General features: G+C 37.1%; 7 protein-coding genes and 1 pseudogene across 7 annotated transcripts in view; 5 read left to right on the top strand and 3 right to left on the bottom strand.

Annotated features, from left to right (window-relative positions):
- Positions 1–1266, top strand: part of LOC145782229 (ribitol-5-phosphate xylosyltransferase 1-like) — a 7460-nt gene extending 6194 nt beyond the window's left edge. Inside the window, exon 5 of the mRNA XM_082594005.1 lies at positions 1–1266. This exon is cut by the window's left edge and continues 332 nt beyond it. Within this exon, the coding sequence (XP_082450131.1) occupies positions 1–95 (95 nt within the window). The 3' untranslated portion in view covers positions 96–1266.
- Positions 1267–8536: 7270 nt separating this feature from the next.
- Positions 8537–11253, bottom strand: LOC145782271 (guanosine-3',5'-bis(diphosphate) 3'-pyrophosphohydrolase MESH1-like). The gene is made up of 4 exons (XM_082594060.1): positions 11131–11253; positions 10388–10523; positions 9755–9915; positions 8537–9089 (listed from the first exon to the last, which is right to left on the bottom strand). The coding sequence occupies exons 1-4, from the start codon at positions 11237–11239 to the stop codon at positions 8962–8964; spliced, it is 534 nt and encodes a 177-aa protein (XP_082450186.1). The 5' UTR covers positions 11240–11253; the 3' UTR covers positions 8537–8961.
- An 8499-nt stretch (positions 11254–19752) lies between these two features.
- On the top strand, positions 19753–40516 carry LOC145782122 (F-box and leucine-rich repeat protein 13-like). The gene is made up of 16 exons (XM_082593874.1): positions 19753–19894; positions 20354–20457; positions 20953–21046; positions 21643–21785; positions 22912–22991; positions 23311–23491; positions 23752–23913; positions 24510–24672; positions 24931–25088; positions 25192–25363; positions 27705–27892; positions 28757–28972; positions 38494–38620; positions 38839–39057; positions 39206–39369; positions 40239–40516. Exons 1-16 carry the CDS (start codon positions 19820–19822, stop codon positions 40384–40386), a joined length of 2394 nt encoding a protein of 797 aa, XP_082450000.1. The 5' UTR covers positions 19753–19819; the 3' UTR covers positions 40387–40516.
- LOC145782125 (uncharacterized) lies at positions 30403–32721 on the top strand. The gene is made up of 2 exons (XM_082593877.1): positions 30403–31199; positions 32023–32721. The coding sequence occupies exons 1-2, from the start codon at positions 30437–30439 to the stop codon at positions 32070–32072; spliced, it is 813 nt and encodes a 270-aa protein (XP_082450003.1). The 5' UTR covers positions 30403–30436; the 3' UTR covers positions 32073–32721.
- Positions 40479–44923, bottom strand: LOC145782123 (tyrosine--tRNA ligase, mitochondrial-like). The gene is made up of 7 exons (XM_082593875.1): positions 44532–44923; positions 43605–43898; positions 43210–43390; positions 42562–42729; positions 41829–41984; positions 41376–41526; positions 40479–40856 (listed from the first exon to the last, which is right to left on the bottom strand). Exons 1-7 carry the CDS (start codon positions 44875–44877, stop codon positions 40635–40637), a joined length of 1518 nt encoding a protein of 505 aa, XP_082450001.1. The 5' UTR covers positions 44878–44923; the 3' UTR covers positions 40479–40634.
- On the bottom strand, positions 44923–47791 carry LOC145782124 (tRNA (guanine(27)-N(2))-dimethyltransferase-like; annotated as a pseudogene).
- Positions 47792–57400: 9609 nt separating this feature from the next.
- LOC145782575 (dol-P-Glc:Glc(2)Man(9)GlcNAc(2)-PP-Dol alpha-1,2-glucosyltransferase A-like) lies at positions 57401–60095 on the top strand. Its single transcript, XM_082594387.1, has 4 exons — positions 57401–57541; positions 58026–58241; positions 58472–58776; positions 59351–60095. The coding sequence occupies exons 1-4, from the start codon at positions 57401–57403 to the stop codon at positions 60093–60095; spliced, it is 1407 nt and encodes a 468-aa protein (XP_082450513.1).
- A 6739-nt stretch (positions 60096–66834) lies between these two features.
- The window catches only part of LOC145781694 (uncharacterized), an 8711-nt gene continuing 3991 nt past the window's right edge, over positions 66835–71554 (top strand). Inside the window, exon 1 of the mRNA XM_082593366.1 lies at positions 66835–66976. Coding sequence (XP_082449492.1) covers positions 66835–66976 — 142 coding nt within the window. The remainder of the gene's footprint in view (positions 66977–71554) is intronic.

The raw sequence follows: 71554 nt of genomic DNA on the forward strand, positions 1-71554 counted from the left end.
ACTTAATCAGGTGGTACAGCAACTTTAAGAAACTCATGAAAGTGAAGTTTCTGTCGCGTATAACCGATTTATTTCAATGGAGTATCAAACGTTGAACATATGCTTACATTGGTTTCAAAGATTTCTTCTACCTAGGTGATTAACAAGAGTGTGGCACAGTTGCGTAATTTCAAGCGAAGACATGTGATGGGTTGCTTAAGCAGTTTTCATTGTTTTGATACATACAGTTGGTGGTCAATGGCAATGTGTTGCTGTGAAGGTTAACCTTCTGGTTTGGTTCTTTGAGGTTGAGGGTTGTGGTCAGCCGAATTTCTATATATCACTGTCTGGCTGTAAGCTTGAACAACCGGTCGTTCCATGCATCGACCCTTGTGGTACACTTAAATAGTCACAACGTCCACCCCGCTACTCCAACAGAGTACACACTCATTAATCTCCCAATGCGATATGCTTCAACGAAAGGAAGTGCAATCTTTGTTAGCAGTTTGATAAGCATTGGTTCGAAAAATTTTGAAATAAGGGTCACTTTCGATGAACTTTCGTCACAACAATGGCCTCTCTGGCCACACATTTAATGCAAATTCTATGTTTTTTACCAAAAAAGTGTGAGCCTAATGGGTTGATATTTGTGTTAAGCTGTTTGGAGGGGAAGCAACTGCCAATTGGTTCCCCTCCAGAGTGTTTCCACAGTTGTCTATCATGTGAGCGTTTACACTGAAATACAAATTGAATTATATTTTTCTCCTGACATTGGCTTTTGGCACTATCTAGTTTTTTTTAATCCCGTACCGCTATACCGCGTGCTATTATGGTCTTACATTTATTTCAATTAACTGTTAGGCTGCAATCAACTCCTAAACATGATTGGTTGTGAGAATCATAATCTTCAATCTTATGCCCTTGAAGTGCGTTGCCCGTTAATGTTATCATACAGTTGAAAATTGATTGTCGTTTTTCTTTTCGGTTAAGGTGGACAATGGAGATACAATATATTTATCACTGCTTAGTACTTAGGACATATTGTTTTATTGTACTTATGAAACCAACTGTCATTACTTGTGACGTTTTTGAAAGGATAGCCACTGTGGGTGCAAAGTGTATTGTGAAATAAAGTTTTTTTGATTTTTTTCACGCCTTCTATTTGACGTTTGTTATCAATGTATAGAACGCAATATGACAGTTGCGACTGATTCTCTTTCTCAAATGTTTCGCATATGCATATTCAACACTTTGTCAAATGTTAAAAATAAATGCAAACTCGCACTGCTTTTATTATTTTAATTTCCGACCACTGAAATGAAGACAATTACAATAACTTCGCAAAACGAAAGTGCAAATACGTGAACTTTGATGCGTAGCCCCAGACAGCGAAATCCTTCATTTTTACAACGTCTGCACACGTTGAAATAATGTAAAAATGAGGAATTTTGTTATCCGAGGCCTTCACCATTGCATCCTATTGGCAATAGAGTGTTGCATTCCGACATGACCAATAGCCATTTCTAGATGGGAAATCATGTCAAATCACCCAAAAAAAATTTTGAGAGAAAAATATAAACGTTTAGAGTTCCCCCGCTCCCCCAAAGCTTTTAAAAGCTCCATTTCTTAACTCATAAACCACATGGAGTAAAAAGTTGGTTGTTAGCTCAAAATACTCAGAATTGCCATATTTCTATCTGCTCTAAGAGGAATGTTTTTCTCAAATCACGTTACACGCAAAAAACTTTCACAAAAAAACTTTTTTTGTTAAAGTTTTTTGTTTTTGTTAAAAAAATTTTTTTAGAAAAAAGTTACACGCAAAAAATTGATCTTTAGGTTAGTTCGGTTATGCGAACTCCTACTTACGCCATCTTACGGCACTAAAGCAGTAACATATTCAGAAAATTACTCTGAGTAGTTGTACCAGAAAACATCTGCACTGTGGGCTTGGGCATTCTGCATCCGCTGTTGTCTATTTACAAAATATGATTTAATAATCTATGACTTAAAAATAATATGCAATATGCTCTTGCATTAAATGTACAAAAAGCAACAAGATGTAACGAACGAAAAAAGACCATAATGAAATAACGAAACACTTTGACGCAAATACGACCGCACAGTACTGCTGCATGAAAATTCGAATTAAAGTAACACATCAATGAAGTATACTGATTCGAGATATCAGTGGTCATAGTTATGACAAATCCCTAATGGAGTTATCAATTTATTTTAGTTTATTGTCAGGCATGGCATCATCGCTGTCCTTAACTTTCCCATTTTGCAGGTAATTGGATAAATTGCCAATTAAGCATTCCTTAAATATTTCTTGTGATTTTTTATTTAACTTTGGTGTTGATTTCTAAAGGTTTTCTTCTTTCAATCTCTCTGTTTTAATGGCTGCTATGAAATTAAAAACAGAATCTTTTTGTACTTTGTCTTGAGCTTTTGTATTTCTATAGAGTTGATTGCAGTGATATAAACACTCTCAGGGTTAGCATATCATCTCCATACTCTTCTTTTATAAAGTTAACTAGCCGTTTACAAATCCCTCTTGCTGATGCAGTATTGAGTGCCGTTATATTAGTCATAATGTTAAGAACATTTTTTTAGCATTTCCAGCTGTATCAGATTTTTCAGAGCATTAAAACAATTTTCTGCAGTAACGGATTCGTCTTTCCTAAATGTTTTTAGAGCAGTAAAAAAACTTTTCTCAAAGAAATGGGAGAGTACTGCAATCTTTCTCAGTAGAATATTTTTTGCGCCAAAACACAATTGATGAAATACTTCATTGCGCAATGCTACTTCTCCTTTTTCCAAGTTTTAAATTTCTATAAAATGTAGCGTAGAGCTTTTTAGCCTCTGGCTCATTGAGTTTCTCCTCTGCACAGTTTATATGACTTTTTTTTTTAATTCAGCATACCGGTAAACGCTTTGTCTGGTATAACATCGTTTCTAGGTATTCTGCTCTCTGCTAGGAATCTGCCGGCTAATGTCACATTTACAGCTCATCTTTCCATTTTTAACTGGACCATTTTTGGCTAAATCACACTTACCTGTGGAAACATTAAACAATTTTGACAAACATGACATGAACACTTTGAACAACTTCAATTTCTTCTGTTAAAGAGCTTTTTATCAACGCCTTGAGCAACTTTAGTCTAAAAGTAGTCTGGTTTTTATCTGGCCAGCTCACATATCCGAAAAATGTGGCACTGGCATAAGAAGCTTTTTTCCACAAACCAAAACACTTTCGGAATGAGTTCAGCTAATGTTTCATTATTAGATAGAACTGCACTGCTGTTACACTTCACTATTAGCATTTGCCTGTAGTGGTAAAGTGCTTTAACCTCGACTCCATTAGTGGGAAGTTGGTTAGGAGATCTGACGGGTATCCAACAGCATTATGAATTAAAGTTTTACTTCTAACCAACGATTTTGACAATAACATCATTAAACTAGTATTCAAACATGAAACAAATTATTAACCTGCTAAAACAAAAACTATATGTAAGATAGATAGAAATATCTAGCTATTCTGGAGTAGGTGTTGACTTAATTTTGTTTTAACTGTGAATCATTTTCAATTGTAAAATTTTTGGCTCTTGTAGTAGCATGGGAGAACTAGTTGTTTCCCCATTTTTTGGTATTTGCATCAGAGAATGAAAACTTTAACTATTGAATGATATGCTGGTCAACTAGTTGTGCAATATTATCCCCAAGACAAAATAGAAGCTGCAAAAGAACTGCTTTTCACTCATTTCACTGACAATGTTGGGCCAAAACACTTGAGGAAAAAAGTGAGAAAGGGTCAGGATAGTGCTGACAACACTGTAAAAGACATTGTGGAAGTACACATGAAATGGCAGTTGCGAAAGAAGACTGCAGCCTATTGCCCCGACCATTGTGACTGTAAGTAACCAATTTTTCTTCTCTGGATATTTGCAATGTAGGTGCTGCATCAATGAGCAATGATATTGCTTCACTGAAGCATGATGTTGCCTTACTCAAAAAGGACAATACCTCATTGAAGGAGATAAAAACTCTTAAAAAATAACAGTGCTGTTTGTGGTAAACCAGCTTTTCCTAGCTTACAGCCAAGTGCTACAAGTACAGTAGACTCACCTAGTTCTGAAAATACTCAAAGTACTGCAGAAGTTCAATCTTTTGCTTCTAGTTGCTACAAAGAATACAAAATCAATTTTAACAAAATCTCAGGCTTTGAAACTTTCATCCACCTCAACAAAGCAAAATGTTGTTGCTGAAAACAAGTGGAAAAAAATCAAAAAACAGAGGCCTAAAGTAGGTAAGCTGGAAACATGCTCCATCAAAACAGTTACCAATTATAATAAACCGGCAGAACTATTCATCTCTCGACTTCATCCTGACACTTTGTCAGAGAAAATTGAGTCATTTGTGAAATGCCAATTTCCAAAAGCAAGCAAAATTATCTGTGTCAAACTTGCAACTAAATCCCCAAGCTATGCCTCTTGCAAAGTTTCCTTGAGTGGCATTGCTTTTAAGGATTCATTGAACTTACACAATTGGCCAAAAAATGCCTTGGTGAAAAGATTTGTTTCAAACCCTATTGAAGCTGGAACAAGTGGCTCTAAGCAGGTTACAGAAAAAAGTTCAATTTGAATGATTTAAAAGTAGTGTCTTATAATTGTAAGGATTTATCTTCGTCCCTGCATGATGTTAAAATGTTATGCAAAGATTATCACATCATATTTCTACAGGAAACCTGGCCTGCAAAGCAAAATCTTATGTCTTAATCCACTAGCAGTAATTCCCACAATGGCTGTATCTCTAACATTGACTATGAGTCCGGTATTCTAGTTGGAAGACCACATGGTGGTACTGCTATCTTGTGGGATAAATCCTTGCAGGCCTCTGTCATCAAAAAATGAAAATGCCACTATTATTGGTCTAGAACTCTAGATCAGTATATTATTGGCGACGGTGATGGGAGGTGGGACAATGATTCAGTACTTAAGTCAGCTGGATACGAGCGATGGCTCTCAAAACCGCTGACCGTCTTTTTGATTATGGCTTATGAGGGAATTTTTAATAAGACTGATGCTTTGTTCAGAGTGCTTCAAAACAAAATAATGGACATTTCTTTTTGTTGTGAGCAAATACGCGACACAGTTGGCTATGTGGAACGACAGAGACAAGAGTTTGAAATTTTTATGAACGGTTTGAGCAGAATTGCACAACACTTGAGCTGAGGTTTGCCGACATTGATATTGGAAACTGCGCGTCGATTAAAAATAAACGAAAACAAATGTTTTACAATGTTTTGAACAATATCATTGTTCAACTGAAGTCGAGGTTTGACAATTTTAGTGAGCTTGCCTTCCTGGGTTTCGTAGATTGTTCTAAATTTTCCGAAATGGCTCTAACGTTTGATGACAGTAAATTGCATAGCCTGTCAAAAAGTTATGCAAAATTCTTCGACTTTGTAAAACTGAAAGCTGATCTTGTGGGACTATACAGCTCACAAACAGTCAGAAAAAATTGTAAAACTCCTGCACAGCTTCTCAGTTTTTTTGTACCAGAACGATCTAATTCAGACAGTTCCTGAGGCGACAAAGTTGCTACAGTTAGTGCTCACTATACCTGCTACAACAGCGTCGGTGGAAAGATCATTTTCTGGGTTGAAAAGGATCAAAACATACAACAGAAATCAAACTGAACAAGAGCGTCTTTCATCACTAGCAATAATTTCCATTGAGATGAAGAGGCTTCAGAAATTGCGGCAAAATAAAGACGATTTCTACAAAAAAGTCACAAATGTTTTTGTCCAAAAGGATAGGCGCATGGATTTTATTTTTAAATAAATGTGAAATTAATAAATTATGCTGCTAATTATTATTTTTTTGATTGGTATGATATCGTTTTTGCTGTTGTTTAAGAAAAATTATTGTAAACGTGACTTGAAAAAATTAGTGCCTCACCATCTAGGAACCTCACCGCACGTCACTGATTATATATATGGCCGGTCACAAGTGTAGGCTACTCATTTATGTTTCTTTTACATCTGTAGGCTAGTCTTAGGTTGCTAAATTGTGTCCCATAAAGTGTTTATTTCTTATGCTCTTTTGTTCGAAATAGGTTTTCAACAATACAAGTTGCATGCAAATGTGCTTCTTGGGAAACTGCTTTCATTTAAAATGCATAATAATAGTTAAAACACCAGCAGTTAGACAGAAAAACGCTGCATTACTGAAGGTGTCCTATAGGACACCATGGTAATTCTAGGGTGTAAAAAATCCCGGTAATTCTAGTGTTAAGCAGTTGAAACAGCGACTCCCAACAAATTTGAAAATTTTGAGAAAGATATCTCTCTTCTAGCTGTCAGCTGTATGCTGCAGCCAATTAAGGATGTCTCTGCCACTTGTGAGATTATGACATTTTAGGTGCATCTGAAAATTCTTTTCTCAAGCAGAATACCAACTAAGCAACATTAATTTAGTTAACTGGACCAACAAGAAGACACTGAAGCATTTTGGAGTGAAGTTGGTGATTACAAAGATGCTTCGGGCAGTAATCCATTTGCAGAAATATTTCAGTGTGCAGTTTCTGCCCTAATACTTCCTCATTTAAATGCTAATGTTGAACGATTATTCAGTGCAATGAACTACTGTATGTTAAATCGAAGACACAAAACAAAATGAAGCTGAAGCTTTTAAATACAATTTTAACAGTGAAACTTGACTTTGTTAACATTTCCACCCCATTGCAGCCACCGTATGCAACCATTGGATGTAGGATTGTGTGTGTATATGGACCTTTTAAGCGCTTTTTAATGCTTTCAGCGATTCACTCATGACCTCAAATGGTGGTAGCGAGATAACAATATATAAAATTGCTGAGCTAGCAGGGTTGGCCTATTCAAAATCTTTCACTATCCCAAATATTATTTCGTCATTTCAAGCCACAGGAATTTTCCCTTTTAATCCAGACATTTTCCCTGAAGACATGAATTTGCCAGCTTCCGTTACAGACAAGCCATCAGTCGATGCCATGGATGCTGTGCCACCATCAATCAGTGGCATTGTGGATGTGCTTGCGCCACCATCAGTCGACATCATAGAGGATGCCGATGCATCTGGCCCATCGTCAGTCAATGCCATAGAGGATGCACCTGGGCCATCATTAGTCAATGCCATAGTTGGTGCAGGGCAAGCGTCACGCCAACATAGCTAACCAACTTCATCATCGTCTGATAAAAATCTTCTGCAGGTCATCATGCCCTTTTCAATATCTAAGAGATTTTTACGATAAATGCTTATCGTATCTGGATCTTTATGATGATTCTTATAAAGATGTGTTTCCTCATCTTTGGATCGACCTAAACAAAGAAATATCCTGGGGGCGGGTGTGTGAGTCTGCGGAAAAGATCAACATGATGTTTGGGAAGCAGGTGATCAACAACGACTCTCTTTTTGACGAACAATTACTAGTGAAACGGCACATGTCCGAACGTTGTGTCGTTGTAACGAAGAGAGCTGGCAAAATGCGTCTTTGGAACAAAAGTGGGTCGAGATGTTCAAAGAATTTGAAAAAAATGCATACGCGTTTCAATCTTTCAAAAGCTAATAGAGTTCATACTGTATTTTGTTTACCCGGAACATCCGCACCCGTTGAAAGAATTTTTTCCATCATGAAGAGCATGTGGTCTGAGAGCAGAAGCAGGATGCTGGAGCAGAACGTGAAAGCCGTTATTACATGTAAAATCAATACTGATTGGTCCTGCTCTGACTTTTACGAGAATGTAAAATTGAACAATGTCTTTTTGAAGAAGGTGTTATTTACAGAAAAGTATGATTGGGCGAATAAGTAAATTCGCAAGTGCTTGTACGCAGTGTTGGGTAAATTCAGTGCAATTGGGAGTTAGCCTACTTATCGACTTGAAAACCGCAGGCTATTTTTTTCTTCCTTTTGCTTTACAGAAAAAATCTAAATTCGAATTATTTTGTATCGTTAACGTCAATTCCTTTCTATTTTTCGAACTGAATCCGATATTTAGACAGAGAATATGCGCATGAACTCTTGATGACAATACGGTCAATGAAGACAGCCGGGATGGCTTTAAATGTAGGCCTATGTAATAATATCGGAAAATGTAAAGTTAAAAAATCACAGCTAAGTGGTCTTGGTCTTTGGAGGCGTCCCGTTTTGAAGTCACAAAAATATGGTAAACCTACGATTGTAAAGAATTTGAATGGCGACATTCAAGATTCAGGTAACTATAGACCTATTGCTGTAGCCACAGTAATCTCTAAATTGTTTGAACGTTTTATTTTGAATCATCTATTGCCTTTTTTGAATACCAGTGACAATCAATTTCGTGTGTAACTTTTTTCTGATCATTTTTGAAAAAACATTCCTCCTAGAGCAGATAGAAACATGGCAATTCTGAGTCTTGAGCCAAAACCACCAGCGGGGGACCTTTAAACATAAATATTTTTAGCTCGATTTTTTTGGGTGGTTATTTAAAATGATTTCTCAACTTGACAATGTTATTGGAAGTATTTTTACAAAACTTTTAATCAAAACGCAACACCCCAATTGGCAATAATTTGTACGAAGTACGGGTATCCGTATAATTCCGCCAAACATGGACACAGCGAGAAAAATCATGTTATTTCATTGAATCAACATCTGCATATAATGAATCACTGTAAAAAAGGTCGGTACACTTTTCATACAGTTAACCGCATTCGTCTGGAATAAGAATATAAAACCACCAATTGGAATGTTCTTGTGGCACATTGCCTTAAAAATGGTGATATGCAAATGGATCAAGCGCACACCCCGACAGCCGAACCATCATCGCTTGGTCGCGCGCTTAACTAATGAAGCTACATGCCTTTGAGCGTTGAGAGAAATGCATTTCTATGGTGGGTACTGGGTACGCTATAAAGCTATATAAATAACACACAGAAGGATTTAGGACAAGTTAAACATTTTTTGTTAAGAAATATTTCTTTCTTGGAATAGTTTACTTAAACTAGATTCCAGAGATTCATTTGTTCCTTTCAAACCATCAACGACTTGGGAAGCCCATTGAAAATACTCGTGTACACGCTGATCTGACCAACCTGCAAGGGTTTATAGATGAATTTCAACATCACACAAACCATGATTGAGAGACATGTTTTAGCTGGCAAACTGTAGGAAGTTATGGCCGATATTTGTCGTAAACAGGCCGACCTGTCGGCTGTTGTGAGGATGCCTGCAGCTGCGACACCTATCGAAATTATGTGGCTGTTTCTTCTGCAAAGCACTTTATGACATTTTTGAAAGTGAAAGAGAAGATTGTTTTTCCTATCTTCCCTCCCACTTAATTGAAACTTTCTTCCACCGAGTGAAACATGAATACGACCATATAGGTCGTTGTGGAATTGTGGATGACAAACAAACATGACGCAACACGTCTTGAGAAAAAACAATCAGCAAGAGCACACGGTTCAAATGACAAATAGTCGTGTATGTCAGTGCCACAACAACTTAATGAAATATTATTGATACAGTAGATTTCGGCTATGACAACATTTCGCTATGAAGTGGCATCTGTCGCAAAGTCCACTTTTTAAATTATATACATGTAGAATTTGACTATTGTGAAACTTTTTCAAAGGCCCCTTCAGATGTCCCTGTAGGCCAGTTCTATTGAATTCAAAAAAATTAAATTTATTTCGTTTCACTAGCTTTATTGTAGTTTAAATATTATTCAATCCAATTACTGTATATATAATAAGCAGACCTTCTGGTGTACATCGATTCAAATCCCTCAAATTGTAAAGCTTGTCAGCCAATTTCACTAGTTTCGCTTCTTGACTTTTATGTGGAGCATTCACAACTTGAAGCCGTTTTCTTTCTTGCTTTGGTAAACTTTTATCATCAGTTACTTCAGCTACAATAGAACTGCAAATAAAAGTGAAAATGGTCGCTCAGCATAGCCTACGCCTAGAGTGCATTGGTGTAATAAGACATATGCATCACACGTTCCTTTCAGAATAGATCAATAAATAATGTACCGGTAGGCCTATTTTATTTCCTGTAGTCTTCGCGTGATGTAATTTACTACATTACTACCCAAAATTGTTTTTTCTATAATTATGTAGATTGAGAACCAAATTTAGGGGCCTTTTTAAAAGTCTTGTGGTATGATTAGATGTGAAAATCACATTCACCAACTCAGACCTACACTTTATCAAGAACACAAAAAAACGCGGTTTCATCCTGTATTACAATATATACCATTACTTGGAAAACAAAAAGCAGTGCTTATAGCAATTGTTACAAGCTGTGACTGCTAACAATAACATGTTAGTTCCAAATCTTGTACCGGTGCACTAAGAACAATTATGCACAGAGTTAATTTCTATTATATTACCTAACAGTTTTGCCAAAGATTTCTTCAATCTCTAGCAGTGTTGTATCTGTGTCTTCAACAGTATCATGCAAAATTGCAGCTTGCAGGACAACAAGATCAGATATTCCAGCTTCTGTACTTAATATTTGAGCAACTCCTGGAAAGTTTTGATTATTCAATGGATATAATCAAAAAATCATAAACAATTAGCCATTTTTCAGCAAAGCACATTGTGTTGTGTGGTCACCTTACAAATACATAACATTACACAATAAATTTAGATTCTTTTATTTGGTTTAACACTACAGCATGTATACAATCATAGATACGTATAATCGTATATATACACCTTTTATAAATAAAAACATTGAATGGGGTGCTGGGCTGGTATTAGGATGGCAGGGTCAACAACAAAAACAATCAAATAGAAGCAATAAAAAAAATTACAAGAAGCAATAGTTTGGTTAATATGATTATAATGGCATTTGCATAAATTGTGGATAAAGGTATTTTTAAATCAATAGGTATCTAATTTAAAGCTCAATTAAACAATGTGAAAAGTAGTCTACTACAAAATGGCACCAAATTTCATTCCAGATTAATATGCAGCATTATAGGGGCAATCTGAGTAAAAGGTAACTCCATTAATGAAAGGTATAGTAAACTTTTTTTATGATGGTTATGTATAAAATGAAATTACATCTGTAATAGGCCTACATCATTTGACTATTAAAATCAACACACAAAACAAGCAATATGCTTACCAACTGGATGGTTTATATAAGGAGTCTTCTCTGCATCTTTTCGTCGTTGATCTTTATGCTTTTTGGCAGCAAAGTCAACAGTTGACAAAAAAATTTGTAAATCTATCATACTTTCTACTTTAAACCGACTAAAAACAATAGTTTAGATGTAAAAAAAACAATTCATGAAATTGCTCAATTTAACTCTCCAACGGTTATTGGGGGCAAATCTGACTGCAAGGGAAGGATATCAATGATAACTTTTTGGATTCTTAAATTTTGTACAGCACCTCCAGCAATTCTATAACCATTGTATTTCAAGGAAAATAACAAATATCTTTTGATCCGACGTTCCCGTGTGTTTGTTGTGAGTTTGAAAAATAGACTCAAAACTGCAATTGCAGGCCTCTAAGCTCGAGTGGTCATTAAATGGCTTCCGAAACTACCGCGCCTGTAGGCAATGTTTGTTTGCCGGCTTCCACAAGCCAACACTTCTCCACTCTGTTGATATTTGAAACTTTTTTCTCCGCTTGTGTTTGCTTATGAAACTTTTTTCTCTTAATACACAACCTTTTCATAAACAAAGCAAAGTCTTTTACACACCGATGAGAAATATCGCTGGTAAAGTTTTACAAAAAGGCTAAGCGTCGACCACTCGACCTATCTATTTGGAAAGCCGTACACTTAAATACAACTGCAAATATGTTTCATAAATTTGTTTGAGTTACCTAGGAATAAACGCAAAAGCATGAAATTAATGGATTTTAAACACACGAATTTCAGGGATATATATCTAAAGAAGATATAGATATCCCTGACAAATTTTTAACAGATCTTTTTTTGGCTTTGGTAGGTAGGTAGTACTAGTAGTGGTAGGATTTTTTAAATGCAGTTCTGGTAGGTCATGCTTGGTTGCCAGAAAAATAAAGGAGTTTAAAGGCCTGAATTGGAATTAAATTTGACCCCACAGAGAATGGTTGCTAAATACTGGTATCCGTGAAGGTTTTAGTTCCTTAATTTTGTTAGTGAGGGGGTTCAGCGTTGTCCTTTGGGGCTTCTAAATGATCTACTGTCTTCACTGCATAACTAAAAGTGGGTCAAACGTTACAATGGATTTTTTTTTGTAATCATTGTTTGGGGTCTAATTTAGTTTTAATTAAGTGGGCTAATTTTAGCCCACTGTATTTTTCACACAAATGACAAGACTTGCCAGTATTTTATGATTTAATTGTTGGCAAGGATTCTAAGACGAACCACCTTCAAAGCATCTACAAAATACCAATATCTGGTCTTTAAAATTGTAAAAGTTGCATTGTGGTAAACGTTTAACTCTTAGCTATCAAGCAATAAGCACCTAAGTTCATCTGAAGAAATCTTACTCTTAGCTATAAGATTGCAATTTTTGCAGCTTGTGAAAGCAAAAGATCTCTAAACTCCAGCAAAGAGCATTGGTAGTTGCCTAACAAGCCTGTGAATGAACCGGTTACATGCTATATATAAGTCTTTTTCTTGTGTGCCACACAATTACTTGAGTAGCCTACCTGTTCTGTTGCACAACGAACAGGACTACAGGTGGGCCAAAAGCTTTCAAAAGATCAGAGTAAGAGGACAGTCAATGGCTAATCAGCTAACTCTGCTTTAAACACAAATTATAAAAAATGGGTCTCAGATCAACTTGACGTCAGAAGTAGTTTATTTCTAATCATTAAAACAAAATAATCCTTGCCATAACATAGGTGCAAACATGAAAATGTGTTTTAAACTGGAATGATTCATTAAGTTGAATCCATTGAACCACTTGTGGATGGATGACGTGATTGACGTATAGTCGTATATATATGCATTTAGAAAGTTGGCAAAAAGACAGGTGCCGTTTATATACACAAAACTTTCAGCATTTTTTTATCTTAATATTGGCAACATTATTATGTTGTGTACTGGGGAAATTACCAAACTGAAAAAAACATTCAGAAACAAAAATACAATAAAATTTTCTCTGAAATTAATCCCATTTAGCAGGCTAAGAGAGGTAAAAAAATTGTCTGCAAGTGGTAAACACAGTTACAGCACTATTTCGGGGGCTTTGTAAGTTGCACTTGAACATCTACATTTTGTTTTGCAAGAGAGTAACTTTTTCTTAATCTTAAGGCCACAGAGTTGTTAATCATAAACTGTTACAGTCATTACAGATGATTGTAGATAGACTACGCCTAAGATATATACCTGGTTTTATATTGACCAATACTACCATTATAGACCCTGTCACTTTCCACTCCTATAATAACAGAAAATGTAAATTGACAAACGAAAAATCAGGCAAATGGCCAGACGCTTCCTTTGAAACATTACTGTCATATCTTGACTGGTTATTACAGCTTGTTTGCCGGTTTGTAGCGCCCTGCGTTTCACCTTAGGTGTTTTCAACTTTCCTTAGGTTTGTTACTGTCATGAAATTGTCGTTCTTTTGCATATATGTAACGTTACCCAGTAATTCAAGTAATTTTGTAGTTGTGCTTCAGGATCTTGAAGCGCCATTAGGAATTTGCGTGCCTCAAGAAATCGGGTCTGCTACTATTTGGTGAGTCCGATTCAGTGAGTCCGATTCGGTGAGTCTGATTCGGTGAGTTCCTAACCTCTAACCCTAACTCCTAACCCCTAACCCTAAAACGGCAATGATAATTAGGCCACGGTATCCAATAATTAAAAAAAAAAATTGAAAAAATCCCCCGTTAAGGGATCGGACTCACCGAATCGGGCCATTCCGCAAGAAATCGCATGCCAATAAGCTGAAGCATTCTTGCAACCGGCAGTTTCAATCACATATGCGTAGTTTTTCGTCTCTTTAACGTTTTAGCCTACAGATGCTTAATTTCTCAGCGACTATGCATATCGCGTTCTGGACTTCAATTCAACAGAGAGAGAATTTTATTTTTGGTGTAGGGAGTATGTCAGAGTATGCTATAATTTTGGTGCAGCTCACTATAATATGATTTTGGTACAGTAGTGATATTACTTCTGGCTCCGTCAGTCAACGTTCAGTGTGCAGTTTCCTGGGTTGGACGTATGATTTGAATTATGTTCTGTTGTGGAAAGACGATTGCAATCTTTTAACTTATGTGGTGACAATAAAATCATACATGTAGTAAAGTACACACCTCGTTCTCGGATCATTTCTGCCACATTTTTGTGCCCGAAATGTCGCTGTAGACTAGAATTACAGCTAGGTATGAGTGGATAAGTTAAGTTACCTGCTGTCCGCTACAGGTTCATGAATTTTTCCAAAGAAAAAGTGTGGAAACTTCTAAGTATATCTGCCAACTACAGAATATATAGCCTACCAGTTTCAAGTCAGAAGCAGCTTGCATTTAAAACTATGGTGGGACAAGCAATATAAGTCGGCAAATTAGTACATCATTCATATGGAAATTTACAAATACAAAACCGTTTCTCAAGTCCCAAGCGGTGCTGTCACAAATGCAAACTTAAAATTCCCAAAATCTATGTTCACAATTGCACCAAAAGTCCCTGAACCTGCAAAATGTAAAAAGAACTTGGTGTGGTGATGCGGCAATAAGTCTACTGATTTTAAGGTTAGAAATCCTTAATCACATCATGCATAAAACTTGCTAAAGACAACTAGAAATGCTCCAGTTCTATAATCTCAACTGTTACCCCATTATATTCCAGGATTCACTGCATAACAGTCCCTATTGTTGAGTAAAAGTTGAGGTGGATGGATTGCCGTTGTTCTTAAAGGTGCACAACATTAAAAGAATTTTAGCATATTTCAGCACAAACTACACTACATTCAAGTACTGCAGCAAGTGAACCAAGGAAAGAAATTCCCTAAATTGCAGGAAAAAAAAATTTATGTTTAAAATCCACCATAATATATTACCAAATCATTTTGAAAACATGTTCACAAAATCTAAAGACATTCACAAGTATTCAACCAGAAGTGCTAAGAAAGAGTCTATATATATTCAGCAAATAAATTCCAATTCTGAGAAAAAATGCATTAAATATGCTGGAGCAACCTTGTGGAATAATATCCCAAAGCAAATCACAATGTTGTCGTTTTCTTCTTTCAAAAAGGAATATAAAAAACAACTCATTTCAAATTACTAAAGCTGATTTTTGGCATTGATAAACTGTCCTAGGCTACTAGTTACTGACCCATTTAAGTGTCATTTTGTGATTATATTGTTGCTTTAGGCTACTGTTGTTGATAACTTTTTTTTTTCCTTTTTTGTTGTTGTTGTTGTTTTTCTTTGTGTTTGTTTGTTTTTTCTGTACTATTAATCCAATTATATATTGTATCCAGTAAAACATCCCATGTGGGGGCACCTTGATTTAGATAACCGCGTGGTTTTTTCGGTGCCTCCATGGTGTAGTTTCCATATAAAAAAAGCTATTTGTTATATCTCCTGATGTGTACTTTGAAAATGAATGTGGAGCTATGCCGAAAATAAACTTGATTGATTGCACATTTCCCTAATTTTGTTCCTAAGTAGAAGTGAAATTCCCAATCTAGGGACAAATTTCCTATTTTTACCATCATTTTTTATTATTTCTTTTGCTGCATCCCGTCTGTTGTGGTATTTAGATCGCTATGGTGCTATTTTATTCGTATTGTGTATAATTGTACCGTACTATTCTCGCAATAAACAAAACAAAAGTTTTTCGACTTGCCCAAGACGGTGATTTCGGAAGAATGGGGAATCCCCTTTACACATATTTGTCAAAAAAACTAAACATTACAAAATTTTAAACAAGGACTCAGAGTTCAGATCAGTTTGGCAAAGTTTTTTTTTTGTTTTTGGTTACAAGAGTAGGTGCTCACTGCCTACCTACAATCCCTCCTCGGTCTGCCTCAATCATACTTGCAATTGTTTCTTGTTGTTTTTTGATTTATTGAGTTAGCGAGTTGGGATAAAAACCTGATTTTGTATAAACTTATAATGGCTTTAACAACGATAACTTAAATCCGAAATCCGTGGTACACATTGGCATTTCTCTAGCTTGGTATTTCGATAATAATAATAATGTTATGGTTTTATTTATTGTCGCTCTACAACAGCTAAGGTCTTTTAGCGACAGGGCTCATTTTTAATTTGTATCAGGTTTACGATGTTATCACATTATTACCCGACTTATTCTCACTGCGTTATGCAGGATAGAACACAATCGGTACCGTTTTTAAAGTCTTCGGTTTGACCCGACCTGGAATCGATCTCAGATCTACCAGCACCAGAGCCGAAGGCGAAACCACTCGGCCACTGAGCTGGTGTATTTCGATAATGAAAAGAAACTCAACACAAAAGCAAAATTGTGACCAGAAACAACGGCTCCAGGCACGCAGCAAAAAGCGACAATCAGTTGTGAAATCTCTTTGCAGCCAGGCAAGCCACATCACGCAGAACACAAAAAACAACGCAAATTCAATGTCAACAAATTTTCATCACAATTTCAATTCTAAACAAGTTTTCATCACAATTTCAATTCTAAACAAGTTTTCATCACAATTTCAATTCTAAACAAGAGGGCAATTGACCCGCCGGAACAGTTTTGTTTATCTTTATCTTGCATTGCGGGAAAGCGGACTTGAGCGCTATGCATCGGTGTACGCCTTCCGACGTGCACCTGACCCACGCTGCAGCTGACGGCAATGTCTGTTTCCGGTTGTCTACTCTACTTATGACTTAAATTTGGTATTACCCATTACTCGAAATCGATCACTGGGTAGAGGCAATTATCGTAAAGTTTCTTGCCCAGAGAAACAACAGCAAGTGCGGGTGGCTAGAGTCGAACATGCAGGCTCTCGACATAAGGCTTCATAAGATATTCTTGCTCTCTATTACTTAAGAAATTTAAAATACCAGTAGGCTATGTACCAGAAGGTATAGTCATGAAAAATATTTTTAGACGAACAAATGGTCTTTCGCTGCTCCTGACTCATCAGATTGACTTGTTTAACGCTGAGCGTACGGTACTTAAGCGAATCTCTATGAATGTAAACTGTGTCAATCACTGTTTTTTTTTAAATATTACAAAGATACACTGGCACTTTCCATAATAAAGGTCACCAAATAAGTTTCCATCCCATCAGCGTGTTTGTAATCTGCACGTCGCTACAGCACATGGAGTGTTAAAAATACGACAATTTTCTCTATAAACCAGCTGACTGCAGTCGTTGTGACCCTTGTAGCACTCAGAAAAAGAAATAATTCTTGCTTGAACCTTTGTTTAGTAATTAAGGAAAAAAAGTTATGGCAGCGGTGGGAATCGAATCCACGTCATCAAAATTGTTACCTCCCCAACTCTAAGAGACCAAACTATTATGCCAGTCTGCGTCTACTATAAATCATTCGTTTAATTAACTTCATATCAGAAAGTTTCGAAAAAGACGCTCACAATATAACGTGGTTGCTGCAGTGACCTGCAGATTATAAATACGCATCTCTTCATTATTTTACAACAGTTGTTGTTGCCAATGCATATAGGGGAGACTGGGGAGACTGGAGACTAGGCCTAATTGTGAAGTGAGCACATTGTGTACTGTTGTAGAATGTGATAACCAAATAAAGTCATTTCTCTCTCTCTCAAGTTACTTTAAACTGGAAACTGGTTTGACTATGATAATTCGTCTTAATTATTTTTCAAAACGTATCTAGGCTTCCCGGTACTCCGTTTCCTATCAAGGCTGTTTCAACTCTGTTTAATATCCCCCATTAAAACTTAAAAGCTGAGTTGAGGCCGAACGAACTCAAAAATAACCGAACTTATTAAAAAAACGGCGAAATTACGCACTCTACCATTATATTTTTATTGCTATATGTGCTTTTATTATTTCTAAATCTAAATCAAAATAGTCTTGAAAACAGACCCCACACTTCAGCATTTGTATACTGTACTAACATTACACTGCTACCTAGCGGTGACTAAGTAACCGTGACAACAGGGACCGCGTTCGCTGTCCAGCAATTTTTACGTGCAAAATGGTTTATGGTGTAACAAACTTTAAATTTATCTGTGTGTTTTACACTTGTGACCGTAATTTTTTCCGTTATCAATTGACTATGTGGTTAAGATTTGCAGTAGACATACCACGTTCTTTTTTGTACTTCATAGTATTAACACACAACTTTAAAACTCATTCTGTTTAATGGCTAAATTTATAGCCTTGGTTTGTTTACTGACATTGACAGTGTGGAGATTTCTGATTGTTGAAGTCTTGTTGCCAGGGAATTATTTCATCCATTTGGTGCCACTGAATGAAGCGCAGTGCTTACAATGCGTTGCTGAAGTGCACACCTTTAGAGTCGAACCAGCGCCACTTGATCTTGAAGCTTCTTCGTTCACGACGTCACGCAATAACCAACTGAGCTATCAGGGTGGACTATTTGAGTAACATTGGCAATTGGAGTGGAATTTAATGTCTTGGTTAATTGAGTATAGAAAAGTTTTTTCTTTCAAGTATGAGTGAGCTATATATAATACAGAACATTAATAAGATAGAGTTTCGGAGATTACGGTACCGGTAGGCTACTGATTTTTGCAGAAAATATTTTGTGGAATATTTACAGGTTAAAAGGTTTTATGCCAGTATTTGAAAACTTTTTTTCAAGAATTTAAGGATGAGCTAGCCATTTTTTTCTAATAAATGTTCTAATTTCCTCTTCTTAAAAATTGATAAAAAAATAACTGCCTGACCCTCTCATAGTAATAACCCCATTGTTAGTATATTAAGCTTTTCCCCTTCTATACTACGGTATCACATTAGTGCTTTTTAGTTTCACCAATTATAATATTTTTCCCTTAAAGAGCAAAGTTTCCTGCGTTTAGTTCAAGCCAAATAGCACAATTGTTCAGGAATAGTTCTAAATGAACTCTAGAAAAATTAGTTGTGAACACATAGCGTCTCAATAGCTTATTCGGCCCCCGATAGCTCAGTTGGTTATCGTATGACTTTTGGAGCGAAGAAGCTTCAAGATCAAGCTGCACTGGTTCGACTCTCGGGGCGTGTGCTTGAGAAACACATGTTAAGGACTGCTCTCCATTCAACGGCATTTAATGGATGGAATAATTCCTTGGCAACAAGACTTCAACAATCACAAACTTTACTCTGCCAATCTCGGTGACCGGGCCTGCGTCAGTGATTTAAAGCCTCTACAAGTATGCAAACCTGCCAGGATTAAGCTCTTCAAGAAGCTTTTCCAGTCTGAGGATTAAGATTCAATCAATCTGTATATATTCTTTTAGAGATCTTGGTATTGATCATACTGAGGATGCTGTGATGACAAAATCGATTTATGAATAAAAAGGGAAGCTGGTAAACTGTTTGTTGCATTGAGTAACAAAAGACACTTACATTATAATCTCTGAGAGGGTTACATATTATCTTTTGTTTCTATAAGAATAATCAAATAAAGGCTTTGCAACTATTTAGACTATGGGCTATATTAATTAACTCAGGTTTGATGACTTATTTTATTCATCTACAACACAATTTGAAAAAAATTGCCATTTACAGATGCTTAAAAATTTAAACTATATCATATGTATCTTTTTTGTGTGTTTTGAACATCGGTGTGCGTACATTTAGTCTATTAATATGTCAACTATTGTCATTCATGCAGATTTGTTAGATTACACCATGTTTTCTAGTGATATTATTTTATAACATCAAGATTATCAACTACTTCTTACCATGGCTTCCATAAAGAGAATTAATATTCAACTAAAGGAATATCTGCGTGTGCATCAGCTGCCTGATGTGTATGAGGTACATCTTTACAATAGTATGTTGTACCACTACAAATTTTATATTTTGTAACTTATTGTTGTTGTCAAGTACCAATACCAATTCAAAACTATATCTATAGCCAATGAAAATTTTACAAGAATTTTCTATAGTAGGCCTATTCTTTGATAATTATATAATTTATAATAGGTTTCCAAAACCTAACCATTAATTTCATCAAGCTAATATTTTGTCGGTAAAAACTTAAGCAGCCATCCGTATGGTGATGAGATAAAAGAATTTATGTTTACATATTTTTTATTTATCTTTTATGGTTCTTTGATTATTTGATTAAATAAATAAAAAAACAATTGCATATATTTACCCATTAAAAATTGGGTTATAACATTTAATTTTATATATATTATTTTGATGAATGGAGGAGGTTTATTTCAATGATGGTTGACTCATATTTACTGTATTTTTTTATTGTTATTTCAGTGTTTAATCACCGGACTGATTGTTCTTTGCCCAGAGGATCCACTGAATTGGATTGTGGAAAGCATAAGAAAAATAGATGATGAAGGAATTTATAACATTTCATGGTAATGTGATGATGTTGAGGCACTTCTAACTGATGTTGATAACTGGACCAGGAAATAGTCTCTGACAGTAGTACGGATACTGGTAGAGTTATTTTTATACATCTCTTGGATGGTACAGTATCGTAATGATATACTTTTCGGGACTAATCTTTTTCAGGCTGGTCTCAAACAGATCTCTGAGAACTAAGTCATATGCTTTTTCAAGGTCAAGGAATACACTGTGCATTGTTTTGCATTTCACACAAAAAAAATTTACAACATACACACGTATACAAATAACAAATAAGCAAACTGGTCAGTTAGTAATCATGGAAAAAAGCCCGTTATTAATGTCTCAATATGATTATGCAAATAATGAATTCTTAACATAGCATTTTTAGTTTTGGTTTTTACCTTTATTCGCTTTATTACTTTGTAGTTTATGCATAAACTAATTGCTCATACGAAACCAACTTCGTATGAGCAATTAGTTTTAAATACATTGCTTTTTCAAAGGGACATGTTTGTTCCTGAAGAACTGAAGCCAAGAATTAAACAAATGACAGAGAGCTACTTAGATGAAATATTTATATTTGGTGAAGGAACTGTGGTAAGTTTTTTGGCTTTGTGTGTGCATATACTGTATGTAGCGTGCAAACATGAAAAAAAGAAACAGAATCACTTTCAGTCTGAAAACTTTTATGGCTGGGGTCATCTTTATGAGACTGTAAGAAGGTTTCGGTGTTTCTGAATCCAATCCAGCCCACTGGCCCAAATAAGCACGTAAGCAGAATAATTATACCTATTTCCTGACAGTAAAGGTTTGCTAAGCAACAGATTTGTACAGCATTTCTGTAAAAAAAAAATTATTTGCTCTACACTGATTTTGTCTACATATATTTGTGTGTGGTATTTTCTGTGGTTCAATTTTTATTTCTGAAAAACTACTATAAGCAAATTAAGCAGGTTATGTAGAAACTTTGTTTTGGATGTAAGGTAAAGTTGATCTTATCCCTACACACAGCTGTCTACATCGTACCTTATTCAAAAACGTGATTGTGTAAAGATACATTGCAACCAACTGCAATGTTGAGCTTTATTTATTTTTTGTAATAGTAGAAATGAGCTTCTCTTGTAGTACACTGCTAGTTATTGTTGCATTTGTTCCAAATAGATCTATTCCTTATCTGTTCACATTTTTTGCAGCCTACGGAAGAAATGTTCGCAACTGCTTATGATTTCTATAGAACAAAAATGAAAAGTGACTGTTTTAAAGCCTGGTTGAAGTATTATCTGGATAAGAAAAATAGAAAAGGAAATATGCTAAAAAAACTTCAGGAAGCTAGAAGGTTTGAGACATGTAAATTGGCAAAAATAGTATAAACCCACCTGAAATATTTTGGATTACCATAATAGATTACCTGTTTGAACTGACTTCGCAGACGATTATGGTGAAAGTCATTTTGTATTTTAATTGCAACTAATATTCAATATAGTAGGAAATTGAATGTGTGAGATGACAGGCATTTATGATACAGTGATACGCGACAAACAGGTTATTTGCAATAAATAATCAACATAAAATGTAATAAAATATTAAATCCAAATTTGTTGAAATAATATAAATGTAAAAATATACACATAATAAATATAGGCTATACTTTTCATGTAATCAATGGTAATATTTGCTCAAATGAACAGTAGTAGTGGTTTGTAGTTGGATTTGTCAGTTCATGCATTTCTAAAATTCATTAACCTTTTTCAATTTATTTTCTGTCTTCTATGTGGGAGATTGCCGGTGTAGACTTTCCATTTCTATAGTGGTCAGTCTTGTCCCCTCTTTGTTATCCCATCACTTTCGCGTTTTTATCTTTATTCTATACTCTCTCTCCATCATGAAAGGTGAAAAAGCACTACTGTGCTTGCAACACCATCATTATTATTATCATATTGTTGGTTTTTCTATTTTTCGCTTTCCCTCTCTAAATTGTTGAACCATTCTGTCTACTTTATCGTATTGTTTCTTTGAAATGTGTCTCTTCCATCACAAGCATGACTCAGTTTGCAAACTCAAATATGACTCATCAACTATTCTTAGATCACATTCACCCTCTTTCACGCTACGTACCGTACTTTGTTTCTGATCTTTACCTTTGCTGTTCTGTTAAAAATATAGCAATATCTTTATGTCGGCCCATGATCGGCTGGTTTGCAATGTTTCTTATTTTACGGGATTGCTCAGTTACGTAGAACATAGCTTGTCAGGTGATTGTGATATGACGTCCGTCTTTCACTTATGACATTTTCTTGTCGCACAGCATGCGTGTTAACTTTTATCAACCTTGTCATCATGGTTGTGCTTTTCATTCGGTGGAAATGTGTTGCTTTGATTATATTAGTTAAACTAGAGATTTGTAGACTACGTTTAGCCTATGATCGTTTGCTGCATGTATCGTTAACAGATGTTTTTTTCAGTTACCATCGGCACAGAAAAATGCGAATTGCTTTCAAGCGCTGGGTGGTTTGGAAAAACTTTGTGAAGGACAGACAAGAACGTACGTAAAATTCTGATAACTTTTCTAACTCAAAACGCTTAACATAATACTGTGTGCTTGTCAAAATGTTTGTACTGTAATAGGCTAGTGGCATATTCAGGTGGAGTGGCGATCGTCTCCCTAAAATACAGAAAAGTAACTCTATTTACGACGTATTTTCAAGGGCGGATTTATGCAGACCCGCAAATTATTGTATGTTGTGGAAATAGCCCCCCTGAGAATAGTTTCTGGATCCACCCCTGTAGTAGGCTACACTACAAAGAGCTGAGCAATTAACTTTTCAATTTTGTCATCGTTTGTTTGATTCCATGCATTTCAGGTGGATTTCGCATTGTCGTGTCTGTGTCGAACCAGTCTGTATGCAGGATGGTATTCAGGGCTTGGCACGCTGTGGCAGTGGATGCGCGTAAGACGAGAGAGTATTTTGAGAGGTTGGAACGTGGAGAGCTGGATGAGGATGGGGAAGCGGAGAATGGTGAACTTCCAATGGAAAACTTTAGGTAAAAATTTGAATTATTTTTTAATCAAGTTGTAACATTGAAATAATGACTATTGACTATACAGAACTTCCTAGTAATTACTGTGATACTAATAATAATGAATCAGACGTAATAATGATAATAACCATGTAAGTTATGATACGATTGCAAACCATCGTTAGTGCTTCTGTAGCTTGTACCCAAACTAACTGTTTTTTTTTGGCTTTTATTTCATTTGTTTTAGGTAAAGTTTCAAAATTTGTTTAACTTTTATGTCACAGAGACGACATTTCCCTGTTGCCTCGTAAGTGTGCCATTCAAATATTCAGTAACCTAGATCTGATGGATCTTGGGAGGTGTGCCAGAGTGTGCCGGGCCTGGAAGGTTATCACTGGTGCGCCGTCCCTGTGGAGTCACCTTAACTTCAATCGTGTGAGATCAAGGTGAATTGGCTAACGACTAAATGCTTTAGTAATCTATAACAGTCAAAAGGAATATTGTACCACAATACATTGCCTGAGCGCATGCTCTGATAGCTCAGGCCCCGATAGCTCAGTTGGTTAGCCCGTGACTTCGTGAACGAAGAAGCTTCAAGATCAAGCAGCTCTGGTTTAACTCTCGGGATGTGCGCTTGAGCAACGCATTCTAAGGACTGCTCTCCCTTTGGCGGCACTTAATGAATGTAATAATTTCCCGGCAAAAATACTTTAACAATCAGAAAACTTCACTTTGTCGATTTCGGTAACCGGCCCTGCGTCAAAAGCCTATCCAAGTAGGCCTAAGCGAAACTACCAGGAATAATCTATCAAGGCTTTCTCAGTCCGAGGATAAAGATTCTAAACCAAACCAAATATGAAGGCGAAATTTTTCTGGAATATGAGCTATTTTTGTTGGCTAATCTATTGGTTTTTCTGTGAGTTACACGCATACAACGCATTTACTGTAGATCTAAAAACAACGTAGCCTGCTGAGACACGATGAAAAGCAGAAATGAGCCATATTGAACAAAATCTTACATTGATTCATCCTTATGTAACAGCGTGAATGACAAAATGGTGATTCAGTGCGTGCAAAAGTGTCGCCCGTACTTGGTCCATTTGAATCTTCGGCAATGCTTCTCTGTCCACTGGCCGACATTCAAGGCCGTTGCCGAATGCAGAAATCTACAAGACTTAAATCTATCAGAGTGCAAAGGAGTAAACGTAAGTGACTGACGTTCAATAAAGGAAGCGAAGTGATAATACTTTCAAAGCTTCTGCCACATGCTGTGCTATGCACAAAGTTTATAAACTTTAAACTACGTGGCCTTAAGCGATATTTTTCAAAGATTTCCCAAAAATATGGTCCCAAAGATGCGTTTCGTAAATTCAATTTTTTTTCGACCACAGAAAATTCTTTTTGAAAAGTCCTAATATAGTCCTGTTATAGGCAAAGTTTTGAATTTGCAACTTGATTTTCAGGATGAAATAATGCGCACAATCGCGGAGGGTTGCCCGACGCTCCTGTACTTGAATGTCTCTCACTGTGATGTCACTGATGGTACATTGCGTATGTTAGCGCGGTCTTGTCTTAATATGCAATATCTGAGTCTTGCATACTGTATGAAATACTCAGACAGGTGAGAACTAGTTTCTGCTGAAAAACCTTATCGTATGTGTAGTTTTCTGATAGCTTGGCTAACCAGCCTACAGAAACGATGCTATTAAAACCATTTTAATCAGAGGTCTGCAGTACTTGTCCAATGGAAAAGGATGCAGAAAATTGACCTACTTGGATTTGTCTGGATGTTTGCAAATCACCGCGCAAGGCTTTTCTTACATTGCACATGGCTGTACCAATTTGCAGTCAGTATTTCTAAATGATGTACACACAGTGGATGATCAGTGCATGGAGGTATGTAAATCTAATCTACGTTTAATAATAATTTATTTCACACCAGTTGGATGAAAAATAGCGTCAATAAAAAGTCTTCATACTTGACGACTTTTGGTTTATTATTTCAAAGCCGTTAATGTAAGCTTACTCTAGCCCAGTGCTTCCCAACCTTTTTACCTTGCGGCACCCTATCAAAGAGATAAATAGTTTGCGGCACCCTGGCAAAACTGGATCCATTTTATGAGGTTTCTATATTTCAAATAACTGTATGAAATAAGTTTAAATAACACAGTTCAGTCTGTTTATGAATGAGTTGAAAATGAGAATGAGTTGTACAGTATAGCGCCCGTAAATAAATGTATTGATTCAAAAGTCAGAGTAAAATTTAGGCATGACTTCTTGCACAAAGTCCCTTAATATCTGGGGGACATTCGATAAAGCCACTTGCATTTCTTCCTCGACTATAAGCAGTCGTTCTCGTTTTTTAGTTTTTTATGTTCGTTAATATAGAAAATCCACTCCCCCATAAGTATGACGTGGAAAACTGCAGCAAAAGCACAATAGCTTTCTTTCCAACGCAAGGATATTCATTTTGAATTTTTATCCAGAACTCGTCGAGAGGCATGTGCTTGTGCATAAGCTTAAAATTTCCATCGTTACGAATGTCAATTAATTCGTCTTCTTCTTTAAGATTCAAAACAATATGAGAGTCCAGTAAAAATGGATTTCTTACCCATGCGTTAACCCCCCCCCCCCCCCCCCAGTGCTGGCGTGTGAATAGATTGGTTTACAAAGATTTGGTTCGTAAACAATCGTGCAATTTTATAATCGTGCTGGGTCACACAATCCGATAATCCATCACTGCACTTTGACTTTGTGCGCCGTGAAACGCAAAATAAAATCATGAAATCTGGCAATAATGATGCGTTTCAAACGTTTTTATGGAAAGCACAGCAAGAGTCAAAATCTCTTTTACGCTGTTTTTCCTGGGCGAGAAAACAAAAGTAAATTCCGCACTTAACGGGTTAAAGTTAAAATAAAGAATAGGCCGCAGTATTGCAATATCTCGCGGCACCCTTGAGCATTGCAATTGGCACCCCAGGGTACTGCGTCACCCCGGTTGGGAACCACTGTCTAGCCCATTGACTTCAATCACAGGCATTTTTAACAATTTACACAACAGAATATAGATCAGTGGTTCCCAACCGGGGTGCCGCAGCACCCTGGGGTGCCAATTGCAATGCTCAAGGGTGCCGCGAGATATTGCAATACTGCGGCCTATATTTCATTTTAACTTTAACCCGTTAAGTGCGGAATTTACTTTTGTTTTCTCGCCCAGGAAAAACAGCGTAAAAGAGATTTTGACTCTTGCTGTGCTTTCCATAAAAACGTTTGAAACGCACGCATCATTATTGCCAGATTTCATGATTTTATTTTGCGTTTCACGGCGCACAAAGTCAAAGTGCAGTGATGGATTATCGGATTGTGTGACCCAGCACGATTATAAAATTGCACGATTGTTTACGAACCAAATCTTTGTAAACCAATCTATTCACACGCCAGCACTGGGGGGGGGGGGGGGGGGGGTTAACGCATGGGTAAGAAATCCATTTTTACTGGACTCTCATATTGTTTTGAATCTTAAAGAAGAAGACGAATTAATTGACATTCGTAACGATGGAAATTTTAGCTTATGCACAAGCACATGCCTCTCGACGAGTTCTGGATAATAATTCAAAATGAATATCCTTGCGTTGGAAAGAAAGCTATTGTGCTTTTGCTGCAGTTTTCCACGTCATACTTATGGGAGAGTGGATTTTCTATGTTAACGAACATAAAAAACTAAAAAACGAGAACGACTGCTTATAGTCGAGGAAGAAATGCGAGTGGCTTTATCGAATGTCCCCCAGATATTAAGGGACTTTGTGCAAGAAGTCATGCCTAAATTTTACTCTGACTTTTGAATCAATACATTTATTTACGGGCGCTATACTGTACAACTCATTCTCATTTTCAACTCATTCATAAACAGACTGAACTGTGTTATTTAAACTTATTTCATACAGTTATTTGAAATATAGAAACCTCATAAAATGGATCCAGTTTTGCCAGGGTGCTGCAAACTATTTATCTCTTTGATAGGGTGCCGCAAGGTAAAAAGGTTGGGAAGCACTGATATAGATAAACAGCAATAAATGTCGCTGTGTATCAACGTTGCATGTTTTGTCAAATGGTTGAACTAAACTTTTGGTGGTTGCTCTCGTCAAACGTAGAGTACCTAGTTTAGCCCATGGGCTTTATAATACGTGTCAATTTAATTTGATTTCATAGCTATACTAATATGAGTTTGCGATTATAGAATCTTGTGGACAAATGTACGAATATTCGAGCTTTGTCTCTGCTTGGCTCGCCCAACCTAACCGACCAAGCTTTCAAAGCTATCGCTCAAACCAAGAAACTGCATAAGCTTCGTCTTGACACGAATAACATGATTACTGACAACACGTTCAAAACTATTGCAAAGTTTTGTCCACATCTCATGCACCTGTAAGTAGTCTACCTTTCTTTAAACTAAATTTAACAAGGGCCATTTCAGTTATTTTTTTCTTTTATATCATGTTGAATGCTGCGTTGCTGCTTGATTTTGTTTACTGATAAGTTCAACAAAGCAGCCTCTGCACCAAATTTGTAAAATTAGTTTTTGTCAAAAATTTTGATAAAACTGATGCTCACCTGTAAGCCTAGGCTCTAGACTTTTATTTCGTTGATTGACATATCAGTGATTGAATGACTTCTCCTTCAACGGATCGATCATGCTTAACCAGCTGTGACCTCCCTTTATTTTGTTCTGTCTTTATCCGTTTATGTTAATAATTGCGAAATGCTTTTCAGTCCTGTAATTTGTTTGACAATGTTAAAATATTTTATTTTCTGTCGTCTTTTTGTTCATTTGCCTGGGACCATCCCAGTCAACACTACATTTTCTAATTATTTGTTTGACTTATTTCTTGCAATTTTATGACCTAAAACAGAAAGTATGACTTTTTATGATTTTATAACTTTTTAAATAGAGCTCATAACAACGTAGTTCTTTCACTGCTTTCAGTTTCACAATTTTCTGTAACTTACCAAAAGAAAAAGATTTTAATGACTTTTCTGGCCCTAGCTATGACACTATACCCAGATGTGACTGAACGACTTACTAATTGATTATTAATAATCGTCTTTCATGGCTTGCTTGTTTCAACCATGGCTGTGGAGTCGGGCGAAAAATATACGACTCCGACTCCTCTGTTAAAAAGCTGGCTGATTAACTCTACAAAGCTGCTTGCCATGCACTCGTATGGATGTATTGATGCTGTTCATTGCGCTGTATTTTGATTGATTTCGGTTGATATTTATCATCTTCAGGTACGTAGTCGATTGTCAGAAGCTGACGGACATGATGTTGAAGGCTCTGTGCCACTTGCGTCATATTGTCGTTTTAAATATTGCCGATTGTGTTCGCATCAGTGACGCCGGCGTGCGCCAACTTGCGGAAGGACCGTCAGGGGGGAAAATCAGAGAAATGAATTTAACAAACTGTGTAAGAGTTAGTGACGTTTCTCTGCTTCGAGTGGCACAAAGGTAAGTAGATGTAATCAGCAGAGACTTAACGTATTTATTAAATTCATCATCCTTTGGTGAAAAGTCACTCGCAACAAATTTTTCATTAAAACCTATCCGAGAAAGAAATTTACAAGACGTCCATTCTGGTTTCATGAACTCTATGCAGTATGAAATCAACTTGTTTCACAGGAGTTACGGTATCTGTCTTAAGAAGTTGTAGGTATTTATTTCTGAGTCATATGCAAGTCTGATGCATACATTTCGAATGGTTGGTTTGGTTTTTAAATCTTTATCCTCGGACTGACAAAGCCTTGATAGGTTATTCCTGGTAGTTTCGCGTACTTGTAGAGGCTTTTGACGCAGGGCCGGTTACCGAGATTGGCAGATTGAAGTTTTTCGATTGTTGCCGGGAAATTATTCCCTCCATGAGGTGCCGCTGAATGGAGAGCAGTCCTGAAATGCGTTGCTTAAAGTGCCCCTGACAGGTTGGATCCAAGTATAGTAACTTTTTAAAGCATTTCCTTGCGCAGAATCATACTTAGCAAACTTTTTAACCTTAACCTCGTAGCTCGACTGGTTAGGGCGTAATTTACATCAAACGACGGCTCCGCAGCGCCACCACAGGCGAAACTCCATATTTCACTGCTCTGGGACGACTTTGGTGGTATTACGTCATTGTAAGTCGGCGTTCTTAGCGACGGATGAAACATACGTTTCCTAGATGTGATTGCTGGATCACAGTTTAGTCGGAGTTGGTACAAGCGGTTGCTTTTTTCAAAGATCTGTTGTTTTTTACAGTTTAATAAAACTGTACTGGATACGTTCCTACAAAACCTAAAATATACTTGAAGTGAAAAATGAAGAAATTGTACGAATCATCATTCATATTTAATTCATCATCACTATTCATAATAAATAAAAGTTCTCTCTCTCTCTCTCATAATGTGCCCTCAGTACGTACATAGCAGAGTCTATACATGTAAAAGCCTAGTTTACCTGTACAAGGGTACGTTTTTGTAAACGTTGTTGTTTAGAAGTGCTGAAATCATCATCAGCAACTGGTTGCATCTTTGCTGTTATAGATGGTAGCCTATGGCAAATTCCTTCAAAATGTAAAGTTTGCTCAAGCCCATTTTTACTTGAGTGGTATTAACAAAATCATCTTCAGTGAAGTGAAGAGAACATATATGACTAGTTGTGTATGGCCCATCCTACTTTCGAACACTTGAAGAAAACTTCTACCATTTTCTTCTCAGCACCTTGTTTTGTGGGAAAGCGTAAAAAGAAACTGTAGTGTAATGCTAACATTGTGGTCACTCGTGCGTGACGTCCTGGCGTAAACACGAGATACAATTGTGCTGGCATTCGGAAAGACACCACGAGAGAAAACGTACTATATACAGATTACGCATAATACAACATGGTGGCAGCGATGCAGTTTTGAACAATCGTTAAGTTAAAGTTCTAGTCAGTACAAGAAGCATGTCTATGTTTCAAGTGAACCCTCCAGCAGAATTCGATTTCTCAAATCCCAGCGGTTGGACCCTGTGGATAAGGCGATTTGAACGGTTTAGAAGTGCCTCAGGTTTAGCAGAGAAAGATGGCGAACTACAAGTCAACACGCTCATCTACTGCATGGGCAATAAAGCTGAAGAAATAGTGCCGTCATTTAAGCTTTCGCCAGAAAATTCTAAAGAATACTCAGTAGTTAAAACTAAATTCCAACAACATTTTCTTGTGAGACGCAATATTATATTTGAGCGCGCCCAGTTTAACACAAGAAACCAAGGCGAAACTGAGTCGGCAAGTGCTTTCATATCTTGCCTGTACAACATGGCGGAAGGCTTTCAGTTCGGCGAGCTTCACGATGAACTGTTGCGTGATCGCATCGTGGTAGGCATTCGAGACAAAGGATTATCAGAACGGCTGCAGATGGACACAGACCTCACACTGCAAAAGGCAATCGACCTTGTTCGGCAAAGCGAGACAGTAAAACAGCAACAAGGCATTCTTTGTAAAGAAACGACACAACAAAATAGCGGCGAACTTGAAGCCATCGTAAGAAAAGAGAAACAGCGGTTTACAAAGAAATGCATGAAGTGTGGTCGATCGCCTCATTACAATGGAGAAACTTGTCCAGCAAAGACAGTCACTTGTTTCCAATGCAAAAAGATAGGACACTTTGCTCGACATTGTAGGAATCAGACAAACAAAAGCGTCAATGAAGCAAGTGAAACGACATCACGTAAGTCTGCCTGGTTTGTGAATGTTCTAATCAACAATTTTCCAGTTTCATTTAAAGTTGATACGGGTGCGGAAGTCACAATCATACCTGCTCATATCTGGGAGCACTTGGGTAAATTCAAGCTTTCCCAAACGGACAGACAATTGCAAGGCCCAGGTGGCAATCTTTTAAATGTGTTGGGCAAATTTAACTGTAGACTTACGTACAGACAAAATTACAGCTGTCAAAACGTTTATGTCGTCAAAAACGCTAATAATGCATTGTTAGGCTTTCCTGCTATAAATTGCCTACAGATCGTTAAATTCGTCAACTCGACTTCTAGTCCCGAAGCAGTGAAAACGCAAATTACAGCAAAATACCCCCAATTGTTTTGCAATCTTGGCAAGCTGTCAAGAGAATATTCGATAACGTTGTGTGATGACGCTGTTCCTTACCAAGTTCGTGCACCCAGACGTGTTGCATTGCCACTGTTCTCAAAAGTTAAAGTCGAACTATCCCGTATGCTGCAAGAAGGAGTGATATCAGAAGTTAAACGTCCCACTGACTGGTGTGCCGCAATGGTTGTAGTGCCCAAAAAAGACAACAGCGTAAGAATATGTGTGGATTACACAACGTTGAACAAAAGCGTCAAAAGAGAAAAACACCCATTGCCTTACGTTGACCAGGTTCTAGGCCAACTGAGTGGCGCTAAAATTTTCTCTAAACTAGATGCTAAATCTGGGTTTTGGCAAATACCTCTCTCGGAAAGCTCGAAAATCCTAACCACATTTATAACCCCATTTGGACGATACTGTTTTAATCGTCTACCATTTGGCATATGCAGCGCTCCAGAGTACTTCCAGCGAACGATGTCAGACATTCTTTCTGGGTTAGACGGCGTCGTGTGCGAAATGGACGACATTCTGGTGTTTGGAGCAAATCACGCTGAGCACGATCGACGATTAGCTGATGTTTTAGAAGTTTTGTCTTCAAGTGGACTGACACTAAACAATAAATGTGAATTTGCAAAAACGTCTATTAAGTTTGTTGGTCATATTATCGATAGCGACGGCATCCGTGCTGACCCTGACAAAGTAAGCGCTATCCTGAAAATGCAGAGCCCCAATAACATTTCTGAATTGCGACGATTTATGGGCATGGTAAATCAGCTAGGAAAATTTACAAATCAACTAGCAGAAAAGTCAAAACATCTACGTAAGCTGTTGAGTAAAAATACAGAATGGTCTTGGACCACGAAAGAAGAATCAGCTTTCAATGACATCAAAGCTATATGTAGTTCAACCGATGTACTAGCACTGTATGATCCGACGCTAGAGACAATAGTATCTGCTGACGCTTCCTCATTTGGCTTAGGAGCAGTTCTTCTTCAAAAACATGATTCTGATGTTTGGAAACCTGTTTCGTTCGCATCCAGAGCTATGAGTGATACGGAACAACGTTACGCGCAGATAGAAAAGGAAGCTTTAGCCATCACATGGGCGTGTGAGCGGTTTTCCAGTTATCTGATCGGCATGAAGTTTCTTGTTCAAACAGACCACAAGCCTTTGGTCCCTCTTCTAGGAAAAAAAGGTATCGACGAACTGCCCGCCCGCATTCAACGCTTTCGAATGCGTTTGATGAGATTCACTTATGATATTTGCCATATCCCAGGCAAAGAGTTAATTATTGCCGACACCTTGTCCAGATCACCTGTAGACTCGCCCACGTCATCCGACGAAGAACTTCGCCTCCTTTCTGAAGCCTACGTTATGTCAATAATGGACGGACTCCCAGCTTCGGAGAAGAGACTTAATGAAATACGTGTAAGGTTAAAAGATGATCCGGTCTGCAGTCAGGTAATGCAGTATGCACAAGAGGGGTGGCCGCGTATGAATGCCTTATCGAGTGCTGTTAAATGCTTCCATTCAGTCAAAGACGAAATTACGGTCCAAGACGGTTTGTTACTGCGAGGAACTAGATTGATAATACCACCCTCGTTACGTCTTGATATTTTAAACAAAGTTCATGAAGGACACTTTGGGATTGTCAAAAGCAGAGAAAGAGCGAGAGGGTCTGTTTGGTGGCCATTTATGAGTAAGCAAATAGAAGAAATGGTTAAATCGTGCCCCACATGTCTAAAAAATTCCTCACCAACTATCGAACCCCTATTGTGCATAGAGAGACCCGAACGACCATGGCAAAAAGTTGCAATGGACATGTTTCACTGGAAAAACCAACAATATTTATTGATTGTCGACTACTTTTCTAGATAGATTGAAACGGTCTTGCTTGTGAGTACTACGGCAGTAAACGTTACCAACCACGTCAAGTCCATATTCTCTCGTTATGGTATCCCGGAGGTAATTGTTTCAGATAATGGTCCACAGTTTGCAAGCGCTGAATTTGCAGATTTCACAAACAAACTAAAAGTGAAGCATATAACCTCTAGTCCTAGATATCCTCAAAGCAATGGCGAAGCAGAGAGAGCCGTTCAAACAATCAAAAATTTGTTAAAGAAAAATAATGATCGTTACTACGCGATGCTTTCTTACCGCTGTACCCCCTTAAGAAATGGTTACAGTCCTGCAGAACTCTTCATGGGAAGAAGACTCCAGTCCAATCTCCCCCTACACCCGAAACAATTAGCTCCACAATGGCCTGACTTCGACTCGCTACGGAAGAAGGAGAAAGATGATCAGGAAAAGCAAGCCCTCAATTACAACAGACGACATCGCACTAAAGAACAATCTGCTTTGGTTCCAGGAAGTAAAGTACTCATCAGAAACAATAATACAGTCACCCCTGGAATAGTAGAGAAACCTCATGACACTCCACGATCGTATGTAGTGGCGACTCCAGACGGGGGAGCATTGAGGCGAAATAGACAATTTCTAATAAGTTTCCCCTCGCCTGACAACCCAAGTACAAATAACACTGTGGTTAATCCGGAACCACCGCCTAGGCCCGCATCACGTTGTAATAGTGACACACCTGCAGAAAGTCAAAGTAACTTTGAGCCTTCAGGAAGGCCTAAGCGCGTTATTAGAAAACCGGAAAAATATAAAGAATTCGTAACATAAAATGTAATGGCATACCTGTTATTATAAAACCAAGGCTTAGCAAAAGCCTACTATTCGCTCTTGTAATTTGTAACCACTCAGTTATTCATATAAGCAGACAATTTCAAATTTAGACTTCGCCTTGTTCCATTCTATTATAACTTACCGTATTTATATTATAATGCGCTCTGTTAGAGCACGGCATGTATGTTTATTATTAATTTGCTGTTTTGTTTCTTATTTCTGTATGCGAAATGCTTTTACGATTCTGCATACTCATATTGCTTTCCCTCTATCGTATTTGTCGGGGAGATGTAGTGTAATGCTAACATTGTGGTCACTCGTGCGTGACGTCCTGGCGTAAACACGAGATACAATTGTGCTGGCATTCGGAAAGACACCACGAGAGAAAACGTACTATATACAGATTACGCATAATACAACAGAAACCACACGGTCTTTGTCACTGACACTGTCACATATTTATTTATTATTTATTTGCGTCAGACAAAGCTGTCCACATCGAAAACAAAATAACGAAATACTGTAATACACAAACTGAAAATGCACAAAGATCACAGAGAGCCACCTTGGATGCCGTCGGTTTAAAAGCTCACTAAATAGGCTATCTACTGTTACAAATTTACATATAATGAGCGTTGGAAGAATTGAAAGCATTCAGAACGATAAAAATAATCAGATGACATCATGTCTGATATAAAGCGATTTGAGGAGTGTATGCAATCGGTTAATAAACGAAAACATGTTTTTTCCTCAATAAAGCATCAAACGTAGTTACATTATTCATTACTTGATATTCACGGGCACTGACCTAACGAGGCAAATTGTGCAATATTCTGAAAGAGTCATTGTAAGCAACACGTAATCGTTTCATACTAGAAGATCTAAACTTGTTCCACAACTGGGATAAGTAAAACGACATACAATAAGAACGAAATAAACTGTTTTTTACAGCGGGTGAGCATTTAGAAAAATTGAGATTTTGCATTATTTGCAGCACAGTACTGAGAGCGTACTTGCCTTGAAATATAATTTTCATCTGAGAACTATCAATAAATACACCCAGATATTTTACAGAGTCTGTGAACACAATTTCAGATTTACCTAGATGTAGCAGAGGAGCACGTAAAAGATAAAAGTTTTCTGGGGAGAATAACATACCAAATGACTTTTTAGAATTGAAAGTAATTTCATGTTCAACAGCATACTTGTGGCAAACATCTAACAAATTTTGTAAGCCACACAAACTAGGCGAGATGCAGCAAATGTCATCAGGAAACATAATATGATCTAGACAAGAGTTGCCAACATAGCAACCAACTTTTGTTTTATTGAGATAAGAAAGCTGATCAATATATATATACGGCAAAAAGATAGGGGCTTAACACCCCACCTTGTCAGACTCCGCTGGACACAGTAAATGATTGGCACAGGTGACCTTCCCACCTCACTTGCATGGTTTTTTTACTATAAAGGCACAAAGGTCACCAGTATTCCAATAAGCGAACAAAATAGATAGGCAGTAGGCACGTTACGTGTGATAAGCGTTTTAAACAATAAATGATGATTGACTTTGTCGAAGGCTTTTGAAGCATCCAAAAAGACAGAATATACAGGAGTGTCATGACTGATATAAGAGGACACTGGTTGTTTTATTAAAAAACACTCATTTCAGTACTATGACCAGACTTAAACCCAAATTGATTGTCACTGGTATTCCAGAAAGGCAATAGATGATTCACATAAAACGTTCAAACAGTTTTGAGATTACTGTGGCTAGAGCAATAAGTCTATAGTTACCTGAATCTTGAATGTCGCCATTCAAATTCTTTACAATCGGGACTAAGACAGTGTTCAAGCAAGAATTTGGTACAGTGCCATGACTAAGACACATATATATTTAAAAAGTACACTAATATAAAAACAAATAATCAGCATAAACAATATGTTCAGCTGAAATTTTGTCAGCACCAGCAGCGCGGTTTATGGCAGTTTGACAAGCAAGGAACCAATTGTGTCCATGTTGCAACAAAAGTTGTAATATTTATCCCTAGAAGAAATACATGAGTTAACAAATTTATTTGGCAGTGGCTATTTGACCGGCTCCGGTCTTTGAATCTGAAACACTATTTGACCGGTCATGACGTCACTACATAAGCACTTTTTTCTTTCAAAGCAAAAGACGATAAGCGCGTTAAGTTTTAAATTCAACATGTTTTCTTCAACTGAGCCCGTGGCGGATACGTAACGTCTCGGGCTGCCATTTCAGAGGGAATGAGTTCGATACTGTCCGGAAACGTTTTTTTTTTTAACTACAAAAGGATACAAACTGATATGAATGAATCAACAAGTGAATAAACAAATTCTTTTCATTTCTTAGCACAAATTCTCTGAAAAAATCACACCTTCTAATAGGCTGTAAGATTACGTTTCGCTGAAGTCCGAAGTTAAAAATTAAATCCAGTCTCATTGTCGCACAACAATCAGTCAAGTTTCAAAGCATCATCTGAACCAACCCTTCAAGACAACTTTCCACTTTCAAAAATTTAGTTAAAAAAAAAAAAAAAAGAACGCTTCCTGATAGAATCGAACCCATTCCCTTTAGAATGGCAGTGCGAGACGTTACGTAAGCGCCACGGATTCAGTTGAAATAAACGTGTTGAGTTTAAAACTTAAGGCGCTTATCGTCTTTTGCTTTGAAAGAGAAAAAGAAAAAAGTGCTTATGTAATGATGTCATGACCGGTCAAATAGTGTTTCAGATTCAAAGACCGGAGCCGGTCAAATAGCCACTGCCAATTCTTTTTCAGTGTTGGTTTTGCTAGAATTTAGCAAGGAGCTGTAATGATGTTTTCACATCTCAGCAATTGCTTCAGGACGTTGTGCTCCACCAACATTTACAGGAAGAGAACTCTTTTTGCAAGTAGACTTTTTTACTTTCTGCCAAAATGACTTATGTGAGCTGTCCAAGTTGAGTGCTGAGGCAAGCACATTTGCTCTATGTTGTTCAGAGGCATGATTACAACGGCGAAAGGCTTTTTTAAACTCCTTTCGTTTGCTCTGCATCAACTCATATAGTTAACCATTTCACTGTTTCCCATTTTTCACCTACATGATGTAACTTTCTCTGGCAGTAGCATGAGCTTGCTTAACATGATTATTCCAACCAGGAACAGAAAATATGTTACATTTCTTCTTTACACCAACAAAGATTTTATCAGAAGCTGCTTTGAGAGCATCAGTTATAATATTATAGAAAGAGTCTATTGAGGCAACATGAGAAGCATCTGAACAATGAGAATTATTGCATTTAATACTTTCAGTTGGCAAGGAAATTTGTGATAGATATTTTTAAATACAACAATACACATGAACAGCAATTTTTAAGCATTGCCTCAACCATAAATTAAAGGTAGCCTACTGTTTGTGAGATACTGTTGTTACACTGCAAATGGCTATAGCCAGATTAGGACAAATAAAAAAGTATCAAAATTGTAGCCCTATGAAACTGCAATTTCAATTGAATTGAGATGCTGTTTGATAAAAATAAACTCAACCTATTTGATCAAAACCTGGTAGTAATAGTAAGTTCACTTTTCTATTTCGGTAATTCTTAATTTGCACATGCTTTAGACCAACAGAGCCCCACACATTCACGTTTTGCAGTAGCCGTACTATACCTAACCAAGTCACCAGTCACCACAGATTGTATCCTTCCAGCTTACGGTGACGTCACAGCGATGTTGCCGTTTTTATTTTCGCAATAGAATGAGTGTCAGATTCGCCGATGTCAACGAAAGTTTGCAAGCGTGTAACTTAGTAGCCTGTTGATATTTTTTACAATTTTCTGGTCAGGGAAGTTTGTTAGTGTAACCTTTTTGATATCTTAGGTAAATTTCGCAAATTTATTTTTCTGTCAGAGGCACTTTAAGCGCACCCCCCGAGAGCCGAACCAGCGCCTCGTAATCTTGAGCCGGGCGCGTAACCACTGAGCTAACGGGGTGGACAATCGGAATCTTTATCGGCAGGCTTGTCACGAGCTGACGTGATTGCTAGTTAAATTTGAGTAGTATTAACGTAAAAAAAACACAGTGTTAATTTTTTCAGGCAGCAAATTAGTTGTGTTTTTACATTGATTTAACGTCTGTAGACGACTGATTTGCTGCCCGGGTTGTAGAAAACCGAAGCAACATTTTTAGCGTTCACGGTTTGATGTAGGCCTATATTTTGTATTTAGATGTCACAGTCTCACCCATCTTTGCTTGTGCTTTTGTGAGCATGTCACCGACGCAGGGATTGAGTTACTTGGGAGCATGCCATCACTGTTGCATCTTGATTTATCCGGAACTAACATTAAAGATCAGGTACCTACTGAAATCACTTTCTTCTTTAGTGATACTATCTAGTCGTTTTACCTAATCCTATTCTATCTTATCACAGTGTGAAGCTTTTTATCTGGCCAGAGAGTAAAGCTGGTTCGAATGACAATATTTGCAACAGTGTAAAGAACCAATGAAGGGTGACTTGTTTTGCCTCACCATTAACATTTTTTGCTTTGACCTCGCTATCTTTTGTTTTACAGGGCCTCGCTTCTTTAGGTGTCAATCCCAAACTCAGATCGATTGTTTTATCAGAATGTTCTGGAATCACAGACCTTGGCTTGCAAAAGTTTTGTCAGCAAGTGAAAGAGCTCGATGCGTTAGACGTGTCGCACTGCATGGCGCTCAGTGATGCTGCTATCAAAAATCTCGCTTTCTGCTGTCGAATGTTGACAAGCCTGAACGTATCTGGATGTCCAAAAGTGAGTTGCGTTAAAAACTAATAGACCCACTGGTAACCCAGACAGCATATCTGTCAATTCTGCATTGATTCAACGTTTGCAGACGTTAAATCAATGTAAAAATGACAGATTTCGAATATCAAGTTTTGACCCAATCTGTGGTTGACAGCTTACAGATTTGAGCATCCAGTACCTCTCGGGAGTGTGCCATTACATCCACATCCTTAACCTGTCCGGTTGCATCCACATCAGTGACAGAGCAATCAAGTATCTCCGAAAAGGATGCAAACAACTGCGAGTTCTTGTCGTCTTGTATTGCCGCAGTATCACCAAGTAAGGTTGAGCGGTATGCTTCTTAATTGAATGCGGTCGACTGTAAAAAAATGTAGCATGGTTCGTGCAATATTACCAGGGATTCTCCCCGATAACTCAGTTGGTTGAGTATTCGATTTTGTGTATCATGCGGAGCTAGTTCAAATCTGGGAGTGTGCGCTTGAGAAACACATTTCAAGGACTATCTCCATTCAGCCGCATCTAGTCGATGGAATAATCAAGACAACAATCGAAAAGTTCACCCTGCCAATCTCTGTAACCGGCCCTGCGTTTGTGGTTCAGAGCCTATACAAGCATGCTGCGAGGATCAAGCACAAAGAAACAAGTCTTCAGAACTGAAGTCAATTGCAGATACACGTGTCACTCGGGTCGTATACTTGCAAGTGTTTTTATTCAATTGTTTCAGTGTTCAGTGTTTTTTTATCATGAGAAGCTTCAGTGTGATAAAAAAAAATTAGCATTTGATCAAGCAATTGTGCAAACACAATTCATTAGTTCAAAAAATGGACATCAGTTCAGTTGTTTTTTATTTCTGACCATCACAGCAAAAACAATACACGTCAACATAGCAAAGGTCGAGAAAAGGGTTGATTCAGAATATTCTCTATATGTAGATTCAATAGTTTTCATTGGGGTTTTGACTTTATCAACTTCCTAAAATTCAGGTTGCAAAACGACAAAAGCACTGAACATTTGAAGGAACATTTTAGGCAGATGTAGAACCCAAGTAGCCTATACATTTATCTGCAATCGACTTCATCCTTCGTTATGAAATCTTGTGCATGGTGTCTTGGCCATATATTTTCGTAGGCCACGCAGTAGGCTTAAATCAAGCTTTGCCTAGTTCGTTCAACTAGTACAATGTTTAGATCAACGGCGCAAAAAATTGCGGCAAGAGTTGAACAGATGGAATACAACGTGGACCCGGTACCGGAATGGTTTAACTACAACGATGCCGAGTCAAAGCGAACTGTATCAGCAACTCAGAAAAATATCATCAGCTACGAAGTGGATTGAAAGCTAAGAAACCCTACTCTCAAATAGTTTACCATGTGATACCTGCATGCGAACATTTTCAATTTATGCAACGCATCTACTCTACCAGTCACAATTTTATTTTTATATTTATACAAAGACCACAGTTGCACTTTATGACTCAGCACTTTTATTGACCGCAAAATTGTGATGTAAAAGCGCGCAAGAATTTTGCTTTTGAAAAAAACGTAGTTTAAGATGTAAAGTGCAGTAATTTAAGTTGAAGGAACTTAGGACACCGAATTGTCTACAGCTAAATTGCGTTTGTTCGATGAAAGTTTCCATCGGATGATATGATGACGTTTCTTCCCGACTGAGAGTAAAGTTAAATTATTCTTCAAGATGTGGACGCTTGGCTGTAAAGCGTCTTTTGGTGCATTGACAACTTGTCCGTTGATTCGCACCCCGCCAGATTTTATTAAGTCTTCTCCCACGAAACCTTTTGGAATCACCTTGAAAGCAAATAAAATAACTATGTAAAGCAGTCTGTGACTCACAAACGGCAAAAATGATCTGCAATAATTAATATATTATGGCATATTATAATATGATGTCCTCTTAATTTTTTTTTTGCTCCAGCGTGCTTAATTTGTCGTATTTCTTCGGACATGATTTTAGTTTGATACATGCACGCGCGTGATTATAAAAGTCATTGTTCTGCTGTAAAAACTGTTAACAAGGTATCAGTAACATTGTCAATCACATGAGATATACACTACATACCAACGCCCCTTAAAACCGAGATTGGCTGTTAAAAAATAAGATCGAAGGAATGGAGAGCTGTAATCACGTACAGTGTGACTGGAATACTGTCCGTTTGAAATTGAACCTTCAGTGATCCGGAAGACAAACTATCGAACTATTTTTGAGGCATCACCTGGACCTACACTTTACGCCAAATTCGGGTGAGTAAATGATACGAGTAATCATACTTTTAATTGATCCACTTCGCAATAATTTTATCTACTCACTCCAGCTGTGTCGGCGGCAAGGTCGTAGATGGTCATGCTTGGGTTGAACACTTCGTCAATGATGCGCATACCTGCGAGAGTGGACGATATATCTTCATCTGACAAGGCTTCCAAGTCTTCAATTTTACCATTGTATAAAACACGGGAGCATCTACAAATATTTAAAATGGCCTGAAAGCGTTTGCAGACCAACATACACCAAATGATAGCAACAACGCTAGAAAATATCATAAATCCAAAAGAGATCCACCAAAGACCGATAGATTTTCACCCAACACTAAAAGCAGTTCTTTTTCATTAATTTAATGTCTACTTGCATTGAAATTATACAAAAGAACTGATTTTCTCATCTAGGCTCAAATAAAACGCATATTTTAACTGTGACAGTAGTTCTTTCTTAACATAATTGTGCAAACGTCGATTCTATGTTTTGTAGCAATAGTTGCCACTAACAGTTCAGCTGATTTCAAGCCTTCCTCTCCGTGTACAAGTTGACAGACAGCTCTGGCCAATATCGCCTGCGCTTCTCGCTTGTGTGGATTCCGTTTGTGTTCCTCGACAATTTCCTCGATTTCTTTCGCGTCAATGAAAGTGAAGAATTTTAAAAAGCTGCGACAAAAAAATCGTCATTGATGCAGCGAGATGTAATGAACAAACCTTATGTGGGAGACTCCATCCCAGATTCACTAAATCAATGGTAAAATGATAGATTTTGCTGCCTGGCATGTTCCATCTTTTAGCATCCATGCGAAAAGGGAGTTATATGTTTTCTGTTGTGCCAATTACAAGACAATGCAATAACACAAGGTGTAACACATGAGACAGCAAGCAGCAAAAGTATATACGAGCGAACCAGCTGCCCCCATATCGACATGCGATTTTGTCCTGCCAAACCACAGCAGTGGGGCCTGAACCAAAAACCATAAGAACGTCAGGCGCTACCGCTCCAAAGACTGTCATATGATCAGATCAGTCCATGCCGCGCTATCGGATCGAAATGCTCTAGTAACTCACTTAAGCTCTAGTAAACTGTCATGTAGTAAGGTAAAAAAAAATTATATTTAGTTATTAAACCTAATTGTTTTATTTACTGTTTTTTTGTTTGGTTGCACCCTACAATACGTTGATCCTGATAAACTTAAGATATGCAATTCTCCTAACATCGAGAAGCTATATTGTATCTGACCTTTCCACTTCGGAGTCATGTTGTCTATAAAAGTATTGATAAAACTCGAAAGGGGATGTTCTGGAGGGATTCAGCCAAATGGAATTTCCAGCTGATTTTCCAAGTTTGTCTCCACGCCTGGTTTTGACAAGAGGTGTAAAAAGTCCATAAACTTCTTGGTCACTTTTCCTACGAAGCATAAATGAACGAAGTCAAAATCAAGTTGTAGAAAATGGTCAAGGTTAGCAAATGAACTGTTTGTCTTACTTCGTGAAGTAGAAGTGTTTGGTGCGACAAAACAATTGGCAAAGCTTACCTTCTTACGTGTCCGAGGTACGAACACATCAAGAATGCATGGGCTACAAGCATGACGCTGAATGCTCACTATCCCACCAAGCATTGCATTCCACTTGAGTCTTGAAAGACTAGCCTACGGTATAATGTGCATATGCGCATTTCCAGACAGCAAAATCCGTCGTTTTGACATTTTGCTAACTGGGTTGGCACTTGGCAGTCGACTTTGGAAGGAATGAATTAGTGGACAGCGACGTCGTCAGAACGCACGAAGTACTAATGAGACTTTAACAAAACGATCAACCACCACTTCAGTCTTTGTACAGTTGATTGCATATGTGCGAGAAATTAATGACCATGTCCTAAAATACTCACTTACGAATAAGGTCATGTCCAGCGCTAACATTGCCCAGTTGATCAATTCCGCCAATCTGGAAGGAACACTTGTGTTTTTCGTGCAAGTATTGCCAGTCGTATGCTTGTAAGACTTGATACATGAACTCCGACAAAGAAAACCCATCCAGACTGTTGATTCTGTCGCGTATGTACCGCTTGTCTGGAATGTCATAATAGAATACCATGTCGTTTGTTTTCTGTGTTGCCCACATTCGAAATGGTAGTTATACCCCGTATTTCCAACCGGCAACCTCAAAGCCTGGTTCCGATACAAAACTGCAAGCCGTTGATTTAACACGTCTTGCCACACCTTTATTGAAACAGTGTTGATCTCTAAAGTGTCACTCAAAAACACCGTGTGCTCCTTTACTTACCCATCATTGGTCCAATGCGGAATTGACGACACACGACCGAAATAAAATCAATCGCGTTTGATTTTTCATACCAGTCATGATTGAACAAAATTTGAAACGACGGCAAGGCTTTCTGCGGGAGGCTTTCACAAAAATACAAAGCATGATTGTCAATAATATTTCGTAGGTTCTCAGCAATCAAATTGGCATTAGAATGTATTGCTTCTTGCTTCAATATAATTCGATCTTTAGTTTGGTCGGTGGGGTCACCAGCTCTTGCGGTTGCTGTTCCTATGAGTGCTATTGCATCATGTCCTGTATGATAAAATCAATATGATTTACGACCTTTAGGCTAATGCTTTTGTAATCATACTCTTAACCGCATGGCATGACAAAACAAAAATGTTGCTAATATGATATTATAATGTTATGTTCAATTGTTCATATATAAGCTGCTCTCAGGGCTTTGGATGGCAGATAGTTTCAGTGCAACAATAAACAAAAACTGAGCACATTACCAGCCAATCTGTTCCCTTAATGTTGTTTGATAGACAGGAAAGAAATTCATTGCTGTTTCTGTACTTTAGTGATAGTATGTAGGAGCATCGAACCGGCATCGAATGACTCAAGAGGAAGACACTCATATCCACTACACCAGTGATTCTCGACCTTTTTCCTGATTGGTAGGCTACCACGACGAAATACCAACCACTTCTCGCACCCCTTTTAGAATGGCTGAAAAAGTAGTAGTCACCTACAAACTACAATTCACAATGTTGGCCCATAGCCCAGAAAACAAGCATACTATTTTGCAACTAAATCTTATAATTCAGCATTCATGCTTCCTTTGGGAGCAGGTTTCACACCTCTTGTTGGTATGTGCACCGCTGGCCAAGAACCCTTGCACTAAACTAACAAGCCAGTTGTAATAATAAAATGAAAAAATACCTGATCTTTGACAATGTAAAAGAGCCATGATTGAAAGAAGATTTCCGACATGAAGACTGTCAGCAGTTGGATCAAATCCACAGTAAAAGCATTGCTTCGTCTTTAGCATGTCATGCAAAGCAATAGAAATGGGAGGATATATCTCTTGGAAAATGCCACGGTCACTAAGACCAAGCACATTTTTAGAATGAACATTATTGTCTTTAAGAATTTCGCTGGATACCCATCGCTTTGTTTCTAATTCATGACTGTCCCACACATTTCTTTTAGAATTTTGACCATTGAAATATGTAGTGCATTGGGTGAAACAATTTTTAGACCAAAAAAATGACTTTTTACTGAGCATAACAATTTTGAAAAGTACTATTACAACGACAAATGTACTACTAAATCTGCAATTGTTACCAATGCTGTTTGAAGAAAAATGTAGAAATACAATTCAAGAAGATTTTTGCAAATGCTTTTTAAAATTATAATATTGAACTGATTAAAAAGAAAGCAAATATGTAACAAAGCTGAAGCTTTAAATGGACTTACGAACAGTTATTCTAATACCCAACACATGTCATTGTGGATGACAATACAACACTGACATATGATCAAGTACTACCGGACATGCTAGATTTATATACTTCTCAATTGTGCAAAATAAAAGCTTTGAACAAACATTTTTTAACAATAGATAATATTCTGCAAAAGCAGTCTATGATAAATTTTCAGTTTGTGTGGTTGGTGTTTACCAGACAGCACAGATCATGTATTTGCTAATTATATAATCCATAAAACAAAGCATGAGTTAAAAATATGATTGCCTATTTAGTCAAAACAATTTATTCAGATTTCAGGGCAGGTGATGGAAAGCCAGGTGAGTGTAGCACTACTTTAAACCAAATAGAAAATGGAGTGCTATTGCAATACAATATTAAATAAATAATCCTTTAATAATTGCAGTTTTAAAATTTGTTGTTCCTGGTCAATGGTTATATTTCACGTTTGAAATATCAAGATAATCAAATAAACAACACACTTTAGAAAATGAAGCACCATTACAGAGTTACTTTTGGCATGTTTCGTTCCAAATCTCCTGCAAAACATTTTTAAATAACTTTAATGAAGCAGATGTCCGAATACATCTTGGACCAAAATGTGTTTTGCTTGCATGCTGACCATTCTGACGCAATTTTAAAATTAAGGAATTCATGGTAGGAGGATTTCCACCTTTTACACTGTGATGTTGTGAGTCAAAATAAAATGGTGGAGCATTCGAACTATCAGCATGTACGTCGGAAGCAGAATATGGCAATTTAGTGGTGGACAAACTATTTTGGTTTGGTAAATGCTCCATCTGATCAACAGCTCCACTGTCTATGACAATTGTGGTATTTTCAACTTCTATCTTGCGTCGCTTTTTATCCGGTTCAGATTTACCATCTTTAGTGATGTTTTTTATGCAAGTCATAACTTCATCTTCATCATCCTTTGAGTTGGAACAGCTGCTTTCAATTATCATCAGCTCTAAAAGTACACATTCACTGGGTGCCAGATTCAGTGTCTGTAACTCATGCAAAGTATTTAACAAAAAAGTTTTGTTGTATATGCTTCCTCCCCACATTGGGCCAAGTAGCAGTATAGGTGGTGTTAATGAATCTGCGGTACAGTCGCAAAAGCTGCAGTGAGAATATTTCTCTTTCAGAAATAAACTTTCAGGTATGAATTGACGAGCTTGACAAAGCTGACAGTGTGCCAATGACTGAATACAAGATACGGTTGATTCTCCGTGTTTAGATCCTCGAAGCACACGACACACTACAGTTATTTCGTGCTCCAAAACCATGCACAACTCAACTTTAATTCCCTTTTCCCATCTGGCTGCTGCTCTTGAAATATTGCTTATAACGACTCTTGCACCCATTTCTTTGTAATACTCGGTTTTCCACATATTTGCTCCATACAACCTTCGAGCAGTGGCTGGACTTTTGTTTTGCAGAACAGCTGTGTCTGTGGTAGTAACACACAATAATCCATTGTGGTTTACACATTTCATTGCTGCATCAAGATATCTAACCACAGAGCCATAAACTTCAGCATAGACAAACAAAAACTTTTTGCTATGCATAACAATATTAGGATCACCTTCTAAAACTTGCACAGTGCCTTCTGGGCAACCCTCTTTAGATAGATAAGTTTCAATATGTTTCTTTATATCTGGATTAGTATTGATGCTTATTTTAACATCTGAACCTAAATGCTTCAACCACTGTAAACCCACCCGCTAAACCAAAACCACCACCAGTTTCAAGAGCTGCAATGTGTCCATGTATTTGCTTTGATAAACTGGATAAGCAAGCCAATGCAATAGCTCTGCTTGCTTTCAGTTTGCATCGTTTTTGAACATTCTTACTGCCTAATGCACTGACTAATATTGGAGACAATTGCAAGTTTACAGCAAGCTCTTCAACGTTCTTGGAATCCATCATTTCAATTATATACAAATAACAGGAAAATATATTGACAATGTTTTCTGGGGTGAAAAATAATCAAAAGTAAAAAATGAAATGATATAACAAACAACATCACATCAATTTTACAGCCAACATTAAGTAACAAAAACGTGAAACACTAACAAAAATTACGCAATGCATTGCCTTGTTTAAAGTAATCACCTTACTACAAAATCTGGATTATCACACATTTTTAAAGGCTTTCCTTCAGGAAACGAAAAATTTCTTGATCATTTTGCATTGAAAAGTGTCAACTGTTAAAACAAGAAATTTCAAATTTTACGTGCGTGTTAAACCTAAACTTTGACACTTTCACAAGTTTGAAAATTTACAAGTACCATACATTCAGTTTGGTATGAAAGGCAACTAAAATGCCACATCAAAAACTTTAAAATCACATTTTTGAACTCAATATCCAAGACTTTGAATCATATGAAATAGATTGCAAAAGAAGTTTCATTTCTATTGATCTAACTACAATAAACCTAATAGGCCTAACATTAATACAGTTTCCAAATCGATTCCAATTTCACTAAAGAATTATGTTCATTCACAAACAACCAGATACGGTTGTGTTTTTAAATGCATTACGGCAAACTTTCTATTTTAATCATGTAGTTGATGTAGCAAATTAAAGTTCCACAAAAGCACAAACAAGCAGTTGCAGAATTGATTTTAGAACAATTCTCTTTTATCAAACTACCTAAAAAACAATATGTACCAAACAAAATACAGCAAAGCGAAGGAACTGGTATGAATTTAGTCTTTGATGCTATTATACTTTTCCCATGACTCAGGAGTAAAAGTCTTTTGGGTTAAAGCATGAATATGTTCCATTTCCTCAGTTAACGCACCATTCACCATGCGCTGTTGTTGTAACCGAGATTTTCCGGAAAATTGTGATGATACCACAACAACATTAAAACTAGTTCCACACATGCCAGGAGATATGTCTTCTACATTAACGTACTTTGCTTCAAGAGCAGTTTCCAGCTTGGATTTTAAAGATTCAGCAGAAATAGCCATCGTAAGATATTAGGTATTATTTATTGAACAAAAATGCTCAAATGCAAACTATTAAATCTATTAGCTACTGTATTGTGAAATACCAAGCATCAAGTTAAAACACAATTCAAACACAAAACCTTTGTCCTTCACTGCAAAAAAGGTATATATATAAGTTATTTACACGTCATACAGACTGTGCTCAACTATTGCAAAGTCTACTAATCAAATTCGATTTCTACCAAAACTTTTGACTTCTGCAAGTCAAGCCAATTTCTAGACATATGCTTGAGGATCATGAAAATATGTTGCCAATGATGTAAATTCAGAAAGAAATAGAATGTAAATGAGAAATAATTGAGTATAAGCGAATAACACAATATGTCAATAATGTTTTCTTCTGATGAAATTTAACAAATTAAATCCAGGCAACCTATCATTACAAAATTTGAGCCCAAAACAACAATTTATGACAATTTAAATGCACCTGTCACTCTTCCACTGACATAATGCAATAACACATGATTTTAACTAAAAAAAATCAAACAGTTTGCATTGAAATAAAAGCAAGAAAAGCAGTTTTGTCGATTTAAGTGCGATTGAATTGAACCAAACTTGTCCGGCAGCCCTGCTTAAAAAATTAATTACGCTGGACTGCTGGCTGATCTTCTAGTCATAAACTTAATAATTTATTATTGAAAACTCTTGACCTGGTTTAATTAAATTGATTTATACAGACAACACACACTAACCCAGAAAAGTTTAAAAAAGGCAGTGGCTATTTGACCGGCTCCGGTCTTTGAATCTGAAACACTATTTGACCGGTCATGACGTCACTACATAAGCACTTTTTTCTTTTTCTCTTTCAAAGCAAAAGACGATAAGCGCGTTAAGTTTTAAATTCAATACGATTTTTTCAACTGAATCCGTGGCGCATACGTAACGTATCGGGCTGCCATTGTAGAGGGAAAGAGTTCGATTCTATCCGGAAGTGTTCTTTTTTTTTTTTTTTAATTAAATTTTTGAAAGTGGAAAGTTGTCTTGAAGGGTTGGTTGAGATGATGATTTGAAACTTGACTGATTGTTGTGCGACAATGAGACTGGATTTAATTTTTAACTTCGGACTTCAGCGAAACGTAATCTTACAACCTATTAGAAGGTGTGATTTTTTCAGAGAATTTGTGCTAAGAAATGAAAGGAATTTGTTAAAAATAAAGACTAGAAAAAACTTTTTTAATTCGTTTTGAAACTTTTTTATTCACTTGTTGATTCATTCATACCAGTTTGTATCCTTTTGTAGTTAAAAAAAAAAAAAAACGCTTCCGGATAGTATCGAACTCATTCCCTCTAAAATGGCAGCCCCAGACGTTACGTATGCGCCACGGACTCAGTTGAAGGAAACGTGTTGAATTTAAAACTTAACGCGCTTATCGTCTTTTGCTTTGAAAGAAAAAAGTGCTTATGTAGTGACGTCATGACCGGTCAAATAGTGTTTCAGATTCAAAGACCGGAGCCGGTCAAATAGCCACTGCCTTTAAAAAAACAATTGAATTTAAAACAAAGAATTTTAGGACAAACTTTGAAATGATTTGATAATATAATTAGCAGCTAACAAGAACAAGATGTTTAATCAGTTTAAACAACAAATAAAACATGAACTTTACGAGTTCATCCAACCGAAATCATGTTGCCAAGTTTAAATCAATTCAATTTTATTTTTCATTGCATGAAGTTTATTTTTCATTTAAATAAAAAAATGAGAAAGTAAACACACGAATTTGGCACCAACAAAAGAAAAAGATGGCAAACACAAAAGTTTTAAATATGCATCGCTAAAACAATTTTTGGAAATTAATATTTTTAATTTGCACAGCCACCAAACCTACTTGTTAAGAGTTAAAAGTTAAAATACAGTGGATGAACACTCCCCATATAAAAAAAAAACAAAAAAAAAAAAACAATAAAAGATAACTGATTGTGATGCTAAACTTAAAGCGAGCCGTTATTATAACTGCACAGAGAAAAACAAAACAAGCAACAAAAACAGAAAAAAACTTACTAAACAAAAAACAAACAAACTTGGATGCAGACTTAGACCTGTGATCACTTTAAACAAGCTGACTAAAATAAAATTTGTTTGAGTGAAGCTTGTACGATACTTGAAGATCACTGGTATATAGCCCACAATACCAATCCGAAGTTTGTCAAAAACGGCCAATGTTGTTTGAAAAAAAAATTGGTATTGATTAATGTGGATCTGCAAGGAAAGATTGTTCTCACATTTGACATTTTACATTAAAAATAAAAACATTTGTGAAACAACTAAAATATTCTTGATATGCAATAGATTGAGTTTCACTTTTATTCTTGATAGTTGCAATATGTGGAGCGGAACAACTGATTTAACTGGTATTCTGTTTTAAACAAAAATTGCTTTCAAATGAGACTGAGCTTTGAAGAAAAATTGTCATAAATTTTTCTAACGTCTGGCAATCTTTCTGAATGTTGTCAACGTGGGACTGGACCAGTGGTGCCACTCATCAGCGATGCCACTCTTGATGTAATTACATCAAATTTGATGTTTTTGGGTAACGTTTTGATGTTTGATGTTTTTGCCCAAAAATCTGATGTTAAGCGATTTGGTGTTAACTAGCTCAGACTAAATAAAATATAATCAATTTGGTGAATTCAATAACTTTAAAAGGACAGCTTTTAGCTCGCCAACTTGTATCCCAAAGTAGTGGAAGCTGCACCAGCTGGCAACCATCAAATAGGCTAGTGGAAGTTATGAGCAATGGTGGTCCACGTAAAACATACATGAGCATGATGAGCCTTTGTGAAGAAAACTGATAGGCTGGTAGTAGTATCTAAAATGAAGACATTAAGGGCCATATTCTAAAACCTTACTTGAGCTCAAGTCGGCCTTGACTAAAAATTCGACCCCATGAAGTAGGCTAAAGTGTAATACCAAAATGATACTTTAACTTGATGTTTCATAACTAGCCAATTGCTGGACTTCATTCATCATAAAAGATGCATTTTGTAAAATCAGTTTTGCATTACATCCGAAGTGAGTCAAACTTGAATTCGAGTAGGGTTTTAAAATACAGGCCTAAGTTGTATATGGGCTACTGTAAGTGTAGGTAAGCTTATTTGCAAATATCAGCAGTGTTGTACGTTGACGCCGTCAACTTTTTGTTGACGCTGAGGCTAGCGCCGTCAATTTATTTTTCAGTTGACGGAAGTGATAGCGCCGTCAACTATTTTGCCGATTTTAAGCGTCAAGCGCTATGCGTCATTTTTTATTTTCATGGAAAAAAAATGAAAAATCTCGTTTCACAATTAGAGTTTCACCTATGGTTTCACAATGTATTCTGGCCAGCGCGACTCATCCGAATTACCGGCTTTTGCGTTGGTTGGAATGGCTCCCTGGAATACACGCGGAAGAAGTTTGCCAAATGGTGATCAGTCTAGGGCCATTTTTATTTTGACTTAAAAAAAAAAATTTTTGACTATTTTTATCAAATTTTGACTTTATTTTGACCTAACGAAACTGCTTATTTGTAAAGGTCACATTTCTTCCTTGAATTGATACTAGTTATCCAAACATAATATTTTGTCGATTTCAGACCCAAACGTAATATTTTGTCGAAAAGTCAAGGTTTTTATGGATTATAAAAAGTGCGTCGTGTTTATCGGCGATAGGAAAATCTCCACAAATCTGTCTAACTTTTGCTGAAGACGATTTAGCTTGGCTATTCCTAAAATCCAAACTGTTAATTTTCGAAAAGACTACGTTTGTGAAGATGGAGCTTTTTATAAAAAATATTTAAATACGTAACAATGAATAAACAATGGGCAATTTGCGATAAAAGGTAGGCCTACTACTGATCCGTCAGCATTGTGACATATTTCCTGCTTTTATGGGTTAATATGGTTTAATTGTGTCGCAGTTCCTGATTTACAATGCTTCCACGAGGATTTTGACAAAAATTACTTTCAAGAAACACAAAAAGTTTGTCAAAAGCCATAATTTGACAAATTTTGACTTTATTGAAAATTTTGACTTTATTGTCAATTTTGACTTTATTTTGACCTATAAACTTCTTAGAAACAGTCCCCTAGGTGCTAAAAATAACTTTATTCTTGGATTCGTGGATAGACGAGGTCCTTAACAATTTTTGACTTTATTGACTTTTGCGGGCCCTAGTGATCACCCATGTATTGAGAACGAGAGATCAGAGACAAAAAGCGAAAAATCCAGGATCGACTTCGCGGAACGTTGAAGATACTTTATTTCAAGAGCTTTATACCTCTGAAAAGAGCGATGTTGGTGCAGTGAACCTGGTTAAAAGATTTATACATGCTAAACTATCACAGCACGTTAGGAACAGTGATCAGGGGCGCCGGAACGATTTTTGACTGGGGGGGCAAGATTACGAAAAAAGGGCACTTTTTTTTACTAAAAGGCAATTTTTTTTCAAGTTTTAAGATAAGATATAGCGATAATGCTAATCTATCAGCTCACTATGTATTGAGTAATGATAGCCTACAAGTGTCCAGTATACAAAGAATGCTATGTTATAATGATGTAACCTACTGTCAAGCCTTAAAGCAGCCGGCGGCCATGGCCGCTAAGTAGTGCTTGAATGACCACCGGTGCTACCTCCTCAATCGGCCAAGTTTGGCCGCCGGTCTCTTCTAGCCAAATATTTAATTTCGCAATAGAATGATCGTGGATTAACTGTCAAAAATATGTAGTATCAAAGAGTGACGCAAAATTAGGTCAGCGCGTCATAATCGCCACTGTTGCATTGTGCGGGGATATTTGTTATTGATGGAATATATCCATCTGCGATCACCAGCGCTGTAAGTCTTGTTTGTAATTCTCGACGTTTATTTTAACAAAGTCTTAATTCGAAGTGCTAAATTACATCGGCTGGCAATATTGTCGTTTTTATGTCGATTCGATGTTGTCGGACATTGAATCGTTGTTAAAAAGGAGAACTAGGTTAGTTGACATCCGAGGGGAAAACATTTTTTGATCATATTTTGCAAAAATTATGCTTCTTTTAGTAATGTCCTTCACATCATTGAAATACTTATTTTATTACCTTGTCGTCATCGTCAACACAATCATGTCGAGCGTTGTTTTTCGTTGCTAAAAAGAATTCTAGAGGAGTGGGGAACTTCTTTAAAATCAGCCACATTGGAGACACTCGTGCGAGTGTCGTTAGATGGTCCCGCAGTACTGGATTACAATCCCGATAAAGCAGTTATTGCGTGGTGCAACGATTCTATTGTAGGACGTCGCCCAGGCCCAGACTTCAACAACGCTAAGTGATCATTTTAGCATTGTTGCAAGTTTAATTTTATTTACTTGTGCTATCGTTATTTTTATTTTGGCCTCCAAGCACACAGATTTGGCCGCCGAGAAGGAGCTCCCGAAAAAAAGGCCTGTACTGTGTTGCAAAATTTTCTGCCGTAAATATTACTTTGAGGCAAAAATGAAAGATTATTATTAGGCTAAAAGCGAATAGCAGAAATTGTTATATTGCAAAATGTGCAGTTGCTTACATGACTTTAAAAGGGCACCATTGCCCTCCCTGCCCCTCCATCTGCAGAAAAATTGAGGGCAGGGGGGGCATCCGCCCCTGCCCCCCTGCTTCCGGCGCCTCTGACAGTGATACCTTTCCGAGTAAACGTTTTCAATTTATTTTTGAAATACAACACACCAATACCAACCAGCGCTGCTGTGGAACGCATGTTTTCACTTGGAAAGGACAATAGCCTAGGCTATGCGTCCCAAACGCAGCAAATTGTCAGACAAACGTTTTGAAATGCTTGCTTTTTCTGTAAGGAAATAACTAATAGGCTAAGCAGCTAATTACAATACAGTCTCAAAACATAATATCTGCTCTTTATTTTTAGCTATTGTTAGCCTAAACTTGGTTGAAATATTTCCGTTTTATGAGACGCTGGCAAAAAATAGCGCTAGAAATTAGCGCTGACGCTGACGCCGTCAATTTCTTTAAGAGCTTACGCAGTACTTTACGCCGTAAAGTTTTTAGGCAATTCACGCTGACGCCGTCAATTTATTTCAATGACGCGTACAACACTGAATATCAGCCGCCAAAATTAAAAAGGTACCGCATTGAAAGCGTACTCACTGGTCTACACGATTTTTGCTCTAGGCCTATGAACTTTGAAAACTGATTTAGAGCAATTTTGGGGTGCTGAATCCGACTCTTACCTCAGATTTATCCTATCACGTCAGGTTTGTGAGATAACAGCAAATTGTTACTTTTGTCAAAAGTGGAAGATTTGATGTTGCGGTTATTGCACATGTAGGCTACATTGTGCTATATTCAGGCCATGTGGTGCATAAGTAGCTGAAATACACCCACCGACTATAATTTTGATAGCCTACCAATTTGTTGTCTAAGCAACATTATTAACAAGGCAGTAATAACAAACTAAAAGAGTAGCTAAAAGTATAACTGAACCCCTCCTCTGTCAATGTTTTGCATGAAACCACAAAGATTTAAACAGGTCTATGGCGATACTTGTTCAGTAACCTTATTTAGGCTGTTTTGGCCTGTCTAACACTAACCTTTCGTTATAGCACTGCATATGTTGACAGTAAACGCAACGCCAAATCTTCCACTTTTGATAAAAGTAACAATTTGTTGTTATTATATCTCACAAACCTGACATGATAGGATAAATCTGAGGTCAGATTCGGATTCAGCACCCCAAAACTACTCTAAATCAGTCTTCAAAGTTTTGGAGCAAAAAAAATTCTTTCGTAGACCAGTGTTATTTTAGTTGCCAATAAAATTCTGCTAGCCAACTAGTTTTTCTTGAACACATGTTTTTTAAATAAACCTTTAAGTAAATTTTACGAAGAAAGTCTAGATTTAATGTAATTGTTATCTTTTTTTATTATTTTATTGACAAAACGCACCCGAGCTTTCAATTTGATGTTTTAATCTTGAATTTGATGTTTTTTATGAAAAAATTTGATGTTTTAAAAGTTGATGTGAGTGGCAACACTGCCACTCATAGTGTTTTTCCACTAGATCTAGTGTTTTTGGGTTGCATCTAGTGTTTTTTTTGCTATCTAGTGTTTTTTAGCGATTTAGCGTTATGTTGGTGTGCATAAGTTTGGACAGTGTTCAAAGTAGCCCACCTATTTTTTGTTTGGCTGCATCAATATGTTTGTAGTGCTTTTCAAAGTGGACAGCGAGTTTTTTGTCTGGTTACACCCAATGATGACCAAGTTTGAGATATTTAGCATAAATATTTAAAAAAATACACACAAATAACTGTGAAAAGTGTTCAAAGTAGGCAGCGTAACCTACCTGATGGTAGGCTTACATTAGTCGCTTACGTTTCGGCTGTGGATTGCTGTATAATGGTAGAAGACGAGGCACCAGTTTACACTTGTTTATTACAATATAGCCTACAGTTCCATATAGCCTAATCAAAGAGTGTACTCTTAATATCGTACACTGCCAAGTTAATCAGTGTGGAGTTCTTAGACTACACTACAATACCTCAAAGATTGTGAGTAATATTGCGTTTTTGACAATATATTTGCAAAAGCCAAATTTGGGAAAAGTTTGGGCAAATTTATTTCGCCCCCGAAAATTTTTTACTCTCCTACGGCTATGACTTCAGGGCTCTCACTTTCAAGGAAATTCAGTTATATTTTGAAGTTTTAAGGACTTTTAACACTCACTAACGGTATTGGCTGTCATTTTTGTACATTATGCATGTAAATGATCGTGTATTTATGATACTAGTGTTTTTTTTGTGAATCTAGTGTTTTTTTTAGTCAAATCTAGTACTTTTCCATGACAAGAGAGTGGCAACATTGGACTGGACTAGAATACCGCTTGCCGCATGCGGTTAGGTACCTATGAATTAAGAATGGAATTGCCAATGTGTAAATTTTTTTGGCGCATTCGAAAGGTTCAGCTGTCTTTTACCCATATGACAACAAACTGGTTCGGCAGTCTTTGAAGATTTATTCTGCCGGATTTCAAGTAGCCCGCAGTTCTTTTTTTTTTGGGCCGTCGATATCACAAGGAATGGAAAAGCTTTTTGCAGAGCTTAACCTTGGCAGTTTTGCATACTTCTAATCTAGAGGCTTTGAATCACTTACGCATGCCCGGTCACCGAGATTGACAGAGTAAAGTTTCCAATAGTTAAAGTTTTATTGCCAAGGAATTATTCCATCCATTAGATGCCGCTGAATAGTTGAACCAACGCCACTTGATCTTATTACCACATTAATTACAGATATGTAGATAATAAACTAACAGCTAATGAATACTGTAGTAATCTTTGTTAGTATTTCAATACTGATTAGTGTGGTATTTTATTACTGATTAGTGCAGTACACTAGTTCGAATTTGGTAATTTTTTAGACAGAAAATATTTTTCTCACAATTTTGACGATTTGGAAATATGTGGAAGGCTGCTTTGCCTGATGTTTACAAAGTTGAATTAATCTGGATGAAATTAGGCTACTGAAACATTAAAATACATTTTTTTGTTATTCAATTTTCCATATTTTATTGTTTTTGTATGATGTGCATTTGAACATAGTAATACATTAGACAGACGTAATGGAGGTTTTACAATGTAATAGTTCAGGAGTTTTACCTCACTAAACCACAAAGAAAAGTAACCTAAGTAGATAATTGCACACTGTTAGGATTAAAATTTTAATGCTGAAACAAATTTAACTTGCCTCATCAAAAAACCTGTGATCAATGTGATTTTATTGCTAGCATATACATCATTTCTGTGATACTGTTTATTTGTTTCATGTGTGGTGAATAATAAATGAAAACATAGTAAACTTGTGGATTAATTTAAAATATATGTATAACATGGTTATGAATTTAGGAGCTGATTTACAAGTCTCTGCCCTGGTGAAAATGCCATAGATTGGAATTGACCATAAACATAGGGTAAAGTAGCTGTTTTGTGTTTTGACTACTTTACTTTTGCTTTATTATTTTCTAACCCCAACCAAAACCCTTAGTAACTCTGAAGGTTATGGTTGGAAAATAGTCAAGTAAAGGGGGTGTATTCACAAACAGCTTTTGCTTGGTTGAATGCTGTTCCGCATCCACACATTTCACCCTATATGTCTTGGTCGATTCCAGTTTTTGATGACCAGGGCGGAGACTAGTACACCAGCTCCTGAATTTGTGTGCATAATCTTATGAGTTTCTGTCATGTTATTTTATGCAAAAAAACAAGTAGCCTACAACTCAAAACTTTATTAATCAACTTTTTAATTTTTTGTAAGAATCTGTTTTATTTAAAATGGCTGTCATCAAAAGTATGTGGGTGAAAGTAGGGGTGTTTCTAGTTATCACAATCATTCTCTTTGACATGGTATATACAACACAGCCCACGCCATTCATCGATGAAATATTTCATATACCACAAGCACAAAAATATTGCTCAGGAATATTCAATGAGGTAAACTTGATAGTTATGTCACAACTATTTCATTTGGGTCTGCCTGCCTGTTTCGGCTTTGGCGAGGATCATCAGAACCTTCTTGTTTAAAGGGAATAAGACATACAATGAAACGCATTCTGTTTGAATAAGAGTAGACCCTTGTGAAGATCCTGCTAAAAATGAAACAGGCTGCTAAGGTTTTCTGGAGAATTGTAACTATATTTCAGAGAAAGTATTTTTTGGTGGTATTGAGCACTTTTTGTAGTGGTACCGTAATACTTATTGCATAGAGTTGATAAAATATAAATAAAACATGGTTTACAATATTGCTCTAAGCTTTAAACAGTTTTGTACTTGTAATCATGTATATTTGATTTTACAATCATTATTTAACCAGTTATATATATTATAATTAATTGTGTGATATTTCGATTTTACTTTGAGTTTATGGTTTTAGCCCATATGATAAATCTAAAAACACTGTTCTTGTTTTTTTATTTAGTGGAATCCAAAGATTACAACTTTGCCCGGATTGTACATTTCATCTGCACTTGTACTTGCACCACTTACTGCATTTATTGGAAAGAATGCTTGTACAGCGTGGACTCTACGTTTTACGAATTCATTATTTAACAGTTTTAGTATATTCTTTATTTATCGTATACTGAAAAACTTGAACCAAACCTCTGATACATCTGACAAAGCAAGTCGAAAACAGGTGAGAAAAAAGTTAGTATTATATTTCATTTTAAATAAGTTGCACAATGCACATTTGTTGCTGTGCAGCACTTGGAAAGCTTTTACTAGTGTAATGTGATGCATCTAGTGGTTTTAGCTGCTTTGTTATTTGTTTAGTTTTTTATAACTTCATATATATCTCCTTACACTATTGTTTTTTTAGAGCGAACTGAAACCATATTTTTTAATATTATACAGGCAGGTATTGAGGGCACTGACCAAAAACTTCAGCTCACTGCCATGATTATCGGATCATTCCCGGTCTTGTATTTCTTTTCATTTCTCTATTACACTGAACCTGGTTCTATTTTTGTGCTCTTGGCTGCTTATTCGATGTGTCTTGAGAAAAGACATTGCATTGCTGCCTTTCTCGGATTTTGTTCTGTTGTATTTCGACAAAACAACATTGTTTGGGTTGTTTTCATGGCTGGTACTGTTGTTGCTGATCATTTGGGAACAACTGTAGAAATTCAAAAAGTATCGGCATCTCCTCATTTGCATGACAAGTTAGCCAGGTAATGCTCATAGAAACTCAGTCAATCCATCATTTTATTATATTTAATATACATTTTTGTGAGCATTTGTTAGCTTTAAAAACATCCAGAAACTTATAATTGGCTAATTATGCAAACATGTTATACCAAGTTATCATAATATATGTATATGGTAATGGGATAGCACACCGGATAAGGCGTTGGCTTTGCAATATTGCAAACCTGGTTCGACTCCTGTCTTAAGCTGGTTGTTGATAAACACCACTCACCTCTACCCAGGGTGTAATGAGTTTGGTGGACGCAGTTGCTAAAAGAATGTCGACCGAGAGAAAGGAACTGGCCGTCGTACTCTCGTTATAGTACCAAACGCCAAATGTGATTACAACCTGATCTTTCTCCCTGAAGTTCAGCAACTGATTATGGGACTACCTTTACATATTGATTTAAGGCCCCGATCGGACGAAAATGGAAGACGCCATACTCGAGTTTTACTCTAGTTTGGCGTCTTCCATTTTCGTTCAATCGAGGCTATAATGACATTATAATATCCTCATATCGCCATAATTCTTATACAGTATGTTGCATTCTTTTTCAGGTTTTTGGCTCAGCTGTTTGCAGTGTTACTTCGATACTTGCTGGTCATAGGAAACATTCAGCAGTTGATATTTTTAATATGGCCTTATCTTTTTGTCGTAAGCCTTTTTATAACATTTATTTTTCTAAATGACGGAGTGGTAGTTGGAGACCGCAGCAGTCATCAAGCTGTCTTCCATTTACCACAAGTTCTCTACTTCACTGGGTTTACTCTGTTCTTCGCTTTTCCACTTCTTTTCAGTTTGGACAAGCTCAAACGATTCATTCATACTCTGCAAAAGAAAATCATATATTTTGGAATATTTCTGTTCTTTTGTGTTTACGCCGTGTTGCAGTACACACACGTTCATGAGTACCTGCTAGCTGATAACCGTCATTACGCATTTTATGCATGGAGATGGATTTTGGGTCGTAAATTTCTGCGCATTTTAGTAATACCACTCTATATTTACGCTGCATGGAGCATGAATGATAGCTTGAGAGTCTACTCAAAGTGCACTTTCTTGTGGAGAGTCGTGTATGTCGTGTGTGTGGCCGTAGCATTAATCCCTCAAAAGCTCTTTGAACTTCGTTACTTTATGATCCCATACTTGCTGTTTAGGCTTCATGTCAGAGAGCAAAGGTTAAAGATTCTTTTACTTGAATTCTTATTTCATCTTTTAATCAATGCTGGCACAGTTTTGGTTTTTCTGAATAAAACTATCCAGTGGTCCGACGTAAAAGCACCTCAGAGAATTATCTGGTAGGACAAGGTGTGCTTCGATCTGTAACATGATCTTACTTCCCTGTGTTGATTTCATAGCCAAGTAATATGTATTGATTGTCGTCATGTTCACGCAAACGTCAAACTACCTTTCGATACTACGCTCCAGTCTTCTTGCTTTGAGAGTGGGTATGATACAGGGTTGAGAAAAACCCTGGTTTTTTTAAAAAAGCCCAACCTGCAAAAAAACCCGGGTTTTTTTGGGTTTTATTTGAAAAAGATGCAAAAAAGGTAGATTCATGCTTATTTCACCTCAAATACTACCTTTTACCAATAAAGTGCCTCTCACTCACAGTACATGCTGGCATAACTCAATAAAGTAATGCACTGGGGCTGTTTAACTATAAGGCCTTCTTGCATAAATGAGTTTTAGTGTAGTACAAAGTGGCATTACTTGATTTTTGTGTACTAGTCCAGTCGCTGAATGATTTGACCCGGAAAAAAATAATACCAAGCTGAAACTTTGTCAGGAGGTTCGATTGGTCATGTGGAGTCACCAAAAAAAAAGCCCCATGAATCCACCTTGGGAATAGTGAGTTTTGGCCATTTTTCCATAATGGCCGCAGCCCCCATAGGCCAAAGACTCGAAATCGTCTAAAATTGATGTTTTATACTTCATTTGAAAGATAATTTCATACTGAATCACTTTCACAAAAGAACTACAGTCAAAAAATACACACATTTGAAGTTATTCGCCATTAAATGCGGACTAAAAGGCAGAATCCACCATTAGGCTTTAGCCTGGTGTGACAAGGAGGAGTGACAAGCAATGAATTACTCCATTGTTAAACCAGAGCTTACGAAAAAGTGTACAATTTCCCATCCGAAGTTACTCTTCAAACTGATTTTAGAATACTCAATAGATAAACAACAAGTCTCCATAAAAGTGGAAAATTAAAACCAATTGTAGCCTATATAGTATATAGTGTAGAAATTCAAAAGTTGCTGAATATAATTTTTGGAATATTTTATGCTGAATTACGCCCATACCAATATTGACATATTTTTGACAATAAAATACACCACACTGAACAAATGTTGACCGGTAAATACAAAAATTGTAGAAATTATGTCAAAAAATGTGAAATGCAAGATTTTACATTTTGGGACACTACAAAAAAAAACACCGACCTAAATAGTAAAGGATCTTTTATAACAAATTTCAGTTCATAAATTTTTTTAAATCTTGTAACCAATGTCCATTGTCCAAGTACTGGCATTTCCATATTTTATATTAGAATAGATCAAAGATATTCCGTCCATCGTCATCGTCGTTATCATCATCACTTGATTCATAAACTTCGAGTATCTAAAATTAATAACCTTAATCTTAAGATATGAAATATCTTATCTGACTGCATGTCACCTGACATATAAATAGTTAAAGTCACTCCACGCAACTAAAATGATGGTCACATGACTTGCTTTTGTTGTAATGAATTATGGCGTTTTATTCTTATTTTCATCATAATTAACTAAAAGCTTGATTGTCCAAGAAATTAGAAAACATTGAACTGAAGAACTGTTTCACCTCTTCCTTCACCACGACAACCACTGCATGCTGTTACACAACTGAGGCCATACTTCTTACATGAGCATCTCTTTGTACCACATTGATTCTTAGTTGATTGGCATTTGCATCTTATAACCTGCAGGACACACTCTGAAGCAACTTTTTTGTCCGTCATTGGAGAATAATTGTTGTCTTCAAGTTTCCAGCCCCAGTCCTCTTCCTTTGACTCTATTTCCCTATTGCTTACCAATTTCCATGTGGTTACTTGATAATGTGCACGAAAAGCATGGTAATAAGCTGCTCTGCTTGTTGGTGGCATTTTTTCTAGTTCCAACACACCCTGGGTTGCCATCTCCATATACTTTCTATGTCTAAAGTAAAATTAATAATGGAAGGTATATGAAATAATAACTTATTACAGGGATGTTTAAAAGATAAAGGAAATTATCTTAAATTGCCTCTCTTCTGCGTTAATTTAGTTAAAATGTTACACTCTTATTCACACATGCAATGCCTTTCAGATTCGTGCTAAAATGCTGATTTGTTATGTGGTTCATTAATTTTCTGTACTAGAGTAATATACAGTGATCTTCAGTGAGAAATGGTGTCCGACAAGTTGTTCGTAAGCAATTGTTTGTAAAGCAATTGTTCGTAAGCAATTGTTCGTAAAACAATTGTTCGTAAAATTAATTCTTCGTAAAACAATTCTTCCTAAAGCATTTTTTCGTGCATGCAGTTAAAATTTGATGTAGCCTATACGAAGAAATGCTTTACGAAGAATTGTTTTACGGATTTCATTTTACAAAAAACAGTTTACGAACAATTGTTTTACGAACAATTGCTTACGAACAATTGCTTACGAACAATTTCCCTATAACCGTGCGAAATACACACTGTACAATAACCGACTTAGCCAATACTTTTAAAACTAACCTGAGTTTCGTTAAGGTTTCAGTTTTTTTCCACCATACATTGCTACAAAGATTGGTTCTGCTAACTTTGCCATTTTAGCTTGGTCTGCCCAAACATCGCTCATTTTTATGGATAAGTCTTTCAGTTCATCAGATTTTTTTTACAAGCTTGAGAAAGCTTACTTTTCCTTTTCCAAATGGAGCCGAAACGGTATCACAGCCGGACCATGCATGAATACACAGAAGATGTTCTCTGATTGTCTCCAGTGGTGGTGAAACAGTTTTCATGCTCCATCCCTTCTGAGCCCTTTCTTGGAAAAATACAACATCTTGAAAATCTTCCCTCCAATGATGAAGTAACATAACAATGATGTCTGTGTCGTCGGCTACAACAACAATAGGATTTCGTCTGCTTGCAGAAAGATTGATTGCTGTTTCCACAATTTCAGTGTCAGCATCACCATCACAGTTAGTTACTTGCTGTCCATCTTTCTTTAAACTCTCAGAAATCAGATCAATAAATTAAGCTTTGTTGTGTTCATTCGAAAGAAAACGATCTTGTGTAGCTGGTAGGCAGAATTGATGGACGCCACTTCAACATTTGGACACTTTTCACTAGCAGTTCGTCGCATATGCTCATTTGACTTTGTAGAAGCGTATTAATATCCATCAAAGATAACATGAGCAGAACCATAGTGTCTTCTAACATAAGATAGCCTACATAGGCGTAGAGTTGAGCCAATTCAGCGAATGTTGAGTCTTTCAACCATCTGACTCTGTAAAGTAGGGCACCTCCATCAACAACATACAATAAATTTTTATCAATCTGGTCCTTACCAACAGCTTCTGTATCATTCATTAGTGCTGTTCTCAAAGCAGCTTTATCAGCTTTTCTCATGAGTCCATCCTTGAACAGTGAAGGAAGATATGGTGTCATTTCGAATGAAAAGTACTTCTCAACATCGTTTTCACGTTCTGCAATAGCGGTCAGTCTTGTAAAAAGAATGATTGGATTGACATTTACGTGTTCCTTGTCTATCTTTACAAAATTTCTAAGCAACTCAAGTGGTTTAATACAGGTTTTGCGTTGAATAGTTGCAGTTGCTAAATTTTGACCATCCAATGTTTTTTGAATGATTGCTCCTATCTCTTCTGATCTCTCACAATTAACCAAATCGTCTCCAGATATAGAAACCCAGCCGGATGCCAAGGAATGTAGATCAGCAAAAGTAAACGGATTGCGTTGTTCATCATAGTCGTGCATCATCATAGTCGTGCTTGCGTCTGGAGTCGCCCATATCTATGTGCTGTTCATTTGACTTTATATCAGTGGTTCTCAAACTTTTTCAAACAATTTGTTGAACGGTCCCCTTGCGATTTTTTCAACGACTCACGGTCCTCCAAAAACTTAAGACAAATTAGCGCAAAAACGGTTCTTCCTTCGAAACTGTACCCTTCGAAAGTCATCTCACATGAGAGTGCAACAAGAGAGTTACAAATTCGGAATCACTTTCAATGCACAATTCTGCAAATAGACGAGAATTGAGTGCATTTGCTTTGTTGAAGTTCACTGCTTTAATCACATTGTCATGGACATTTTTCAGCTGATCAGGCAAAGTTTTTGCTATAAGGACTTGGCGATGAATAGCGCAATGCGTACCAGCAACATCAGGAGATTGTTCCTTAACCAAAGTCTGAAAACCGGAACGGCAGCCAAGCATAGCTGGAGCACAGTCTGTGCAAACGCCGATAACATGTTTCCATTTAAGGTTGTGTTCGTCGAAAAACTTGTTCACAAAATTGAAAATTTCTTGAGCAGTTGTTCTTGTGGTGAGTGGATTACAAAACAAAAATTCATCCTCCAAATGCCTTTCGTGTATGTAGCGTACATAAACACATAGTTCGGCTAAATTGCAACATCCGTTGTTTCATCAAGCTGAATTGCAAAGAAGTCAAACATTGACTTCTGTATCTTTGACACCACCTAGGACAAAATGTTTTCCGATAGCTCAGATGTTCTCCTACTCACAGTGTTGTTTGACAGAGACACTTGCTTCAGCTTTTGAACTTCAGATTCTCTCAAAACGCTTGAAAACTTTTACTTTCCACAATTTTTTTTCTTCGGGATTGTGTTAAATTTTTTTTTGGAACGTTCTTCGCGGCCCCAGAAAATTGTCTCGCGGACCCTAAAAGGACCGCGGACCCCAGTTTGAGAACCACTGCTTTATATCTACAGTAGTGCGGAAAGCATCAGCATTGAATGGTGCACAATGGAACTGTGGCTCAAACCCAAAACCCTTAAGTGGCGCACACTATCATGTCATTGCGTTTTCGTTAGAAATTTAAGTCTTACCTTATGACACTTCAATGAATCATAACATCAAAAGTGGGCACTTTTGGACCACAGTTCTTTTGTAAAAGTGATTCAGCATAAAATTATCTTTCAAATGAGGTATAAAACATCAATTTTAGACGATTTTGAATTTTTGGCCTATGGGAGCTGCGGCCATTATGGAGAAATGGCCAAAACTCACTATTCCCAAGGGGGATTCATGGGGCTTTTTTTTTGGTGACTCCACATCACCAATAGAACCACCTGGCAAAGTTTTAGCTTGGTATTATTTTTTTCCGGGTTTGACCATTTTTTTAAGTTCAGCGACTGGACTATACAGAAATATCCACTGTATTTTCAATTTATCTTTGGGAATTTCCTTCACAATCACATTCTCAAGTCCTAATTTGAAGTTTGTTTTAAGTACCTTGTAGTACTTTGGTTCATTTTTTTAATTTTCTGATAAAAATTGGACAAATATGATGCTCTGGGTTTTTTTATGTTTTTTTGTTTTGTTTTTTAAAAAAACACCCGGGTTTTTTTGGGTCGGGTAAAATACCGACAACCCTGGTATGATAGCGTTCCGTGTGAACTTCGAATGTAGCATTGTAGCAAAAGTATACAACAGTTATTGTATAGCGTTTTATTTTTATGCGAGAGAAGATGATTATTAACAGATTTTTTAAATGTCTTATTCGACGACAAAGTCGTTCGTGCGTAGTTTTTTTTAAATGTAGCTGATTTTTGTGTGTTCGAATCGTGCACGTTTTGAACCAGATGTTTTACTCCCGACCGAAAGATTTATTCTGCAGCTGTTTTATTTTCGATTGCTGCCTTGCAGAGTGCTTGGTGCAATAAGGTACTCATAAAGCGAAAGTTATTTCTTGCATTGACTGATCTCATCCAGTCATCCATACTGAAATAGAACATGGGTGAAAACAGTTTGCTTTAACTTTTATGTTGTTTTGCGCATGTTGCTTGCTTGCCTGCTTTCTGTTTGATTTCGTTTTAAGCCACTTTCCTTTATTCATCGTTGCTCCGCCCGTAAGCGATGCTAAGAGCTGAGACTATTAACCATATATATAATATATATTCAACTGTAGTCTATGTTGAATGTAGATCAATGAGTTTAGAAAGTTTGCATTGTAGGCTACATTTTTGTGTTACAACAAGTAGATTGAATCTCATTATCTGCAAAGCTTGCCATTATTATATATTAATCGTAATTGATTCTGCCCGATATGGAGAATATTGCACTATATTGTTCTGTGTATGTTTTGCTTAAAGTACGCTCACATTGAAAGCATTTCTTGTAGCACATTTACAAAGCGGGAAAGAAATTGGGGGCAAAAGCAACAGTTGGGGGTGGGTCAAACATTTTATCATTTAAAATAAACAGTTTATTTATCAATATTTCTACTGTATGCAGCCATGCGTTTATGAAACGTCATTTAACAACTAAGCATTCAAAACCTCTTTTAGGGCGCGATTAGGCTACTTCCCTCCCCTGGTTCCGTCGTGTGAATGCATGCGTGTGTTTTCAGTGCAACTTTAGAGCGTATTATTGTGATGCAAAAATAAAATGCAATCCAAATTTGATTGTAGTTTTGCAAAAAAGGTGTTGACGGTACACAAAGAATCACTGAAATCGCATTCGGTTGTTTTCCGTAAGTCTACATGCCTGCATGGCAATGACTGCGTTGCTATTTTTAGAAAGCTTGACTTTTCTAGACGGCTACTGTGATACGTCACTGCCAGCATTGGACGTCGTCACCTTTTCACCACAGTTGTTCTATTTATTGCTGTGTGCCATTGAAACCTGGTCAGTTACGAAGGAACCACCCGTGTCAGCAGCTCGGTGATGAAGCGGGGTGATGGTGTAAATTTGCGCAGCTCTGTGACGTTAAAATTCGTCGAGATTTACGAAGACTTGAAAAAGAATATTTATGTTATTTTATAAAACAAAATGGCTCTCAACGCGTTCGAGTTTGGAATGTATGGTGAAGACGACGTGTTCACTTCAGAATATAGCCTCAACTTGACCAATCACTGCGACCAAAGTATTTTCAACACAGCCCCAAGTGCAAAATGTGATGAAAACTACGAACGTAAGTTAATTTAACCTCTTTGATCCACTGTTGTTAGTGTGTGGTTTTTGCCTGAGTAGCCTGTAGATATATTTGGTGTGCTTGGCGACAGCACACGTGTCAGCTGTTCAAAGTAGCCAGCATAAATTTGCAACAATCCTTCTCTAGAAGCTTTCTTAAACCAAAATAAACTGCTGTGACCTATTACTATTAGCCTACCGGTAACTTAAACTAAGTAATATACCGAATACAACAAAAAAATAACTATCACGAAAAAGTTACGTACGGAAGACTACGGTAATTTAAAAACGTTAACCACTTTCTCTTGACTCTTAAGTACGTTTTGTAAAATAAAAAAGCTTGTTGTCTGTTGCATAATTTCATTTTAAAACTGGTTTATAACCTGGAACCATAAATTCCTTGTTCCATGAAAAGTTTTAGGAGGTTTAAACGCAGAGCTGGATGGAGCCAGTAGATCCTGATAAATTATTTTTAGAGTGATGGTGAGCGTTCTTTTTTAGAAAAGTACTCCAATTTATGTGGCCATTTAAAGTAATTTTGAAACAACTTTGCTGAAGATTACTTTTGGAAGTTGGAGAATGCGAAGGCTTGATAACAAGTCTTTGAAAGTAGTCCGTAGTTAGGCTATATGAAAAAATTAATTGGGGCATTTGTGCCAATTAATTTAAATTAAGGGGGCATTGGTGCCCTTTTAAGGTCATGTAAGCTACTGCACATTTTGCAATATAACAATTTCTGCTATTCGCTTTTAGCCTAATTATAATTATTCATTTTTGCCTCAAAATAATATTTACGGCACAAAATTTTGCAGCACAGTACAGGCCTTAAAACTCATTTTTTCCGGCAGCCATCGTGGCCTACCGGGTGCTCCTTCTCGGCGGCCAAATCTGCGTGCTTGGAGACCAAAATAACGATAGCACAAGTAAATAGAATTAAACTTGCAACAATGCTAAAATGATCACTTAGCGTTGTTGAAGTCTGGGCCTGGGCGACGTCCTACAATAGAATCGTTGCACCACGCAATAACTGCTTTATCGGGATTGTAATCCAGTACTGCGGGACCACCTAAATTCTAACGACACTCGCAGGAGTGTCTCCAATGTGGCTGATTTTAAAGAAGTTCGCCATTCCCCTAGAATTCTTTTTAGCAACGAAAAACAACTTTCGACATGTGTTGACGATGACGGCAAGGTAATAAAATAAGTGTTTCAATGATGTGAAGGACATTACTAAAAGAAGCATAATTTTTGCAAAATATGATCAAAAAATGTTTTTCCCTCGGATGTCAACTAATCTAGTTCTCCTTTTTAACAACAATTCAATGTCCGACAACATCGAATCGACATAAAAACGACAATATTGCCAGCCGACGTAAATTAGCACTTCGGATTAAGACTTTGTTAAAATAAATGTCGGGAATTACAAACAAGACTTAGCCTACAGCGCTGGTGATTGCAGATGGATATATTCCATCAACAACAAATATTCCCGCACAATGCAACAGTTTCGATTATGACGCGCTGACCTAATTTTGCGTCACTCTTTGATACTACATATTTTCGACAATTTAATCTACGATCATTCTATTGCGAAATTAAATAATTAGCTAGAAGAGACCGGCGGCCAAACTTGGCCGATTGAGGAGGTAGCACCGGCGGTCATTCAAGCACTACTTAGCGGCCATGGCCGCCGGCTGCTTTAAGGCTTGACAGTAGGTTACATCATTATAACATAGCATTCTTTGTATACCGGACACTTGTACGCTATCATTACTCAATACATAGTGAGTTGATAGATTAGCACTATCGCTACATCTTATCTTAAAACTTGAAAAAAAATTGGCCTTTTAGTAAACAAAAGTGTCCTTTTTTCGTAATCTTGCCCCCCCCCCCCGGTCAAAAATCGTTCCTGCGCCCCTGGGTAATTGTCGTGGCAGCTCTAAGCTCCAAAGCGGATGTTTACTAGCCTTGTAACCTTTGAGATAAATTACCGAAATGTCAAAAAAACTGGAACAGTTGACTTCAACAATTATCACTTTTGAACGAAATATTTGGGTGGGGTGTTTCGCTATGACGTAGGCTACGGTCAGGGCCGGATTAACCATTAGGCTAATAAGGCTATAGCCTTAGGCCCTGGAAAAATTCGGCCCTCAATTTTTGTAAGGCTGATAGTGATACAGATCCAGCCAGTACCAGTACAATACAGTTTTTGCTTAAAAACGAATGACTGAGTTGATTCAATACATATGAAGAGCTAATTTCCAAAACCACGTAGGGGCATCTTTTACCGAAATTGAGTGTAGAGCAGGGTTTTTCAACCTTGGGGTCGCGAGCTGTTTATCGGAGGTATGCGAGGCGCTTGAAATTCCAGTGTATTATTTTCAATTCTTTTTTGCCAGAAAAGATTAAAACCTGTGTTTTTTTCGCAATCGCCCATTCCTCTACTTGAGGTTATTATGTCGTTTAAGCTTTCAGACGTTGCAAAGGCTTTAATTAACTATAGGAAAGCATTTGATATTTTTCACCAAGTTCTTGTACATTGTTTTGTGCAGACTAAAGTTAACCAGAAACAACGGTATGGCAAAAAAGCAAAATTATGTAGAATCCTGTGCAAAATATAGATTTCTCAGTATCGTTTTCAATGGCATTGAAAAAAATTAGTGTTGGCTATTTTGTTTGAAAGTTCTTTCAGTAACAGGTGCACGCAATTACAAACTTAATATTTAAAAATATGCAGCACCAGCCATCTTACTGAAATTGATTTAAATAAATCTATAAAAGATTGTAATAAATTCAACCGGTGAAAGTGCGAAAGCGTGGATTAATTATTCTCATTATTTTTTCTCCTATCTAGCCAAGCTTGATAGAAAACGCAAATAACAATCGGAGGAAATGTAATAATATCGCAAAAAAAAACGTTTTTCGTTTCGGAAGTTTACGTTGAAACAGCAAAACTAAACATAATTGGATGTCGGCATGAATCAAATTTGTTTCAATTTTGCATTAAATATGCTTTTGTTGAATGCTTTTATGGGGAGCGAGAGACAACATGGATTGCTCTGAGGGGGTCGCGGTGGAAAAAAGGTTGAAAACTCCTGGTTTAGAGTGTCATTAGGTAAAGTATTACCGTACCATAGATAGGGGAGGATGAGGTAAGTTGAGCCACTTTTTACTTCAACGCTTCCAGTAAGAAAACCGCTTGGTTTACAATAAAAGTGAAAGTGGCAGCATAATGGTTGATGCTTTGGCTTTAATTTAACAAAAAATTTTTTTTCATAACTCATAAGAATATTGAAAAAATACATGTTTTAAACATTACGTCATTTTGGCTCAACTTACCTACCCCACGTGGTAAGTTGAGCCGGGGTATGAGGAAAGTTGAGCCACTCATTTAAGTTCAATAACAAAAGCTGTAGCGATGGTAGCCTACATATAAAATGCTATGCAATACATACAGTATGTTCACGAAATTATTGCCCAGCTATGTGTCCCGAATTGTAACATGGACTGTGACGCAATGGTGACGTCATCATTGCGATGCACTGTCATGCTTGAGCGACAATCTCTCATTATTTTTTCTCTATTCACTAACTCGTGTTTTCGTCGCTTGGCGAAACGTGGTTCGGCCTTTTACGATGTGATGATGATGATGGCGTATGAGCGATCTTTCCAGGCTAGATTGGAAGGCAGGAAATCTTCAGCCACTCAGCAGTCTCATCGTCCAGGACCCTCAGACCATGCGCACTGTGTGGAGGCCGATGGGTTAGGCAGTAGTGGATGACATGGTCTGCGCAGGACCGGATTTAGCTGATGGGGGGCCCAGGGCACTTTTAGATCGGGGAGCTTCTCGTGTAAAAAATTTTTCGCGCCTACGGCGTGAAAAATCACCTCTACGCATACAGTAGCATTAATCCAGCACTGCATAGCATTTGGTAGAAACTTCAAAGGCTGAAATAAAAAAAACAACACAAAAATCACATTTTTTCCACGAAGGGGGCCCTTTAAAAGTCGGGGGGCCCGGGGCACTTGCACCCTCTGCCCTCCCCCCCTAATTCCGGGCCTGGGTCTGCGGTCTGTTCCGTGGCACCACACTCGCATTCTGATGAAGGAGCCAGGCACCACTTGTGCATGTCCGAACGAAAGCAGGCGACGCCAGTTCGCAGGCGGTTAAGTCTGACCCACGCAAGCCTTGCGAGGGACATCCCTGGTGGACGGAGATCGGCGTCGGGTATGAAGTCACGGAGCGTGGAGGTGTGATTTTGCCACTCCGTGTTCTACATGTGGTTCCTCCAGTGTGCCGTATTTATACCAAGCTCTTCTGCGCTCTTAAGTACGATGTGATAAATCTATCGGACGGACGTATTAGAGTGTGCAGTGACTATTCCACTTCACAATTGATCCAGTCTCTTGTTGACAATATGAAATCTTCATTCAACACATGTGGAACTTGAGTTAAAAGTAAGAAAGAAGACAGGTTGGATAGCAATTTACATAGCTGCTACCAGGAAGAAAGAACAACATGTGAAAGGATAAATTTATTTTGTTGTGACAGTTCGACTGGAAATTGCGCACTTCCCAG

This window comes from Aplidium turbinatum, chromosome 13 (assembly GCF_918807975.1).
Source record: "Aplidium turbinatum chromosome 13, kaAplTurb1.1, whole genome shotgun sequence".
NCBI lineage: Eukaryota > Metazoa > Chordata > Ascidiacea > Aplousobranchia > Polyclinidae > Aplidium > Aplidium turbinatum.

Coding starts and splice junctions, on each gene's coding strand:
- LOC145782271 (XM_082594060.1), bottom strand. CDS start 11,239: ATGATAGATTTACAAATTTTTTTGTCAACTGTTGACTTTGCTGCCAAA. Junction 10,524..11,130: donor TTATATAAACCATCCAGTTG/GTAAGCATATTG, acceptor AAAACTTTCCAG/GAGTTGCTCAAATATTAAGT. Junction 9,090..9,754: donor GAATCGATGTACACCAGAAG/GTCTGCTTATTA, acceptor AAACCCTTGCAG/GTTGGTCAGATCAGCGTGTA.
- LOC145782122 (XM_082593874.1), top strand. CDS start 19,820: ATGGCTTCCATAAAGAGAATTAATATTCAACTAAAGGAATATCTGCGT. Junction 19,895..20,353: donor AGCTGCCTGATGTGTATGAG/GTACATCTTTAC, acceptor TTGTTATTTCAG/TGTTTAATCACCGGACTGAT. Junction 25,089..25,191: donor TGTATGAAATACTCAGACAG/GTGAGAACTAGT, acceptor CATTTTAATCAG/AGGTCTGCAGTACTTGTCCA.
- LOC145782125 (XM_082593877.1), top strand. CDS start 30,437: ATGTCTATGTTTCAAGTGAACCCTCCAGCAGAATTCGATTTCTCAAAT. Junction 31,200..32,022: donor AGCAAGTGAAACGACATCAC/GTAAGTCTGCCT, acceptor TGGCATATGCAG/CGCTCCAGAGTACTTCCAGC.
- LOC145782123 (XM_082593875.1), bottom strand. CDS start 44,877: ATGCTCAGTAAAAAGTCATTTTTTTGGTCTAAAAATTGTTTCACCCAA. Junction 43,899..44,531: donor TTTACATTGTCAAAGATCAG/GTATTTTTTCAT, acceptor TTTATCATACAG/GACATGATGCAATAGCACTC. Junction 42,730..43,209: donor GGACATGACCTTATTCGTAA/GTGAGTATTTTA, acceptor TATGCTTCGTAG/GAAAAGTGACCAAGAAGTTT.
- LOC145782575 (XM_082594387.1), top strand. CDS start 57,401: ATGTGGGTGAAAGTAGGGGTGTTTCTAGTTATCACAATCATTCTCTTT. Junction 57,542..58,025: donor GCTCAGGAATATTCAATGAG/GTAAACTTGATA, acceptor TTTTTTATTTAG/TGGAATCCAAAGATTACAAC. Junction 58,242..58,471: donor ACAAAGCAAGTCGAAAACAG/GTGAGAAAAAAG, acceptor GCAGGTATTGAG/GGCACTGACCAAAAACTTCA.